Source organism: Henckelia pumila, chromosome 4 (assembly GCF_033568475.1).
Source record: "Henckelia pumila isolate YLH828 chromosome 4, ASM3356847v2, whole genome shotgun sequence".
Taxonomy (NCBI): Eukaryota; Viridiplantae; Streptophyta; class Magnoliopsida; order Lamiales; family Gesneriaceae; genus Henckelia; species Henckelia pumila.
This window is the reverse complement of record NC_133123.1, coordinates 78,065,792-78,137,880: the sequence shown is the minus strand read 5'-3', so window position 1 is coordinate 78,137,880 and position 72,089 is coordinate 78,065,792. Positions and strand designations below refer to the sequence as shown.

The 72,089-nt window shown below is 34.7% G+C and overlaps 2 protein-coding genes and 1 pseudogene across 4 annotated transcripts; 1 reads left to right on the top strand and 2 right to left on the bottom strand.

The window, feature by feature from the left end:
- Nucleotides 1-31,165: 31,165 nt before the first annotated feature.
- On the bottom strand, nucleotides 31,166-35,119 carry LOC140861296 (F-box/FBD/LRR-repeat protein At5g44980-like). The gene is made up of 7 exons (XM_073264302.1): nucleotides 35,110-35,119; nucleotides 34,940-35,031; nucleotides 33,942-34,853; nucleotides 33,710-33,859; nucleotides 33,497-33,599; nucleotides 31,398-31,471; nucleotides 31,166-31,330 (listed from the first exon to the last, which is right to left on the bottom strand). The coding sequence occupies exons 1-7, from the start codon at nucleotides 35,117-35,119 to the stop codon at nucleotides 31,166-31,168; spliced, it is 1,506 nt and encodes a 501-aa protein (XP_073120403.1).
- A 7,053-nt stretch (nucleotides 35,120-42,172) lies between these two features.
- Nucleotides 42,173-47,572, top strand: LOC140861295 (T-complex protein 1 subunit eta-like; annotated as a pseudogene).
- A 206-nt stretch (nucleotides 47,573-47,778) lies between these two features.
- LOC140867703 (transcriptional corepressor LEUNIG) lies at nucleotides 47,779-55,589 on the bottom strand. 3 transcript variants are annotated; one of them, XM_073272752.1, is made up of 20 exons: nucleotides 55,435-55,513; nucleotides 55,298-55,348; nucleotides 55,013-55,125; nucleotides 54,474-54,571; nucleotides 54,281-54,390; nucleotides 53,214-53,639; nucleotides 53,049-53,137; nucleotides 52,661-52,739; nucleotides 52,499-52,574; nucleotides 52,159-52,208; nucleotides 51,446-51,748; nucleotides 51,113-51,286; nucleotides 50,104-50,349; nucleotides 49,884-50,019; nucleotides 49,379-49,488; nucleotides 49,092-49,241; nucleotides 48,764-48,919; nucleotides 48,555-48,671; nucleotides 48,253-48,459; nucleotides 47,779-48,131 (listed from the first exon to the last, which is right to left on the bottom strand). In XM_073272752.1, exons 3-20 carry the CDS (start codon nucleotides 55,042-55,044, stop codon nucleotides 47,988-47,990), a joined length of 2,703 nt encoding a protein of 900 aa, XP_073128853.1. In that variant the 5' UTR covers nucleotides 55,045-55,125; nucleotides 55,298-55,348; nucleotides 55,435-55,513; the 3' UTR covers nucleotides 47,779-47,987. The 3 variants fall into 3 exon arrangements, with proteins under 3 accessions (XP_073128853.1, XP_073128852.1, XP_073128851.1); XM_073272751.1 differs by lacking the exon at nucleotides 55,298-55,348 and having other exon boundaries at nucleotides 55,435-55,589; XM_073272750.1 differs by lacking the exons at nucleotides 55,298-55,348; nucleotides 55,435-55,513 and adding an exon at nucleotides 55,349-55,422.
- Between the last annotated feature and the right edge of the window lie 16,500 nt (nucleotides 55,590-72,089).

Sequence of the window (72,089 nt, the reverse complement as noted above, 5' to 3'; positions counted from 1 at the left end):
GTCTGTTCAGGCTGATTCGTAGCCAATGTCTGCCTAACTCTCGGTGCTGGTCGGGGAGGCATATCTGATAATCAAACAGATTAGTGTACAGTTCATCATATCATAACACATTTCTGTTTCAGTTCCTCAATGCCTTCTCAAAAGATCAAATCTGATTCAGTCGTATTATTACATGCTTCCAATAATATCAAATAACGGATAGCATGCAATTCTTAAAGCTGTAAATCAAGTCAGATAATAAACATGCTTCAAGAATACTTAAATCAGAGTAAAAGACTCGATCTACCCCGCTCATCTATTCTTAGTCCGAGAAACTTAACGCTCTGATACCACCTGTTGTGAGGCCTCGGGTTGCTAATCTCAAATCTTAAGGGCATTTAGTGAATAAGCATCATTAAACTAATAAGGAAAGAAAGGATAAAAATTTTTTTTTTTTTTTTTTTCAAAAAGGGGTGCGCCCCCGCCGCCAAAAACTACCGCGGGGGCGCCTCCTGGAGCAGAAACTTGCCCTGTTCTTTGTCCACAAATCTGATCCCTTCAACTCCTTCCAATTCATCAAAATCAAGTCTAAAACATGATATAAAAGATCCAAATCATGCATATTAATATAAACAAGGTCTCAAGTATCTATACATGTATTTATTACATCGCACAAGTCGCTAAAAAAATGATAAACGACATAATCTATCTCAAGTTTCATACATGTATTCCAAAACCCACAAGTTCTAAGGTTCCATGCTTCTAACATTCAAACATCATCTACAACCCGAGTCCTCATGTGCTAGACTCTCTCCCAGCTGTCAATGACGTCGATGATCAGCTCCTGCCCTCTCTGTTGTCATGCACACATACAAAACAAGACAACAGCCGGATAAACTCCGGTGAGATACAAATATCAGTATAACCAACATATCGAAAGCGTTAAATAAATCATATTAACTCTATTTAAAACTCGACTCAACAAATAGAGTACTCAAACGCTTTAAATACGAATTGATTCATATAACTTCGAAGCCATCAAGATTCATAAATGATCTTGACATGGATATCCATCTAACGAATTCGTAAACGACTCGCAAATAAGGTTAACCGCAACCTTGGCTTAGAATCAATTCGATATAGCATCATATCAACTCGAATATAAAGATCCACTACCTGAGATGGATCGACAACACCACAATCAAATCAAAACATAAACAAGTATGTGATTTTTACGGGCCAACTCAAAGATAATCATTTTTGAGTTTCAAAGTCCCTACTTCGCGATATCGTCATTATACCTTCGTTTATCTCGGTTCTGAACTCTTCAAATCTACGAGATATAATGAAAATACATATATCAAACTTCATACCAATCTATCATTTCAGAAACGAGTCAAAACCATCAAGAATTCATCAATCAATCGCATTTCAAACCTCAACTCTTTCTTCGTTCGTTCAAAGTCGGCGTCTCGTGTTGTTGGCCTTCCAAACTTGACTAAAACTGAACAATAAAAATACTATAACATTGATAACATCTCAATAACAACTTCAACTCAGAATTCGGCTATCAAAACAGTTCCAAAACTCGATTAAACGACGTAGCGATTCCAAATCGGCAACCGACATAATCCCGACTTCGAAATCATTTCTCTTTTCAATATCATTCAAACTTATAGATATATTTCACAAACCAGCTGATATAACTCATTCAAATCTTCATTGAAATAGCTATAATCTACAATCATAAGATGGAGATCATATTTGGACACAATAATATAAGCTCATCAATTCCGGTGTTGCATATTCAAACGATAGAACACCAAGCACAATTCCAAAATTTCAGAATCTGATCTTTGCCACATATCAATTTCGAAATCCATAAAACATAACATAAAACTTACACGAGATCGAAGCCCTCGTTGTAAGGATTCCAGAACACTTTTCGGAATCGAAATCGGACAACCGAAACAAAAGTTATGGCAATTCGAAAATCAAACTTTCAAAGGAATTGAAGAAGAACGAAACTCTGCTCTTGGTTTCGAAAGTTTTCTGAACAAAATCATGCTTACACGTTGCATAAGCTGAGTAAGCTAATAAAATCTGATAACTTTCAACAAAATTGCACTTTAGTCCCTCAATTCTTCAATAATTACAATTTAGTCCTCGGCCCTTATTTTAGTTCAATTTCAATCCTAAATAATTTAAGAATATTAGAATTTAAATCAAACTCTAAATATTCCCAAATTAAATATACTCGGATTAAAATTAAATAAATTCGGATTAATTTCTAATTAATCCCGGGCCTTACAATAATACTCACGGCACGATATTGTTCGCCGTTGCTTATTTGTAGTTTGACAACCTTGGTTTTTAGGGTCTATAAAATCAATTGCATGTGTACAATTTCTGATATTATTGATGGTTTCACCATTACATATTGGTTTGGGTGTAAGTTGTTTTTGTTTTTGATTTAATCTTTCAATGTTTGGATGCCAACCAGGTTCACCATTTAGAAATATAAGTGGATATTGCATAGGATCATAACAAGCAAAATAATGTTTAATTAATTGAGGTTCACTATCCTTTGGATATACTTGTATTTGTTGAGTTGTAAAATTATTTGGTTCATCAGATTCTAGCCATAATGCAGCAATTTGGGAGACGGTGGGTTTGTTAAAAATGTGTTGATCAGTTGTCGGATTGGCTTGTAAAACAAATTTATACTCGTTCAGATTATGAATTTTATTTAGGCTATGGGAAGAATTTTGAATACGGATTTATTTTCAGAATTTGAATTATTGTTTCTACAAGAGTTTTTTTAAATTTTGAACTAATAGACATCCGATTTAAGATCTCATGTTCAGTGTCAAAGAAATATAGTTGGAGATTTCTCGGATTCTCATTTTTCGATGATATTAATTGATCCAAGAAGTGGTATAGTTGCCCTTGAATACGAAATGTATAAATTCCAGCATTTCTTGAAGCTAAAGATTTATCACAATGTACGCCCATTGATGTGAAAGCAAACATGTTATTGTAACTCCGAATACAATTTTTGAATTCTTTAGCATCTTCGCTGTTTCCAAGATATAAATGAACTAATTCAGAAGGCATTTCTGTACATGAAAGATTTATTTCTCCTGATGAGCAACAGAAACTTGGTGGTTCTAAATAAATACGTTTGGCATTACAAAAATGACAGTTTGCGACATTAGGTAATACATCTGGAGTACTTGCTATATTTTTTAATGGATCGATAGGAACACTTTCAATAGTATTTAAACATGACATTTGTCTTTTCTCTATTCGACTTATATTTTTTGCCATCTTACGATCTTCAAAACAAGTTTACTTCCTTTTGTGAGAGTTTGTTACGTTACTAACTTGTAAGGCAGCGTTTGTTTGTCATTTTGACATCATTTCTAAAACGGTTAATCTATCTAAGGTGTAAAAGCTAGGTAGAAAATGGAAAACCTAAATACAGACAAGTGTTATGCTATATTAAAAAGTAAATGGCACACATTTACATGAAAAACCTAAACATATAAATTAACTATGTACTAAGTTGGACAGAGGTAAATAATAACAGGGGCATACAAACGTACAGCAAATGAAAATAAATTACTTGTCAAAGAGAGTCAAACCTATGTTGTGGGCGAGTTGAAGATCTGAACATTTTTTTAATACCTGTTAGAAAATATAGAATATATGGTCTGGTAAAGCAGTATCGAAGAAATATTAAAAAACTAAATAATGTAAAGATAGAAAATTATAACATTGAGTCTATTGAATCAATATATTAAAAGGCAACACTAATGTATTTAGAATATATTTATGTTAAGAGTATGAGCAGAGCATAGGTCCTGAATGAACATGGTAGTAAAATATATTGGTTTAAATGATGTCGTTTTGTCAGCTCGACGCTGCTCATATAGTAGTAAAACAATAATTCTACCAAGTATAATTTCAAAAACATATATTTCTAGAAAATAGGACAATGGAAGTAAAAAATTTTTTGAAAACAAGCTTCACATATTCTGTCTTTTAAAATTCCTCCCACAATGTGTGAGGAAAGAAATTTGAACTAAGATATTGCGTTGTTTAACTTTGATTTAATAATTGTAGTGAGCAAATATGTGATCCGAGGAAAAAAAAAGGACATGATTTCATATACAGAAGAATAAGAGTAAGTTTGTAAGTAGTAATAGTAATGCAAAATTAGAAACTACGTTATCATACCAATTTACTCACAAACATATTAGCAAGTACATGTTAAAAAAATTTAATACGATGTCTATTCAGTGAAGTTTCATTTTTACCATGCATTAATGAAGTTTGAAACAATTATTAAATACTTAGTTAATTACAAATTATTACAGATACTGATTGTTATATAAATTTTTATATATATTTGTTGTATATTTATGTTATGATAAACTAAATATCAGTATTAATCTTCACCTATAGCACAAAAATGTTTTTTTATCTATATTGACAGCCGCCATATAATTTTTTTTAATTTTTTAAGGATTTTTAAAATTCTATATGAAAGCTAAGCTTTGATTATAGGTTTAATAATTATAAATTAAATAACATTTGAGAACTGTAAATGCTCTCGTTAATTTTAAAAAGTATTGATCAATAAAACTTTTGTAAATCATAGTTGACAAAAGGTTTCGTGGTAAATATTTTTCGAACGTTATTCCCAAAAAGATGACATCAGTTTCATGATTTTCTGATACAGTATTCAGTGGCTGATTTTTTATATTGAAATTGTGTTCTTATTATGCATATCCAAACAAGACTATAACACAAAAACTATACGGATAACTTCAGAAATTGATTATGAATTACAAATGGGGTTTTGTTTTTCCTATAAAACAATGTTATTCTATGTAAATTATATATCATAGGATATTGTTTGTTCATTTTTTAGATCATTACAAGTGGCAGGAGATAGCATAGTAATACGATGACTCAGATTTTGAATTAATTATTTAATATTTGTAAAGTAACACTTGTCAATAGTTGTTGCTGAGTCATCTATCCACCATTAAATCTTCAAAACATATCACAGCATTTGTCAGAAATATAATAACTCATCAACCAGAGAATTGTTTTTAAGTACAATTTATCTTATATATACTTCCACAATTACTTACTTTAAGAAATAACACATTCATGAATTTTTTTTCTTTCTTTCTTTCTTAGTAAGCACAAATTTGGTTTACACATTGAAGACAATGAATTACGAAGCTTACTGTACTTGTATTGATTGTACACAATGTCAATACAACTATTTACTCCAGAAAGAAATAGAAGAAATGATCAGAAGATTTTTGTCCAACCAAGTATGGGCCTTTCTGTTACGAAGGGTGCTTAATATGGAAGTTAAGCTTTCGCTTCTGTTAGATTATGCAGACACTATAGAAACAGAAGTCAATGCGAATAATATGCATTGTGCTTACTATGGACAATAAATAAATAACAAAAATAGTTCTTTTGAAGTATAAGAAGTGTTTCGTTGTAAAATATATGTAGAAACTGAGTATTACTATGTACTTTAGAAAAAAATATGTCGCTTAGATTGTACTTGTGTAGTAAACTGTTTTTATGTATGCTACATCCATCATCTTATTTCATTTTGTTTTGTTACTTGTCAATTATTATCTTAGTTCTAAATATATTACTTGGTTTTATCAGAAGTGGTTTCCTTCATTTGCTTAGCTCAAATTTATATCCATCGTTTTTATTACTATTCCAAGGGTTGCTATAAATAAATATTTAATATGCACTGTTTATTCTTCAAGGATTGCTAATATCTTTAGTATGCACGAATAATATTCGCAAATTGTTTATTTCGTATATAAGAAACATTAAAATCAACAGTTTTTTTCGCCAGAGTGTTGGAATTATGAGTTTATTTTATTTAATTCGATATACATCGACAGTAAAAAAAATCATATTTTTTAATCATTTTAGACATTAACTATACTGAAAGCAGTAGATTCCAAATAACTTTGCAGATTCAAAATAAATTCAAACTGAGGTTTGGTTGTGTCAAAAAAACAGATTCAAAATAAACCTCAGCGAAGTGAGAAATTAAGAAACTAAAACAAATGCATAAAAAGTAAGAAATATTACTTTTTATTCAGTTAAATCAGTTTCTATTACTGTTAGGTTAGATTTAAAAAAAACCATATTTATGTAAAGCACATAGGGAGAAACCGAGGGAAAAAAAGCAAGTATAAGAAAATCTCACATGGGGAGAAACCTAGGAAAAACAAAAAAGCATAACAAAAGCTCATTTGAAATGGTAAAAGGCTGGCTATACCCATTAGATTAGTTTTGCGCAAAACAAACAAGACGGAAATTTACATTGAGTGTTTTCCAACCCTTGAATACATAACACCCTGAAGGTTGGTTGAAATTGCAGGACATCAACCGTGGACACCTTTTTTTCAAGAGCAATGGAGAAAAAAGATCTTAAAACTAAACAACACATATACGTATAGCATTCGAAACAAAAAAGAAAAAAGAAAGACGAGATGAAAACCCGTCTTTAGTTTCGCATGCGGAATGAATAGTAGCAAAGCCAAATAACATGTTTTCTGCTGCCTTTATTTTTTACCATTAAATTAATAAGTATTAATAAAATAATAATTCGATCAAAAAAATAATATAAAATAATAATCATAATTTTTTTTGTTGGGTCTGTTCGAGGGAAAAAATACAAAATTTATATAATTTTTAACATTAGCAGCGGACACATACACACGATGCGTGTAAACTAATAAAATTATATATATGTTAAATGAATAATGAAAATAGTACATACATAACCAAATATAATTTTAACCTAGCTAAATATTTTTAATCTTTTAACCTTTCTCTAATACGTCAAAATAAAAAATTAAGAAGAAATAATTATATAAATATAGAGCCGAATCTGATTTTCAGTTGAACTTATCCCAATTCTCGTATAAATGTACTCTCGAGTTAATTACGATATATCCTGAATGCTAGATTTTCAAGAAGTCTATATTAATCCAAAGTATTTAAAAAAAATTCACTAAATAGTTTCGATTAGGAAAGTAATTAATATGATTTACCAGAAAACTTAGATCTACAAACAAAAAAAGCAGATCAACGCACCGCATATGAAAACAAGAAACGCATATGAAAACAAGAAAGAAAAGTCCTAAAAAGAAGCCGAGTAGCACAAACCTGTAGCGAAAGCGCTCAAAGATCTGCAAACTAGCGAGTAGACCAAACACAAAACAGATCTGAAAATATTTTGAAATATATGTAAGCAAAACAAAGAGAAAAAGAAATAAAAACAAAATCGTTACCTTCCCGTAGTGTTTAAACCAAAGAAGGGGAAAAAACACAAAGAAAATCGATACCCTTATGCAATGTCGGAGTGGCAACAGAAGCGACCGGGGATAGAAATCGAAAAACCGTAAGAAGTTGGAGAGATAGGAAGAGTAACCGATGCGTAGTAGAGGAAGCAAAATAAATGAACGGGCAAAACCTAAAGGAAATCAAAGTAGGTGGGATGGAGATAACAACCGACAGCCTCAACTAATATACAATCATCACGTATGCTCTCCCTGAGCAAAAATAAAACGCGTGTACTTTGTCTTACCGAATACCAGAAGAAAACAGGCCCAATTTGAGTTATTCACGCTTTAAGTATAGTAATAGATATATAGAAATGAATGAATTTGAGTGGAATACATTAACATACATGGTATTTGCATGGATGACAAAATTTCCTTGGTGCAAAACGTAGGTTCATAAATTGAATTGACAGTCGCGCGCGTGTTTTTAGGTAAGGGGAAGAACACGTGTCAAAAACCATCTTACTGATTAGTTTTTCGTTTGAAATTTTTTTGACTATGGGGTCTATGCTGGTCGTAGTCTTTGAACGATGTCAGCCGTCCGATTCCATCGGAGATCACATCTCGTCGAACCTAGAGTCCATCAAACAGATGCGCTCTGCAACTATACGGGGTTTTTATGTTGACTTCGAATTCTATGTTGACAAATATTTCATCTTTAGCTCGTTTATATCTATATATATATATATATATAATTATATTAAATATGATAATAATATGGTAATAAAGACCATTTTGCTTATATTAAATATGATAATCATATAGCAATAAAAACTATGTTGCTGATTAGTACCCGTTTGGAAAATTTTTGACTGTGGAGGTCCATGCTGGTCGTATTCTTCGGACGATTTAAGATACTATCGGAGATCGCATTTTGTCGAATCTAGAGTCCATCAAATGGATGCAATCTGCAATATAAGGGTTCTTGATGTTGACTCCTGTGTTGACAAATATTTCATCTCTAGCTCGTTTATATATATATATATATTAAGTACAAATATAATATTAATCCAAATATATATAATTATATAGATACCGTTTGAAATTAATTAAATATGATAATAATATAGAAATAAAAACCACGTTGCTGATTAGTTTTTCATTTGGAAAATTTTTGATGTGGGGTCCATGCTGGTCGTAGTCTTCAGAAGATCTCAGCCGTCCGATTCCATCAGGGATCGCATCTCGTCGAATCTAGAGTCCATCAAACGGGTGCGCTCTGCAACTATATGGGTTCTTGATGTTGACTCCTGTGTTGATAAATATTTCATCTCTAGTTCGTTTATATATATATATATATATATATATATATATATATATATATATAGTTTTGCTATACTGTCCACCTTTCGTGCCCACCTCCATGCCCACCTATCATCCAATGGATGAGTGCCACCTCATAGATGGGCACGGGAGGTGGGCAACATAACAAAACTCTAAATGAATTAAATATGATAATAATATATATAAAGTTCAAACACAATATTAATCCTAAATATATATAATTATATAGATACCATTTTAAATTAATTAAATATGATAATAATATAGAAATAAATATTCCAATATGATAAAAAAAATTAAATACAAAATAATAGGATTTGGATTGAATGATAAATAATAATTTGTTTGATTTGATTGATGATATTTTAAATAATATGATAAATTACCATTTAGTTTTTTTAAAAAAAACTAATAAAATTTGAATAATATTATTTGTTAACGGTAATATAGTAATTTGGTAATATAGTAATTTAAATGCAATAATTTGATTGATTTTTTTATAAATAATTAATTATTTGAGTAATGTAATATAAATATATAGGAAAAATAAATATAAAACAAGTAAACATGAAATTGCATAAATAAATTATCAATGGATTAAATTGTCACTTCGAACGATGTAGTCTAGTCTTTTAATTCAGGATGCACGATGATCAAAATATCAAATTATATTATATTTAATTCCTAGGGACAAAAAACCTATGGTTATTAGTGATATTGTAACTTCAATTTTTTAAACTAGTTAATAATTCTAACGTCAATGTTTCGAATATTAGTCAATTAATATGAACATCACAACGTATTGACTGAGGCATGAGTTGAATTTCTTGATCTTTTGAATGGTGTTTGTCTCACTAGGATGCTTATGGTTCTTAGCAATTCGTCTTGTAAAAATAAAGTGATATAGTGTTGTAACAAATATATGTCACGGGAAAAAAATTCCTTTACATATCTAATCAAGTGTATATTCTCAATCTTAAAAAAAAATTCAAAATTATGTGTTATAAATTCATATTTTGGAAGATTTAAATTTCGACATACTGAAGTAAATTTGAGGAGGAGCCGGGGTTATTTAAGGATATGTTTGGAAGACAATTTCACAAATCCATAGATTTCATTTATAATTTTATCTTTAACAATGAAATAAATCAAATCGTAAATTCATGCACTAATTATTTACACACATAATTATATGATGTGGAATTGATTTCAAATGACATCATTTTTTGTGGATTTGAAATAAACCATAAATAACATTTAAAAATACTATATAAATATGAAATGAGTCGATCTGGAGTTTTTGGTATTACTTTTTTTTTTTTTAAAGAAGTTTTTGGTATTACTTATCTAAACAACGAACTTCACTCTTTCTCGATCCAAGACAAAAGGAAGAAAAATGGAAGCCCTTCTCTCTTAAACTAGCTCGCTGGCTGTAATGAAAAAAGGGCTAATTGCATTAATTACTCTTGTGAAATCATGAGATTGATAAAAACCTCCTATAACGTAACTACTGTTAACTTTCTATGTTTTCAAAATTTAAGCATAAACACCCTTGAAAACACGCACCAACAAGGGGGTGAATGCTCAAATTGAAAACATGTGGATGTATGTGTTTAAGATTTAAAAACATAGGGAGCTAATATATCATTCTTTTTTTACAGTGGGTTTTTAGTAATATCGGGATTGCACAAGGGTGGTGTATGCAATTAGCCTCAACATAAATACATTTGTATATATATATTAAAAAATAGATTTCAAATCCGTATATTTAAACATAACTTAAATGAAGGAAAAACTGCAATTTTGGTCCTGTATATTTGTCACTTTGCGATTTCAGTCTTCTATGCTTTCATATTTCAGTTTTAGTTCTGTATGTTTTGATTTTTGGTAATTTAGTCATTTTTTCGAAAATGCTTACGTGACACTATACACGCCAGCTCCACATCAGCAGTACTGCACTGATGCCACATCGGTAAAAGTACTAAAATTACCAAAAAAAAAACAAAGATAACGGACTAAAACTAAATCTGAAAATATAGATGACTGAAATTGCAAAGTGTTAAATATACATTACCAAAAAAAACAATTTTCTCCTTAAATGAATATACAAATTTATGGATATTTTAAAGATTATCTAAATTATATACTCGCTACTACATGTAATATCTATCTAACATATATCCATTTTCGTAATGCGTCTTAGAAACCCATTTAAGTTTTTTTTTTTTTTTTAAAAAGAAAATTTCATTCCTTTTTCTTTCTTTTTTTTTTTTTTATGGAAAGATACCCATTTAAGTCACTGGCCAAATTTGAGTTTGCAAGTGCAAACCCGTTTGATAGATAACCAATTCAGAAAAAACAAATATGTAATTAATCGAAGTGATACTAGATGTATATCAATTTTACGTCACAAAAAATTAAATAAAATATATCAAAATATTATTATATTTATTGAGTACAAAATCACACGATATAATAATAAAATCTAACGATATAATTGATGTAAAATTTTTTTTTTACAATACATGGGCATTAGCATTATTAATTCTATATATATTGAATTAATCATAAATATTTTGTCCAGACTCCAGAGAGCCCTGCCGGCTTCATTTAAATAAAGGGCACAATAATTAATAATCATGTGTTAAGCTCGAGGCAAGCCAAGTTTCGGATTTGCCAAACTTTAGGAAAAAATCAAATCATCCACCAACTGATCATAACCTAAAAACACATCTTTGCAAGAATTGGAACACAAAATCTATTTCGTACATTCTTCATCAACCCATCTTTCTTAATACAACGATGGAAAGCTTGCATGTGTTTATGTGTGGACAGTTGAAGCATACTAAATTTCAAAGTTTGCATAAAAACTCAACAAAAGTAATGTGATATCTCAAAATCAAAACACTCATGATTAATGAGAGAATCATGCATGTTGCGGGTAAAAAACACATACAAGAACACGAAATATTCATCAACTAGCTGGTTAGCTCTTAGTGGATGATCCGATATTCCGATCGGGCGAAGATTGTATATAGATCCTATTCTTTAAATGAATGATGAAAGCTTGAGTACTAAGTGCGACTCACATGCATAGAACGAGTCCCACTTGGGGGATGCAAATTACAAGAGAATTTCGTCGCTAGAATCATTATTGAAAGCTTGGATATATATATGCATAAAATCCTGCACCATTTGCGTGCGCGCGCACACACATATATAATATATATATATATATATATATATATATATATATATATATGATTTTGTCCCCCGCACACAACACTCTAGTGTGCAAGGAGAACCTTGTGCACCGCGTGATGTCCGCACGAACATCAATCTGACGTCCATTTTTTTAATTATTAATTTTTTTTAGATGTTCGTGTGAACATCTCGTGAAATATATATCTTAGATTTTCTTGCGAATATTACATGATACACATGAATCCTACACACTAGTGTGCAGTGGATCAAATATATATATATATATATATATATGTAGGTATAGGTATATTGATGCCATGCAAGAACCTTTTTTTTCTTCTAATTGGGAGATATGTATGTTGAGTGTGTCTCGTGCAATCCTTGCTTTAATCATTCAAAGGCGTACTTTTGTTCCCAACCTTGAGACTAGCTTGCATGGTACCACTAAAAGTGAAACAAGGTTCCAGCGACGTCGTTTTAACGTTCAACGTATCAGTTGGATTATGTATCACTTCTAAATGGAGGAAAGGTTTGCTAAATACAAGGGATAAATGAATTTTAAATCGCTGGTAAAAGAGATGGAATATAAATAACCTTAGTCAAACTAGTGTTTTGATAAGTGTATTTGAAATATTTCAAACAAGAATAGTTTCCGAGAAATTTATTTTTAACGCGTGAATGTCATTTTATTTAATCCCCCAATTAATCGATTATATATAATAGTAGTCGGATGCACGTGTTGCGTCCTTATCTAGTCTATAGTTTTAATGAAAAAAAATCAATGGTGAAATATAACATACAAAAATGAAGTTGATGTATATAAATATTCACCACAGAAAAAGTAAATGTGATATTTTCGTAATTAAATTATAAATAACTATCAAAGGAGAAAAAGTATGGGGCATACCCACACACTAAAGTCTCTTTCATGCTTAGAAAGGTATATTTATATTTATAATTAAATTAAATTATGGTAAATTTGAATATATATATATATATATATATATATATATATAACTTCCAACGACCTCTTCTAAGGTCATCTCCAACCCATTACGTTATCTTGGTGCCACACTAACTTCAAAATAGTGTAATTTCTGCACCAAATTCAAAACCATCTCCAACCTATTAACTCTAAATTTTACACTAAGAAAAATATTTTCGAAATATTCTTTATTATTTTATTCACAACAACTAATTTATTCTACAAAATATTTTTAAACACAATAATTAAAATATCAATAATATCTAAAATAATATTTTCTACGTAGAAATATTAATGAATTAAAAATTTTAATTACATATATTTTCAGAATAATTTTAAAATTTTTTAAATATTTTATTTTATTTATTTAAATATTTAAACTCATTATTTAATTTATGAATTTTAATTTTATTTATTTAAATAATTAAATAATAAATTATAAAAAAACAAAACAAAAAAACCAAAAAAAATAAAAAAAAAAAGATAGCGTCAAAGCTACAGTGTTGCAACAAATATGGTGCAACACTGTAGCTTTGATCCAACCTGGCACTGAAAATAACGCTGGGTTGGAGCAAATTTTGGTGTTGCATTGAAGATGCCCTAAGTTCCATCTGTGATGTCATTTAATTAAAGCACAATGATGTGTATCTTTACTAGATCTTTGGTGAATCTTGAAAGAAACCTAATAATCTGACCATTATAGGTTATTTTTGTTTGGAAATTTTCTAACTCGAATATCTTTTAAGATTTGTTTTTTTGTTCGGATTCTCGATCGTTTTCAATATATATTAACACTTATTTCAAATGTGTATACATATATGCAAGAAATATTGAAATATTCCATTTCTTCCCAGTGACGCATGAGTGGACGTTTCATATTTAGATAGTGTTTGCAACATCTAAAAATAAGTGAATTTGTGAAAAGAATCTCCATAATCATTTCTTTTTAGATGTTGCAAACACTAGATAATTATAATACAATATAAATTCAATTATAATGTATTTTATTTTTATATCAAATGAATTATACTCATCGATTAAATTCTATATTTTCAGAGAATCAGATACATTTGCAACGAACAAATATATGTATATATAAGTTAATTGTAACATTCTTGGGGTCTGGGGATAATTTTATTATTTGCACAATTAATTTGCTTGTGTATTTTATTTTTGAAAATTTTTCAAAAATGTCTTTTAGGTATTTCGCCTAATTAAAGACAATTTGGTACTTGTATATAATAGTGAAAATAATTTTATTTTCAAATTGAAACTAAAATAAAAATGCCATATGAATTTTTATTTTAAAAAAAATCACAACTACTTAAAATACTTTATTAATATATTTTTTTAAAAAATAAAAATTGCTAGAATAAGTGCGGAAAAAATAGTTTTTTGGTCCACTAACTAATTCATGTTTTAATTTGTTTTTGTTCTATTAATATTTTAAAGTTTGATTTTTGTACATTAACTTTTAGTATTTGCCTATATATTTTGGTCTACATGCTCATGTGACATTGAAAAATGCTGATGTTTCACCGGATAATGTCATGTGACACTAGAAAATATTGACATATCAAGCCGTCATGTCAAAAATTGGACTAAAATAGCCGAAACCTAAAAGTTAGCGTATTAAAATCAAACATTAAAAAATTAATGAACTAAAATAAATAAAAAAATGACAAAATTATTTCCCAAATAAGGTCTAAAACAATCCCTTTTCTCTCATTGTTTTATTTATTTTTAATAAAGAAGATTAATGAGGTCTAAAATAATATTGACGAAGTTAGGGAACATATCAAAATAAAGGGAACATTCGAAGCTGACAGAAGTTCAAGGCCCTTATGTCAGATTTAATGATCTCAATATATTTGGGGTCTTGAGATTCACATGAACTCCAAATATATTAAGGTCGTTGAATCTGATAAAGAGAATAATGTTGAAAATATTTAATGAAAAATGGTTAAAGATGGAGTTGAAAAACGTTGGAATTAATACCTTTCGGACGGACAGAAGATGTCGCGCTCGAACATGCGAATTGGCATGCTCGAGCGCACCTGACCCAAAACGAAGGGGGCCAGGTAGAGCACCACGCGCTTGAGCGTGCGCCTGGCTTAAACGAAGGAGCCAGGTAGAAAAATTTACGCTCGAGCGTGTCAATTGACAATTTCGAATAAGTGTAATTTTTTTGGGTCTTTTTTTGTTTTGGGTTACGTCTTTTTAAAAAAACGACATGTTTTCTGGACCCAAACCTATGGTTGTGTATATATACATACTCAATTCTCTGTCACAAACACATAAGAAGAAGATTCAGAAACAAAAACATTAACGTACATATTGTTGCATTCTTCTTTCTTTATTTACTAGAAAGTTCTGTATATTAAAGTTCGCAGAGATCAAGTAATTTGTTATGCTGCTAATACTTGATACAAATCGTAGTATATTAGGGACAATTGCCAACACCGTTGATTAAATATAAGAATTTTTTCTAGACAAAGATATGATATGGTATGATAGGTTTAAATATTTCTATGCTATTATCGAAAATTTATGAGATAAATATTTACCTAGATTGAATAATATCCCCGTGTTATCGTTTGTGTTGAAAATATCAGAGATAACATGACTTGGTGCATAGTATTGATCGAGTTCTTCAAGTTTTGACATACGGTGCATCTGATTTATTTCTTATTCTGATAGTTTAGAATGCAATTTGATATTTCTAACTTGTTGAGAAATTTAATCTTTTTAGATTAAAACTCTGAATTATATATCTTATTTTAACACATAAAATCTTCCGTTCTAAAAAGCTTATTTAAATTTAAGCCAGATTAAGCACCAGTTTTTTTTAGGACACTAACTGTGATAAGTGGGTTTGGAGATGGCCACCCGCCGATTCCTTTCCCTCTCGGTGGCGCGACCACGACACACCAATACTACTTGAGCTCTGTTGGCTCTCCGCCTTCATGTACGAACTCCTTGGCTCCATACAAGGCTTTGGTAATTTTGGTCTTTGGAAATGTGAAATCTTTATTTTTGTCATTTTTGGTGTCGATTATGATGTTAATTAATGTGTCCAGTAGTTGTATATTTAAGATGTTTATTCATTGTTCTTGAGAAAATCTTTCCCATAGGCCAGCCAGCCGTCTTATGTGTCACGCCCTGAAACCGGGGTTGGTCGATATCGACATTGTTTTCAAATAACATTCAAAAACAACAAGCCTCATAGTACAGACTTTAACCAAAAACCAGTATATTATTTTATGACAGAATTTGTTCTTACATCTCATAAAGAAAATCATAACCAAATACATTAGCGGAAGCTAAAACTTATCATCATAGGGACAAAAAAAAACTGAAATGATAGCAACACTTCTAAATTTCTTCTTTTTTATCAGCCTAATATTAGCTAAGCTCTCCATCTTCAAGTTCTTCTTCGTTTTTATCTGTGGAAAAAATTAAGGGGTGAGTGATTTGAGAAACACTCAGCAAGTGGGGGCCGATCGAGCATAACAAACACCAAAGATATATTTACATATATACGTATACATAATCACGATTTCCAAAAGAGATAAAAATGTTGAATCTAATACGAACAAAGAAGCAAACATAACACTGAAAATCATCTCATTTTTCATGGTTTACTGATCAGTCCCCTATATGTTACTCCTCTAAGGGGCGAGGCCAAAGGAAAGGTTATTATAACCCATCGCATATGGGCCATATCAAATCAAATCATCGGAAATTCCTTAACCATTTCTAAATCGACTCTTAACAGTGCAATTCAAATAATTCAAACATGCTTTCGAATATTACATCAAGTTTTGAAGGAACGAATAGATTCAAAGAAGCATGGAAACAAGTATAAAATATGTCGATCGAGTTTTCAAAAACATACATGAACTAAAAAGTTTTAAAACAATATATACATAAGCCCACTTACTTCTTCCATTGACCTCGAATGCATATAGTGGAGATTAAATGGACCATCTCGATCATCAATTTTACAACCAAACTTAAGAATTATATACCTCAAGGATCCTTAAATATCCACAAGTACACAATACTCAATGTCTATGCTTGAAAGGTGATTATTTTCGATGGCCTTTGAACTCTCAATGCTCTCGATAGTGGTTGCTATCGTTTACTGTTTTAGACATGGAATTTTGTCTTCAAATTGATACGGATATGGTTGCCGTTCATATGATTGTGTACATAAAAAAAAGAATAATTAAAAATTTAATTCAAGAGAATACAAGATGAGGTGACAAAGAAAACACACGATTGGAAGCTGCTGAAGGATACACTACTAGAAAAAAGCTAAAAGACAACACTTTTTTCGCGTTGTTAATGTCATCGAAAAAGCGTTGTCGTAGCCACTGACGTAAAAGACCACACTCAAAGACAACGCGGAAAAAGCGTTGTTGTTTTAGGCAAAGACAACGCAAAAAAAATTTGTTGTTTTTAGAAACCACAACACTTAAAAAATGTTGTAGATCGGAGCAAAGACAACGGTAAAAAAATGTTGTTGTTTCTAGAAAGGACAACGCATAAAAAACGTTGTAAATTGGAGAAAATACAACGTTTAAAAAGCATTGTTGTTTCTAGAAAGGACAACGCTTAAAAAATGATGTCGATTTGAGCGAAGACAACGCTTAAAAAGCATTGTCGTTTTTTAAGAAGACAACACATAAAAAGCGTTGTTGATTTGAGCGAAGACAACAAAAAAAAACGTTGCCGTTTCTTGAAAAGACCACACTTAAAAAAAATTCTTTGACCTTTTTTCAAATTTAAATGTACATATAAATAAAATCAATTAAAATATATGAAAGTACAAGATCGATTTTCATACAATTCAAACAGAAATTATGACAATCCACAAATTCTGAATCCAAATTATATCCATATATATAATAAGAAAAATTCCTAATACAAAATACACATGAATATATTACAACAATTTGGAAAATCCATGGAGATGGTTTGCTGTTGTTCGGATCACAAAAGAAGAAAACATCAGTGTACTTGAATACAGACACTTGTGTTCGGGGGAAAAAAGATACAAAAACCCTAGAAATATGGCCTAGTTGCAGCAAGAATTTGAAGTTCATCAGAAACAGCCTTTTGGCGAAGATCAATAAGCCTTCTGTCAAGAGAATTCAGAAACAAAACTGCACAATGAAAATCATCAACATCTACAATTCCATCAAGAAAATTGAAAATAAAAACACAGTAATACTGCCATGACCGCAAAATCAAACATTATGAACTTGAGTTAACTGAACTAAAAAATCCCAACGCGAGACATTTAACGTTACATCAAGAACATAACAAACAAAAAAAGTCCGCAAGCAGAGTGAAAATGCTACAATCCCACGATACACAAACCAACAGAAAACTGTAAAATAGCTGAATCTACCATCTGACTGGTGATTAAAACCGACGATCAAAGCTCTATCATCCTAATCGAACATAGCTGAGAAGACAAAGAAGCAAAAATCAGCTAAATTGATTGAAAAAAGGGACTTTTTAGTCAGCACACATCACTTTTTTTTTTGAAACTGAAATATTACGTTACTATTAATTCTTGGTCGTCAAGCTAAACAAAGTTCCAAGATTTTAACTTTGACGGCTAAAGCAACTTCTTTTGTGCACTAAAATCTTTTATATCAAGTATTTAATTTTACCTCCAAGCTTAATCAAAGAATGAACTGTGAATACTTTTCAATAGTAGCATTCTTCAAGACACAAAATACATGGGCATACCTATGCATAAATACATGGGCATACCTATGCATAAATGTTTTTGAAACTGAAATATTACTCCGAACGCACCTCATATTTCCTTAGTTGATAAGATATGATATATTGTATACTTATGATATTATTTTATATTTATCATATTTTAATCTCTTGTTACCTTATCTTTGCAGATACAATTTTGAAACGAAGGAAACAAGATCATGCTAACTATGAATATAAGAGCGTTTACGTGTACATGGAAACAAATCATGAAGAATTTTATAAAAAAGCGTGGAGTACTCGAGAGGACGAATAAGAGAGAAGAGCCGAGATTGAGAGTTTGAGCGTACACTTTGAAGATTTCTAAAGCTCGATCGGATTTTTGACATTCTTCGTGCTACATTACTTGATCGACCTTGAAGGCTTTGAGAGCATAGAAGTACTTTGAACATTTTATTGAACATGTTGCCAACAGCTAGTGACAACATCTGAATCTGATTTTATGTGCAACCAATTATTCCTTACAAAGTACTTTGATGGTTTTTTGAATGACTTGAATGTAGGTCAAGGTTAAATATTTTATGATTCTGACGAAAAGCTAGCTTCATAACATGCACAGATGTAAACAGTATCATTTGGAGGGCTCAATTTTATTTTATTTTATTTTATTTTATTTTATTTTATTGTGATTCCTATAACAAGAATCAAGTGGAAGCTCTTCAAAATGTAGAATCAACAATTCACGAGCTGGGCAATATCTTCAATTAATCAGCTGGCTACTTTAGTTGATACATCACAACATTCTAGTAGCACGTACTATATGTCGATTCATACCAAGCAATATATTTACGAAAACTAGCATAAATAATCATGATTTTTAGGTCTTTGTTTTCAGGTTTCGTAATAATTGTTTTGATTAGCTAGATATAATTGGCATTCTAGTCTTGTTATGAACATTAATCATTGAATTTTTAATGCATTAGTCACATCATTTTTTCTGGTTTTGTGAGCTTAAATTCACTTTCAAATACTTGGTGTGCGTGAAATGCATTTTGAATTTGAGTGATACGAAAAAAATGATGAAATGGTTTGTAGATGACTTAGCTTTGTTCCATCACATTATCTGATTTGTTAATGTTGGGAAATCGTCGTCTGATCCGCCGCAGAGTTTCTTTATCGTACCTGCGCTGCAAGAACAAAAACAAAGGGAACAATAACGTGAGTAATACAAAGGAGGGATTCCGGGGCTCAGACGCTACAACTCTCCAAAACACAGACAATCCACGACGAAGATCACAAAGACTCTTCCCAAACAACCCAACTCACGCCTACACAGTAGAAAATCCCAAGCCACTGCCCCACTCACTCACAGATAGACGGCCTCACAAAGAAGCTCAAGGATTGAACACTCACACAGAAATGAGGACGAGAGAGGGTAGCAACACTAAGCCCGGCCGCCACACTCTCTCGCCCCTTCAATCCTCTACACCTCTCAGCCTCCTCCCCACGCACAGAAAAAAAACCCAAAGAAGAGGAGGTGCTCCACACATCCCCTCACTCACACCAAAGCCTTACACAGAAGCTGAAGGAACGCACAGAAGGAGGCGCACTCAGATTCCTCTCTCCTTTGCTCTCTCACGCTCTCTCTCAATCTCACACAGAGAAGCAGGAGAGGAGGCGCTCTCACGGCAGATTAGGGAAAGGGGAATTAATATATTAGATGGGTAGTGGGCTGAGAAAATAATCACCTTTTGGCCCAACACCAGTTCACTAGTTCGAGAGTCACCTATAGCCATCATCATCGCCCCAAAGACAACACAAAGTTAGTCTTGAAACTAATATGTAGCAAACACAAAGTAAGCTGCAACACTACAACGAAAAACAGAACAAATCTGCCAAAATCAAAGTTTAAAAACTTTTCAACATTTTCAAAAAACAAGATTCGAATCAAATAAATGCTCCACCTCGCTTGGAGCCCAGTCAAGTTCTGAAAAAATATTCCTACATAACTATTTTTCACACAAAAAAATAGAAAAAATAATCTAGCAAATTTCACAAAGAAAAATGCACATAGTTACAAAGACACAGGTCTCACAAAGATATACAAACACAAAGCTAACACATTTTCTGTAACACCCGGTATTTTAAATACATAAATCCGCATGCATAATTAGGGTATTTAATTATTTAAATTTGTGATTTATGGGTTAAATAATTATGTGAATTATTTGTGCATGATTTAATTTATTTTTAATCATTTAATCCATAATTAGTGATTTTTATGATTTTTAGTATTTTAATTATTTTATCGCGTTGACGGGACCGTGGACGGACGAGATGACAACTTTCTATCCAATTTATTTCATGAGCCTTTTAAGAGACCAAAAATATTATTTTGAGTTTTATTTCCTCAAAATTTTTAGTATTTAATTTTATATAATTTTAGGAGTCCATTTTTATCCAAATTTAGCCATTTTAATGACTTTTAATTATTTTTAAAATTCCCTTAAATTGTAATTTTGGGATTTTAAATTGAGTTATCAGATTTTAACTTTTATTTGAAAGTTTAAGTTGTATATTTTTATATTTAAAACATTTTACCTATATTTAATTAACCTATATTTTAATTAAAACAAAAACAAAACCTAATCTACCCAAACCCCACGCCCAAAGCCATCAGCCGCCCACCCCTACTGCTCATCATCTTCCTCAACCGAGCAGCCCCAAGGAAGAACACCATAGCCACGGTTTTGAAGGTCCAAAGCAAGTCGTCGTCGTCCCGTCGTCCCGGAATCGTCCCACGTGCCTTTAACTCTTCAAACTCCGGTGCAAGGCATGTTTCTTTCTCTTTTTCGCACTATATCAGTATCTATTATGTGTGTGTTGAGTGTGCATCGAAAACTTGCAAGACTTTTCAGAAGAATCGATTTGGATTGTTGGTTGCGTTTTGTTCTTTGATTTGATCTAAGCATGCACACGTTTTCTTCAACCATGGTGCATCCAGCTGCTGGTCAAGGCTCCCTAGGTCGTGTGTGGGTGGTCTGGGCTCGAGTGACTCGAGGGGTTCGAGCCAAACGAGCCCAGGTGGGTGCTGGAGGCAGATCGGCCCCTTAGTTGACAGTTTAGGGTTCAATGGAAGGGCTGAGCGGGCGGCCATGCAGGGCTGGTAGGGGGCTGGTGGGTGCATAGGTTAGGACCGGCAGGACCCTGGGAAGGTCCTGCCGGCGGTGGTCAGGCCAGGCGTGGCCGGGCTGGGGCGGAAGCAGCCCTGAAAGGGCTGCTGCGCGCAGAAGGGTGCAGCCGAGAGAGAGAGGGGTTCGGGTTAGGGTTTGCGGGGTGGATCCGGGTCGAGTTGTGGGGCTAGGTCGGGTCTGGTTAGTAGTGGGTCAAGTCAGGTTGGTCCGGGTCCGGGTCCGGGTAAAGTTAGTCGGGCTCGGGTATTTTAATTTTTAAGTTTTAAGTTTAATTAAAAGTTTAATGGGCCTAATTAAATCTTAAAATTTTATTGGGCTTCATTTAATTATTTTGGGTTGAATTTAATTATTTGAGCTTATTTAAATTAATTAAGTGAGCCCACCAATTTTTATGGGCTTTAGGGCCCATGAAAGTTATTGGGTCAGTCTTTGGGCTTTTGGGCCCATTGGGCCAGAATTGTGTTCTTGGGCTTTAATTAATTTTAATTGGGCTTAGACTAATTTTATTGGGCTTAAGCATGTTAATGGGCCAGTTTCAGTGTTAATGGGCCAGATTTAAGTAAATGGGCTTGAGTGTTAGGGCCAGCAGTCCAGTACAATCCATGAGAATTTTGCATGTGTCCTGAATATATATTTAATTATTTTATGCATTGAAGTTATTTTAATATTTATATGTTAGTAAGAAATTAAATTAAATATATATGAAGGACACACATTTTATTTAAGTACATGCATTCATGAAATAATTTTATGTATGATTAAATGTTTAAGGTTGAGCAATAAGAAAATATTTTATGTTGGAAGTTGAAGTAGTGTGACAATTTGAGATTTGAGGGGGATTCGTCCCCATATGTGAACTATTGAAGGGCAGTTTACTGCCAATTTAAGAGGTGATTCGTCACTGCCACGTACGTTGGTTTCCACGTTGATCAGTATTTAATGTATGATTTAAGGTTACACTACGGATACAACCATGCGATGTTAGAAAATAATTTGCTCAACAATATTTATGTATTATGTTATTTAAGATAATTTAAGTTATGATATGTTATGTTATTTTAAGCATGCTCACTCATGTATATGTTATGTATTAGTATTAAAGTGATTTAAATTATTTTAAATCCTTGTTATGTTAGCATGTTGGGCTTCTAGGCTCACTACACTGGTATGGTGCAGGTGAGGACGTAGAGGATGTAATGCCCACCGGAGGCGAGGACGTATGAGCAGACTGGCAGTGATCCCCGTGACCGTGACAGATGTCTGAGTCACATTGCATGTTTTGAATACTTTAGCATGTTATACATTTTAATTATTTTCAGTGGTTGTGGTTTGAAATATTTTATTTAAATATTTTCAGTGCATGCAAACTTTAATCATTTTATTTATGCAGTATTTTAATTCGATATTTGACTCAGATATTTATTTTATTAAATAATGCATTTTTATTTGAGTTATTTATTTATTTATTTACTTTTAAATCTTTTTATTCTGTGCATATATGTATGGGCATATATGTACATATTTTATTTAGTAAATATAAAAATAAAAAAAAAATTCCGCATATTTATTTATTAATTATAGAGTTAGGGTCGTTTCAGTTGGTATCAAAGCACGGTTCTTGGAGGGGTCATTACTGCTATGCGAGCTCAGAAATCCACGCTACCGGTCTGTAAGTTTTAAGTGTTTATAGCATGTTTTATTTTAAGAATTTAAGTTAGCATTAATTTTAAACCCCTTAGTTATGCATGGCGATTTACGTAAAGAAATATGTGGTGGTGCAGAATGCCTCCCAGACCGATGAACAGACGTGGGGGACCTCCACCTCCGCAGAACCCACTAGCAACATTGGAGCAGGCCAATGCGACCTTGATGGCGGGGATTACTGCTCTGCTAGAGCAGCAGGCTTCACGTCCTAGGATGTCCCATGAAGAGGACGTAGCTGAGAGGTTCCAGAAGAAGGGACCCAAGGAGTTCAATGGTACCACCGATCCTTTGGTGGCTGAGAGGTGGATTCGCTCTTTGGAGTCCATCTTTGCTTATATGGGGATCACAGATGCCGACAGGGTAAACTGTGCGACGTACATGATGAGGGGAGATGCAGCTTTGTGGTGGGAGGGTGCTGCCAGGGGAGTTCACCTTCCTACACTGACGTGGGCAGAGTTCAGGCATATCTTCTATGCCAAGTATTTCACGGAGGATGTGCGCAGTCGCATGATCCGTGAGTTTATGAGTCTCCGACAGGGGGACAGATCTGTGGTTGAGTATGTGAGACAGTTCGAGAGGGGCTGTCACTTTGTGCCTCTGATTTCAGACAGTCCACAGGAGAAGATGAGGCAGTTTATGGAGGGCCTGAAGGCAGATATCAGGCATGACGTTCGCATGGCGGATGTCCCTACTTATGAGACTGCAGTCAGTAGAGCCTTGCGTTCCGAGGAGGGTCGAAGAGAGATTCAGAAGGAGCAGCAGGGTAAGAGACAGAGTCCGTCAGGGTATCAGCGACCATCTTCGCAGCCTCCTGCGAAGAAGCAGTTTACATGGCCGGCTAAGGGCCCGAATCCGCAGCAGAGGCCGCAGCAGCAGAGGCCACAGCACCAGAGGGGCGGGGCCCCTAATGCTATAGGTTTTCCTACTTGCCCGAAGTGTCAGAAGATGCATTCGGGACCGTGTCTATTGGGAGCAGGAGTTTGTTACCACTGCAGAGAGCCAGGACATCAGATAGCTAACTGCCCAAGGAAGAAGAACACTGTTGGTAGAGTGTTCGTCATGCAGGCAAAGGAGGCAGACCCAGACACCTCCTTGATCACCTGTATATCTTATCCCTAGTATTTTATAATTTTCCTTTGGTTAAGAATTTCGTTTTCTTTATGGAATTGTTGTTCTTTGGGTTATCTATCTGCATGTTAGAATAAGAAGTATGTTTTACTTGTGATTAAAATTAAGGATTAGTAGTGACTTGTTGGGAAAAAGTTTAGTAGTGGTATGAAATTGTTGGGAATTTTCTGCGTGCAGGGAGAATTCTAATCAGAGGCAACTCCACGTTTGCGTTGGTAGATTCAGGGGCTACGCATTCGTTTATCTTCCTGGAGTTTATCAGGCGGATAGGCATCACACCTGAGATTATTGACAGTGGGTATGATGTTACTATGCCGTCAGGGCAGATTATTTCTACATCGAAGGTTATTCGAGGACTGGAGTTGGAGCTTCAGGGACACTCCATTCGAGCAGATGTTGTGGTTTTGCCATTGAGTGGTTTTGATTTGATTTTGGGTATGGACTGGTTGACAGTCAATGGAGCTTCGATTGATTTTCGTCGGAGGTCAGTGTCAGTGAAACCGTCAGGGGGCGACCCGTTTACTTTCCATGCATCTCAAAGCAGTGATTTTCCTCAGGTGATATCTCTTATTCAGGCGAGGAAGTTGTTGAGACGGGGTTGCCAGGGGTTTCTAGCGAGTATCGTCACGACCTCAGAACCATCTAGCAGATCATTATCAGAGATAAAGGTGGTTCGTGACTTTTCGGATATCTTTCCGGAGGATGTTGCAGGAATTCCACCAGTGAGAGATGTGGAGTTCAGCATCGACTTGGTGCCAGACACCATGCCTATCTCTAAGGCACCGTACAGACTTGCTCCTACTGAGATGAAAGAGTTGAAGAAGCAGATTCAGGAGTTGTTAGAGAAAGGCTTTGTTCGTCCTAGCTTTTCTCTGTGGGGAGATCCGGTGTTATTTGTGAAGAAGAAGGATGGCAGTATGAGATTGTGCATCGATTACCGAGAGCTCAACAGGGTCACAGTGAAGAACAAGTATCCACTGCCGAGGATAGAGGATTTATTTGATCAGTTGCAGGGAGTTTCAGTGTTCTCCAAGATCGACCTGTGATCTGGTTATCATCAGCTGCGTGTTAGAGATGCAGATGTGTCCAAGACTGCTTTTCGGACACGTTATGGGCATTACGAGTTCTTACTGATGCCATTTGGGATGACCAATGCTCCAGCGGTTTTCATGGATCTCATGAACCGAGTCTTTCAGCCGTATCTAGATCAGTTCATCATAGTCTTCATTGATGACATCTTGATCTACTCTAGGAGCATTGAGGAGCATAGACAGCATCTACAGACAGCCTTGCAGACTTTGAGGGAGCATCGTTTGTATGCCAAGTTCAGCAAGTGCGAGTTTTGGCTTGAGCAGGTGGCATTTCTTGGCCACATTATTTCGAGAGATGGGATTGCAGTTGATCAGTCGAAGGTTGAGGCAGTGCAGAATTGGGGTATTCCAAAGAATGCTTCGGAGATTCGCAGTTTCTTGGGTTTGGCAGGATATTATAGGAAGTTCATCAAGGGTTTCTCCTCTATTGCAGTACCCTTGACTTTCTTAACCAAGAAGAACGCGAAGTTTATCTGGAGTTCAGACTATCAGAGGAGCTTCGATCAGCTGAAGGAAGCACACACTACTGCACCGGTGTTAGCGGTGACAGTACCACATGAGGAGTTAGTGGTGTACACCGATGCGTCTAAGCTGGGTTTAGGCACAGTACTTATGCAGTGTGGCAAGGTTATTGCGTATGCGTCGAGGCAGCTGAAGGTTCATGAGCAGAATTACCCGACGCATGACTTGGAGTTAGCAGCAGTGGTTTTCGCTTTGAAAATCTGGAGGCACTATCTGTATGGCGAGAAGTGCAAGATTTTCACAGACCACAAGAGTCTCAAGTACTTCTTCACCCAGAAGGAGTTGAACATGAGGCAACGGAGATGGTTGAAGTTGGTGAAGGATTATGACTGTGACATTAGCTACCATCCGGGTAAAGCTAATGTAGTAGCAGATGCTTTGAGTCGAAAGTAGTCAGTGGTCTCATGTTTGACCGTACAGTTACCACTACAGAGCGAGATTCAGAGATTTGACTTGGATTGTTATCCGAGTGGTCATGCACCGAGCTTGTCAGTGTTGACGGTGCAGCCAGTTCTGCGAGATCGGATCAGGGATGGACAGTCTATTGATGAGGAGTTGCAGCGATGGAGACAGAGAGATGAGGCTAGGGGTACCCTCTTGTATACAGTGGTGGATGGTATCGTTCAGTACCGTGATAGGATGTGGGTACCAAACGTCGATCAGTTGAGAGCTGAGATTTTAGCAGAGGCTCACAAATCTCCGTACTCCATTCACCCCGGAAGTACGAAGATGTACAGAGATTTGCAGCTATTGTATTGGTGGCCCGGGATGAAGAGTGACATAGGGAGAGTGGTGTCCGAGTGCTTGACTTGTCAGCAAGTCAAGGCAGAGCATCAGCGTCCAGCAGGACTTCTTAGACCTCTTCCTATTCCGGAATGGAAATGGGAGAATATTACGATGGACTTTGTGGTTGGCTTACCGAGGAGTGCCAGAGGTTGCACAGCGATTTGGGTGATTGTGGATAGACTCACCAAGTCAGCTCATTTCTTGCCGGTGAGGACTACCTACTCATTGACACAGTATGCAGAGCTTTACATCAAGGAGATTGTTAGACTGCATGGCATACCAGTGTCGATTGTGTCAGACAGAGATCCGAGATTCACATCTGCGTTTTGGAAGAGTCTGCACACAGCATTGGGGACTAGACTTTTGTTCAGCACAGCATTCCATCCCCAGACAGATGGTCAGTCTGAGAGAGTGATCCAGGTTCTCGAGGATCTTCTGAGAGCTTGTGTCATTGATTTTCAGGGCTCTTGGGAGACTAGACTGCCATTAGTGAAGTTTACCTATAACAACAGTTTTCAGTCGTCTATAGGTATGGCTCCTTATGCAGCATTGTATGGGAGGAGATGCAGATCTCCTGTGCATTGGGATGAGGTTGGTGAGCGGATTTTACTGGGTCCTGAGATTGTGCAGCAGACAGCTGACATTGTGATTCAGATTCGAGATCGGATGAGGACTGCTCAGAGTCGGCAGAAGAGTTATGCAGATGCCAGACGAAGAGATTTGGAGTTCGCTGTAGGTGATCACGTATTCCTGAAGGTGTCACCTATGAAGGGAGTAGTGCGTTTTGGCCGGAGAAGCAAGCTTAATCCAAGGTATATAGGGTCATTCGAGATCTTGGAGAGAGTTGGCACGTTGGCCTACCGTTTAGCTCTACCACCAGGGCTAGCGGCAGTGCACAACGTTTTTCATGTATCCATGCTTCGGAGATATGTCTCTAACCCGTCGCATGTGTTGGATTTCGAGCCCTTGCAGATGCCACCAGATCTAGTGTATGAGGAGAGGCCAGTGCGGATCTTGGCTAGGGAGGAGCGGAGGCTTAGGACGCGGGTCATACCGATGGTCAGAGTCCAGTGGCTGAATCACTCAGAGGAGAAAACTACTTGGGAGACCGAGGCAGACATGAGGACTCGCTACCCGGAGTTGTTCGGGTAATTACTTTAAATTTCGAGGACGAAATTCAATTTAAGGGGGGGAGAATTGTAACACCCGGTATTTTAAATACGTAAATCCGCATGCATAATTAGGGTATTTAATTATTTAAATTTGTGATTTATGGGTTAAATAATTATGTGAATTATTTGTGCATGATTTAATTTATTTTTAAGCATTTAACCCATAATTAGTGATTTTTATGATTTTTAGTATTTTAATTATTTTATCGCGTTGACGGGACCGTGGACGGACGAGATGACAACTTTCTATCCAATTTATTTCATGAGCCTTTTAAGAGACCAAAAATATTATTTTGAGTTTTATTTCCTCAAAATTTTTAGTATTTAATTTTATATAATTTTAGGAGTCCATTTTTATCCAAATTTAGCCATTTTAATGACTTTTAATTATTTTTAAAATTCCCTTAAATTATAATTTTGGGATTTTAAATTGAGTTATCAGATTTTAACTTTTATTTGAAAGTTTAAGTTGTATATTTTTATATTTAAAACCTTTTACCTATATTTAATTAAAACAAAAACAAAACCTAATCTACCCAAACCCCACGCCCAAAGCCATCAGCCGCCCACCCCTACTGCTCATCATCTTCCTCAACCGAGCAGCCCCAAGGAAGAACACCATAGCCACGTTTTTGAAGGTCCAAAGCAAGTCGTCGTCGTCCCGTCGTCCCGGAATCGTCCCACGCGCCTTTAACTCTTCAAACTCCGGTGCAAGGCATGTTTCTTTCTCTTTTTCGCACTATATTAGTATCTATTATGTGTGTGTTGAGTGTGCATCGAAAACTTGCAAGACTTTTCAGAAGAATCGATTTGGATTGTTGGTTGCGTTTTGTTCTTTGATTTGATCTAAGCATGCACACGTTTTTCTTCAACCATGGTGCATCCAGCTGCTGGTCAAGGCTCCCTAGGTCGTGTGTGGGTGGTCTGGGCTCGAGTGACTCGAGGGGTTTGAGCCAAACGAGCCCAGGTGGGTGCTGGAGGCAGATCGGCCCCTTAGTTGACAGTTTAGGGTTCAATGGAAGGGCTGAGCGGGCAGCCATGCAGGGCTGGTAGGGGGCTGGTGGGTGCATAGGTTAGGACCGGCAGGACCCTGGGAAGGTCCTGCCGGCGGTGGTCAGGCCAGGCGTGGCCGGGCTGGGGCGGCAGCAGCCCTGAAAGGGCTGCTGCGCGCAGAAGGGTGCAGCCGAGAGAGAGAGGGGTTCGGGTTAGGGTTTGCGGGGTGGATCCGGGTCGAGTTGTGGGGCTGGGTCGGGTCTGGTTAGTAGTGGGTCAATTCGGGTTGGTCCGGGTCCGGGTAAAGTTAGTCGGGCTCGGGTATTTTAATTTTTAAGTTTTAAGTTTAATTAAAGGTTTAATGGGCCTAATTAAATCTTAAAATTTTATTGGGCTTCATTTAATTATTTTGGGTTGAATTTAATTATTTGGGCTTATTTAAATTAATTAAGTGAGCCCACCAATTTTTATGGGCTTTAGGGCCCATGAAAGTTATTGGGCCAGTCTTTGGGCCCATTGGGCCAGAATTGTGTTATTGGGCTTTAATTAATTTTAATTGGGCTTAGAATAATTTTATTGGGTTTAAGCATGTTAATGGGCCAGTTTCAGTGTTAATGGGCCAGATTTAAGTAAATGGGCTTGAGTGTTAGGGCCAGCAGTCCAGTACAATCCATGAGAATTTTGCATGTGTCCTGAATATATATTTAATTATTTTATGCATTGAAGTTATTTTAATATTTATATGTTAGTAAGAAATTAAATTAAATATATATGAAGGACACACATTTTATTTAAGTACATGCATTCATGAAATAATTTTATGTATGATTAAATGTTTAAGGTTGAGCAATAAGAAAATATTTTATGTTGGAAGTTGAAGTAGTGTGACAATTTGAGATTTGAGGGGGATTCGTCCCCATATGTGAACTATTGAAGGGCAGTTTACTGCCAATTTAAGAGGTGATTCGTCACCGCCACGTACGTTGGTTTCCACGCTGATCAGTATTTAATGTATGATTTAAGGTTACACTACGGATACAACCATGCGATGTTAGAAAATAATTTGCTCAACAATATTTATGTATTATGTTATTTAAGATAATTTAAGTTATGATATGTTATGTTATTTTAAGCATGCTCACTCATGTATATGTTATGTATTAGTATTAAAGTGATTTAAATTATTTTAAATCCTTGTTATGTTAGCATGTTGGGCTTCTAGGCTCACTACACTGGTATGATGCAGGTGAGCACGTAGAGGATGTAGTACCCACCGGAGGCGAGGACGTATGAGCAGACTGGCAGTGATCCCCGTGACCGTGACAGATGTCTGAGTCACATTGCATGTTTTGAATACTTTAGAATGTTATACATTTTAATTATTTTCAGTGGTTGTGGTTTGAAATATTTTATTTAAATATTTTCAGTGCATGCAAACTTTAATCATTTTATTTATGCAGTATTTTAATTCGATATTTGACTCAGATATTTATTTTATTAAATAATGCATTTTTATTTGAGTTATTTATTTATTTATTTACTTTTAAATCTTTTTATTCTGTGCATATATGTATGGGCATATATGTACATATTTTATTTAGTAAATATAAAAAAAAAAAATTCCGCATATTTATTTATTAATTATAGAGTTAGGGTAGTTTCATTTTCACACAGAAAACATGCACATGATCACAAAGACGCACATGGTCACAAAGACACGGGCGAATCACAAAGAAACGTGAAAACATGGAAACACGACAGTAACCAAGCACACAAAAATCTTAGGCTTCTACCAGCAACACATACATACAAAACCTAGGCTTCTACCAGCAACAAATGCACATACATAAATCCTAGACTTCTACCAGCAACACATGCACACTACTAGGATTCTACCAACACATAATCTCAACACATAAATCCGCGGCCAGCGGTTACGCTAACCGAGGTGACGGAACAGCGCACAGCAGGCTGCCTAGGTGAAGGAAGCTACGACTGCTGCTGTCCAGGCGACTGGGCGACGGTGGTGGCACTCGGTGACAGCGGCGGTGACGGCAGACCGACGGCAACCAATGTCTCTGATACCACTGTTGGGAAATCGTCGATCTATCCGCCGCCTAGTTTCTCCATCGTACCTGCGCTGCAAGAACAAAAACAAAGGGAACAATAACGTGAGTAATACAAAGGAGGGATTTCGGGGCTCAGACGCTACAACTCTCCAAACCACCGGCAATCCACGGCGAAGACCACAAAGACTCTTCCCAAACAACCCAACTCATGCCTACACAGTAGGATTCCAGATAGACAGCCTCACAAAGAAGCTCAAGGATTGAACACTCACACAGAAACGAGGACGAGAGAGGGCATCAACACTAAGCCCGACCGTCTCACTCTCTCGCCCCTTCAATCCTCTCCACCTCTCAGCCTCCTCCCCACGCACAGAAAAAGAACCCAGAGAAGAGGAGGTGCTCCACACATCCCCTCACTCACACCAAAGCCTCACACAGAAGCTGAAGAAACGCACAGAAGGAGGCGCACTCAGATTCCTCTCTCCTTTGCTCTCTCACGCTCTCTCTCAATCTCACACAGAGAAGCAGGAGAGGAGGCGCTCTCGCGGCAGATTAGGGAAAGGGGAATTAATATATTAGATGGATAGTGGACTAGGAAAATAATAAGTTGGGCCAAAGCCCAACAGTTAACTTGCTTGCACATATATGATTTCATTCGAATTGGGATTACATTCATATATTTTAAGAGTCATCTCAATTTGTTTCCTCGTATTTAAGTCTTGGGGCGGAAATGTTTGTAGGATTGATGAAAACATGGATGACACGGTGGTCAACGTGGAGGGCGCTCAAGGAGCTCTGCTCAAGTATCTCAATAGCATCTCTTCTAATAGATGGCTGATGATCAAAATATTCTTTGTGTTGATTTTCTTTCTGATGATATTCCTTTTCTTCGTCGCATGACGCATAATGTCAAGGCAGCTGCACCGCGAAATATATATGGTGAGATGACTTGGTGTACTCATATCGGAAAACGTCGTTTATATTTTGGAGAAACAGTAACTGCGCAACATGGGGGGATTCATGTATATTGTCATGTATTATGTTGGATGCTGAAAAGAAAATTTTCAAATGGTCACTTCAAACTCAAAGTAATGGTAAATCCAAACTTTGTTTCCTCTTCTTATTTTCTATGTGGAATGAATGCACTTTAAATTCTTACGCTTGGATCTAATATTGTTTGTATGTAATTTACACTTTGGTGGGCTACACAGATTAAATTTAACAGGTAAATATCTTATATTAATTAGTTTAGTACCAATCATTCGTACACTATTTTCTTTATTGTAGTAATAAAAATATCTGTGCATTTTGGAAATTCGAGATTGAGACATATGACAATTATTAAATTAAAAATTTTTATTCAACTATAAAAAAATCGGTTTTTTATTTAAAAATAAATAATAAAGAATTAGCAAAATAGTTAAAAACCAAAAGTCTATAAAATTTTGTGATAGAATTGTAGCTATTTACACTACTAAACAATAAATATTTATTAATAAATTTGAGATTTAACAATAAATATTTATCAATAAATTTTATATTCCGTTTTAAATATAAAGATAGAGTACCACCTTACAAGCTAAGGCCTGCCAAAGATGCAGGAGTAGGACATTGCCGGCAAGTGTGACATCCAATGTTTTGCATTAATAATGCAAAAAAAAAAATAAAAAAAATTAATAAAATAAAAATAATAAAACCCTATTTCAGGATTAGTCTAACAAAGTCGAGTCACCTGTGCTATAAAAACAAGAAATAGTAACAAATTGTAAAATAATACAGTTATTTATATAATAACTATTTCAATGGGCATACCTATTTTTATGTATACAGATCCTTAAGTAGAGAAGCAATATCAAACTTCTCAAATGCTCATCAACATGGAATCGCAAATGCATGAGATCAATTTCTTCTCTCAACAAAGTATGATAAATTAAAATCTCAGCAAAATATACTAAAGTTCATAAATTTAATGTAAAAAGTTCCTAAATTTAATTTAATTGAAGGTTGAAACTAACTTTACTCACTTTACAAGATAATAATCTCAACGTTCGTAGAAAGAGACTGTTTATGCAACCATTTATAAATCATTTGACGTTTCCTCTCGCCATTCCTTGAATTAGAAATCGAAGTCGTCAACTGTCTATCATATAAGTTGTAGAATAAAGGATGCTCAGAGAGTACCAGTCGCTTGAGGGAGACTATAGTTTTAAGGATGTACCAAATAAAACTATACTCACAATTCTTCCCGATTAATCCATTAAATTCCAATTCTTTCAACTGATTGTCACGCCTGACCATTCTCTTCAATGCTTTTTTTAGGTTAAATGTCCACTTACCTTTCTAAATTCACAAGAACCAATAGAATAAATATATAAGCCACAAATATTCATAAACCCAAAACACATTATATATCATGGTGGAGAAAGGTGTAGGTGCAATGTGATGAATACCATTGATAATTGGAACTTGTGTAGAAGGGGGCATGAATACAGGAATACATCAAGTTCTAGCAGATCAAGCTTATGGTGGTGTCCTTCTAATATTAGAACCAAATGTCTGAGGTTCCTAAGCTTGCTAATGACTCGATCCAGTTTGCATCCCTGAGACAAATGCAAAAACTATATAACATATATGTCTAAGGAAATAAAGAATATATACATAGTCAAAAGAGATTTGTCACACCTCAAAGAAGCTGGCACTTGTCCTTAAAACCATGGATTCTAGATGAGGCAGATCTTCAGCGGTTTTTCGAAATACATAAGGAACTACTTCGCTGTCAGAGAACCTAATGGCTAAAGTTTTCAGCAATGGTACGTGAGAAAAGGACAATTTCACAATACTCATCAGGTCACATATATCAAAATGAGTTAGATTGTTGGCAGACAACTCTATCTCTACGACATGTATACAATAAAATATCGTCAAACTCTTTAACTGGATATGAGGACCATGAATTAGTAATTTGGTGGGAAGCTCACACAATCTTAAGATCATCGATTGGAGGCTCGTGCAATTCGATAACAAGCTCTGAACAGCCTCAGAAGTGAAAGCAATACGATCCAATTCAAGAACTCTGAGAGCATTAATTTTGTTTGGTGTTAAAAAAGAACCACCCTTCAACCGTAGATGTTTCACCCCATGAAGAAGATCAGTAGAAAAAACAGGGCTCTGATACCGGTTGGAGCAAAATCCAAGAGTAAACTGTTCCACTCCCAATGTGCCCAGAGAATTCATCCATTCCTTAAATTTGTCAGAGATGGATCCACAAAAACAACAAACCAATTCAAAAGACATTATTTTAGAACCAGAATGATGTTTTAAAAAGGTATCCACTCTTTCCACAAATTTGCTTTGTGATTGGCGGCTAGTCTCCAGACGAGGAGAGCACAAATCATAGCAACAAATTTTGACTTGGTTGATGTAGGTGTAAATATGCCTCCATCTCCTGGACAGAACACTTGTCCTAACAGCATCCATGGTAGCCAATCGCGAGATAATCAAAGAGATGACATCATCCGACAATTGGCTAATTCTATCTTCCGTCGTCTTCTTCTTCTCCTTCTCCTTCTCCTTCTCCTTCTCCTTCTCCTGCTTCTACTTATCAAAAGTAGTAGTTACTCGGTGCAACATATATACATATATATGAAAAAAACTTGTTCAAAAGTCAGTCATGCCTTTACCAGATAATAGCGTCTCGGTTCATACGATAAAATACAAACAATTCCCACAGATAAAAGTGCAGCACTTGCAACTCGAGCAGCAAGAAATATAACTAAAAACAGAAAATTAAAATTTTGTATAAAAAACCAAAACAAAGTGAAGATAATATTTCTAAGAAAATTACACTTACCATTGTGCATCTTCTGGAGAATAACGAACGAACGAACGAACGAACGAACGAACGAACGAACGAAAAGGCTCTAGATTTTGATCTGCGCTACACTTTACGGAGGGAGATAATTTTTTTTGAGTCAAAACGAGGCTTTGCTTTGCTTTACAGGGGAATTGTTGGCCCTACAGATATCATATATTAGTTATAACGTGCTATGCACGCTATACATATATATATATATATATATATATATATATATATATATTAATAAATATACGTATTTGAAGAAATAATTCAAATATAACTAAGAGGGTGTTTGGCCTGTTTGAAGGAGCTTTTAAGCTCTGAAAATGCGTTTGGTAAAATTTTTTAAAAACAACTTATAAGCTGTTTTTAAAAAAGTAAGGGGGAGGTACTTTTTTAAAAAAGATCTTATTTTAATATTTCATATCTCTAAAATATCTTTGAATATTTTAATAAATCTCTATCTTATCCTCTACTTATTAAATATTAAATATTATTTTAAAAAAATTACAAACAACATAAATTTTTCTAAAAATAAAATATTAAAACAATTTTATTTTTTAATATAGGTTTATTCTAAAACTATTTTCATATGTGTATAACTCAAAATATTATTTTCATAGAATTATACCCTTTTTGGTAATTTTGACAATAAAAAGATCTTATAATACCAAACATATCAACATCTTTAAGTTATTTAAAATAAGTTTACCCAAACACTTTAACAGCTTATTTTTAAAATAAGTTCTAACAACTTATAAGCTCGTAAAACAGCTTTTAAGCTCTAAGAGCTTATAAGCTCTTTTTAATAAGTTTAGTCAAACACCCTCTAAAAGTGTGTTTGAGAGAGCTTTTAAGCTCTTAAAAACAACTTTTAAGCTGTTTTAGAGCTTAAAAGCTCTCCGAATCTGTTTGGTAAATTTTTTTAGAAACAACTTATAAGCTGTCAAAATAAGCTGTTTGACAGCTTATAAGCTGTTTTTCAAAAAGTAAGGAGGGATGTACTTTTTTCAAAAAGATCTTATTTTAACATTTTATCTCTCTAAAATATCCTTAAATATTTTAATAAATCTTCATCATATCCTCCACCCATTAAATATTAAATATTATTTTTTTAAAAAAATCCAAATCACATAAATTTTTCTAAAATAAAATATTATAACAATTTTATTTTTTAATATATGTTTATTCTAAAACTATTTTCATATATGTATAACTCGAAACATTATTTTCATATAATTATACATTTTTTTGGTAATTTCGACGATAAAAAGATCTTATAATACCAAACACATCAACATCTTTAAGTTATTTAAAATAAGTTTATCCAAACACTTTAACAACTTATTTTTAAAATAAGTTCTAACAGCTTATAAGCTCGTAAAACAATTTTTAAGCTATAAGAGCTTATAAGCTCTTTTTAATAAGTTTAGCCAAACACCCTCTAAATTAAGTTTGAGTTTTTTTTTTAATCTCAAATTAAGTTTGGGTTTGAATATGAAAGTATTGGAAATCCATTGATTTATATATATTTTCATTATTTAAATAACTTAAACAAAAAAAAACATATTTATATTTTTTTACATTATAATTAAGTTAATTATAATAGGTTTCAAATCTTAATAATATTACAATAATTTAAAATTCATTATGGTAAATGATCTTAATAAAATTTATTTTATTTTAAATTGTTAAGTCCATAGATTTCAAATGAATCAATCTAAATGTAACCTAAATTGGTTATGGGCTCCGTTTGGGCATGTTTCACAAAAAAAATATTTAATGTTCTATAAGTAGAAAAAAATTAAAATTGTGTTTGGATAAATTTTTATAAAACCATCTTGAAATTATTGCTGCATATATATTTATAATTGTATATTGGCGAAACAATCAGCTTTGAAAACAAAAATTAAAATTGGCGAAAAATACTATTTTAAATTTTTTTTAAAATTATCTATATTTTTAAATTTTTGGATAAAATAGTTTATATTTTTGTGTATACAGATCTTTAAGTAGAGATGCAATATCGAACTTCTCAAATGCTCATCAACATGGAATCACAAATGCATGGGATCATTAATTTCTTCTTTCGACAAAGTACGATAAATTAAAATCACAGCAAAATATACTAAAAGTTCATCAATTTAATTTAATTGAAGGTTGTAACTAACTTTACTTACTTTACAAGATAATAATCTCAGAGTGCGGTTATTCTCTTCTTCAATCATATCTTCAAACTCCTCTTCAGATTCAAAATTAATGGTCAAGTTATGTTGCCTTCGATCTCTACGTATACGACGAAGAGTGCTTTCAATATCCAAATCAAGCGGTATGAAGTTTTCAATCTTTCGAGCACGGCTCATATAACTTGAGATATACTCCTGAAATAAAAAAAATAAAGTGCACAAAACAACCACTAGATCAAAAATTAAACAAAATAAAATAAACCTAGTCTTAAATAAATAATCAATCTTAATAGTAAACAAATAGTCCCCGGAAACGGTGCCAAAAACTTGACCGAAGATTTCGATTGAGAAAATTCTAGCAAGTGAACTAGGTCAAGTTATAATATATTTGGATTGAGTCCAAGTCGATCCCACATAGACTATTGTTTAAATACTAAGATATAAATTATTTAATTTAATCTAGGCTAAATAAAACGATGGATTTTGACAAATTATTAAACTAATGAAAATAACCTAAATTATTCTAAAGCAAATATTTTAATTAAATTAAATGACCAGAATAAATTTAAGACAAATTCAAATTTCAGAAAAATGACCAGGAACACACAACAGTACCAGACATCGATAGCTGCCACGTACTGGATTTAATCAAGCAAGAATCATTCATATTCACGATGAAATTCCCTAGAATAATTATTAATATATTTTTAGAATTAACAATCCTATTTTTATTTAACAGTCCAATTATTTCTAATTGAATTTAATTAAACATAAACGCATTCGCAACTATGGAATTTCAGCTTTCGCCTAAAATCGCACACTGAAACTGAATACTATTTCTAGTCGGTTTAACCATGCGTTGATTAATATTTTTGAAGCTAATTTCAATCTTTTATTTTTTAAGTACAGATCTAACAACATACATGCAATTAATTGGCCATATTAAAAGCAAGAATTATGCACAAATATTAATCAATAAATATTTTATAAATCAAAATCAATCAATCTATTTCATGAACAAAAATCAATAGTCTGGCCCTATCGTGACCCCGGTCAAAAGACAACTACTCCATAATATTAAAATCAAACAAAATTCTCATGTTTGAATTCATAACAAAATAAATCAGAAAAAGAAGAATAAAAAATTCTCAGTGATGGTGCCGAATCTTGCTTGTGCTGCGTGCTTTTCTTCCTTTCCAAGCTTTCAGCCGTCCGTTCTGAAATCTGGCAAACGTCCAAGAGTCAAAAGTCTCCTCCAATTAGGGCTTGATTCCCTTTTTATATCTCTCTCAAAAAGCCATATTTTTAGTCCAAAATAATGTCCAATATTGCCTCCAATAAAAGAGTCTCAAAATTTCCAAATTCTGGCAATATAATTTTTTCCAAATCCGCGACGTACACGGACCCTGGATAACCTCCGTGTTAACCCCCGTGCATTTTTCTAACATGTGAACAGTAACCGCACGGACCCCAGACATGGGTCCGTGTAAACCTCCGGATATCTTCTGTCTCGGATTTCTTCATTAACATGTGCACGGAGGTTGATCCAGAAAGGGCACGGAGTCCGGATATTTCCTGGGCCAAATTCCTTTTTTAACGATATGCACATACCCCCTTTCAGAAGGTGCACGAGGTTCGTGTATTTTATTCTCTTCAATCTTTTTGGCGTCTTATGATTTTTCCGTATTTTTTGGCCAAGTTTCGACATGACATCGCATTATTTGACTTTTTTTCAATATCTAAGCCTTCTCAAATTTTAGTCAAACCTACAAATACATAAAATTATGATGATTTAGGCGTAAAAGTCGGAATAAAAATGTCAGATAAGCACAAATACAACAAAATAATGTGCCAATTAAATAAACTATATAATTTGTGCTTATCATACCACATACGCTTGCTTACTTTCACGCTTTGATGCGCTTCGCGTTTTTTAGAACATATTATTAATCGATAACTAGCTTATTTTTATTATATTATTTTTTTAGATATGTAGGAAATTATTAATTAATATAGTTTTAATACTTTTATGTTATTTCGAATTGAAATTTATTTGTTTAATATTAAATTTATGATAATTTTATTATTTTATTTATTATTTGAATTAATATAATTAAAATTTCAATAAAAATTAAAAACGTTTTTTTTCGTTTAAACTTGAAAAACTTGAAACTTGACCTTCACGTTTCGACGTGCTTCACTTTTTTTAAAACCAGCTTGGTTATAATTAGCATTACATCCGTGACATGCAAGGTATTTTTTTTATACTATTAGTATTAAAAATTATTAAATATACGTATTTGAATAAATAATTCAAATATAACTAAATTATGTTTGAGTATTTTTTAATCTCAAATTAAGTTTGAGTTTGAATATTTTGAATATGAAAGTATTGAAAAATCTATTGATTTAAATATATTTTCATTATTTAAATAACTTAAACAAAAAAAAAATCATATTTATATTTTTTTACATTATAATTAAGTTAATTACAATAGGTTTCAAATCTTAAGAAATTACAATAATTTGAAATCCATTAAGGTAAACGATCTTAATAAAATTGATTTGAGTTTAAATTTTTAAGTCCATGGATTTCAAATTACTTAAAGCTTGTTTGGATTTCATAAACATTTTTTTAAAAAATGTTTTTTAAGCAATAATTTTTGGCTTTTGAAAAAACTCTAAATTTGACTTTAAAAGTATTTTTTTAAACACTTAAATGATCATCCAAACACCTTATGAACTAAAAAAACAAATTTTTTTTATTTTGACTTTTGATACCAAACAAGGCCTTAATCTAAATGTAACCTAAACTGGTTATGGGCTCCGTTTAGGCAGGTTTCAGAAAAAAAAAAAAAAAAAACATTTGATGTTATATAAGTAGAAAAAAATTAAAATTGTGCGTGTTTGGATAAATTTTTATAAAACCATCTTGAAATTATTGTTGCATATATATTTATAATTATATATTGGCGAAACAATCAACTTTGAGAACAAAAATTAAAATTGACGAAAAATACTATTTTAATTTTTTTTAATAAAAAAATTCAATCGTATTTTTATCTATATTTTTAATTTTTTTGGCTAAATAGTTTATATTTTTTTATTTATACAGATCTGTTAAGTAGAGATGCATATGCATTATCGAACTTCTCATCAACATGGAATCACAAATGCATGGGATCAATTTCTTCGTTCAACAAAGCAAGAAAAGTTAAAATCACAGCAAAATATACTAAAAGTTAATCAAAATTTAATTTAATTGAAGGTAGAAACTAACTTCACTGACTTTACAAGATAATAATCTCAATTAACGTTGGTAGGAATAGGCTGCTCATGCAACCTTTCATGAATTATTTGACGTTTCCTCTCACCATTCCCTGAATTAGTAATCGAAGTCATCCAACGTCTCTGTGGTAGGATGTAGAATAAAGGACTTGGAGAGAGTACCAATCGGTGGAGGGAGACTATAGTTGTAAGGATGTACAAAATAAAATTATACTCACACGTCTTCCCCCTAAATCCATTAAATTCCACCTCTTTCAATTGATTGTCACGCGTGACCACTCTCTCCCATGCTTGATTTACATTAAATTTCCACGTATATTCCTAAATGCACAAAGAACCAATATAATAAATACAGCCACAAATATTCATAAATGAATACCATTGATAGTTGGAACTTGTGTAGAAGGGGGCATGAATCCAGGAATACATCAGCAGATCAAGCTTATGGCAGCAATCTTGTAATTAATATCAACACTAAATATCTGAGGTTGCTAACCACTCGATCCAGTTTGCATCCCTGAGACAAATGCAAACACTACTATATAAAATATTTTTTTCACTTTTTTCTAAGGAAATAAATTAATAGCAAAAGAGATTTGTCACATGCACCTCAAACAAGTAGCTGCACTTGTGGTATTCAGCGGTTTTTTCAAATACATGAGGAAGTACTTCGATATCTAAAGTTTTCAGCAATGGTACGTGAGAAAAGGACAATTTCACAATACTAAAGTTAGATATATAAAAATGAGTTAGATTATTTAACTGGAGATCATGAGGACCATGAACAAGTAATTTGATGGGAAGCTCACAAAATCTTAAGATCAACGATTGGAGGCTTGTGGAATTGGATAACATGCTCCGAACAGCCTCAGGAGTGAAAGCAATATAGTCCAATTCAACAACTCTGAGAGCATTTTGGTTGGGTGTTAAAAAAGAACCACCCTGCAACCATAGATGCATGGTGAAGAAAATCAGTAGAAAAACGCACCCAGGGGGTAAGCAGCTGTTCCACTCCCAATGAATTCATCCATTAATCCTTAAATTTGTCGGAAATGGATCCACGAAAACAACAAACCAATTCAAAAGACATTATTTTAAAACCAGAATGATGTTGTAAAAAGGTATCCACCCTGGTTTGTGATGATTGGGTCCGATGGCACAAATCAGTGCAACAAATTTGGACTCGGTTGATGTAGGTGTAAATATGGTAGCCAATCGCGAGATGCAATTGGCTTATTCTATCTTCCTCCTTCCCTGCTTCCATCAACACTGTACCCAAGGCGGGCGAGGGTTTTGCTTTGCTTTGCTTTGCTTTGTTTTGTTTTGTCTTATGCGGGAATGAATTGTTAACCCTACAAATATTAATTTTTTTTTTTAGATTAAAAAATATCAAATTGGATAATAATAATAATTTTTTGTTATGGACAGGATGTCTTGATCTGTTTTTTTTTAAAAATTTTTTTTGATATTTGTAGGGATTTATTTTTTCGCGTTCCCGTAGCAATGTATGTCTACTTTCTAAATTATTTTGGGTACTCACGTTTAAACATTTTGGTTTTCTCCGACTTTCGTACAATCTGACAATGGCAGCCATGCTGGTAAGTAAGCTCGATCTTTCATAAGAGTGTCCATTGCCTCTTGGACCAAATGCTGATGAGAAAGGGAACACCACCATTTCAAATGATGGAGCTACCTTTTAGTTTTGCTTGCAGGAGAATTTTTGAAGGAAGCCAAGCCTTTTTTTTATCGAAGATGGAGTTCATTCTCAAAACCTTATACGGAGTTACCGCACGGCACAGCTGCTCACTTGGTGAGCATTAAAAATCGATTTTCCCTCGATTGATTTTGGCGTGGACCTAGCTTACATATTTCTACTGTTTTGTGGATTCCAACAGGCAATTGAGAAGATCAAAGAATTAACTGTTAGCATAGAGTAGGAAAAAAGTTTGTGAGAAAAGAAGAGTTTACTGGCCAAATGTGCTGCCACGTACAACGTAAGCTCATTGGTAGTGAAAAGGAATTTTTCTCAACAATGGTGCATGGTAGATGCAGTCCTTGCCATAGGGAATGATGACAGGCTAAATATGATCGGAATAAAAAGGTAATTTTTAATTTACTCTTAAGTTTTTGTCAGTCTTGCTTGTTAAATTTGATAGGGATAGTACTGTTTGTATTAAATATTTTCCCTTAGTTTATTTGGTTGATAGAATCATTGTTAACTATGTTGTGTGAGAGAGTATCATGATTGTCTTTCAACTTATTGTGATTATACAATTTTAAATGGGAGGACATGTTGCTCGAACTGTTTAATTCCAAAATTGTGTTTCTGCTACAGGCAATCAGGATCAGGATCACTAAATAATTTTGCATTCTGCATTCAGAGCTTTTTTTCCATCTGTTGCTTCTGGCTCTTAAATATTGATTTTTCTCCTGATGGAATTCCTTCTTCAGGTTTCTGGAGGTACAATGAGAGATTCTTTTCTTGTGAATGGTGTTGCCTTCAAGAAGACTTTTTCGTATGCTGGTTTTGAGCAACAACCAAAGAAGTTTGTAAATCCCAAGATACTTTTGCTAAACATAGAGTTGGAGTTAAAATTAGAGAAAGAAAATGCATAGATAAGGTTAGGAAATTTGCATCTTCTGAATTTAATCCAGCTCTTATATATGAAGCACTTGCCAAAGTCTTGAGAAAGCTCACATTTACTCGGAAATCTTTCATAGGTTGTCAGATCCGTTACAGTATCAATCAATTTTAGAAGCAGAGTGGAATACCATCTATGACAAGTTGGACAAGTGTGAGAAGAGTGGAGCTGAAATTGTTCTGTCACGGCTCGCTATTGGCAACCTTGGGACATAGGTATTGGTTTATGTTTACTTTCAGTATTTTATGTTTAAGAATATTGCTGGTAAGTAAATCGTCATCTTTTAGATCTCTTACTAATTGAGTGAGTGCTATTTTTCACGATACATGTATGTTTGAGAATTATGAGTTTGTACATTTTGTGTAGAAGTATATTTGATTTATTTGCTAGATGATGGAAGATATCATGTGATGTTTTTTTCTATAGTTTCGGTCAGTGAATTTTTTGTTCTAGCGCCATGTTTTTTTCTCATTCTGTGGTTGCTTTAATTTGACATATATTAGCGACTTTGTGAAAAGGCGCTATTTAGTCAAGCACTCATGCAACAAGAGTTTAAAAAGTTTTTTGGTATGTAGTATTTTGCAGATCGTAATATAATTTGTGCGGGTCGTGTTGCCGAAGAAGATATGCAACGGGTTGCAGCAGCTACTGGTGGAACTGTACGTGCAGACAACCGTAAACAACGTTATTGATGAGGTTGTTTTCCTTGCATTTGGTCACATTGATTCTAAACTACCAGTGGTTATGCCTACTCTAGATTGATCTACTTTGATAGCATTTCCTGTTGGATATAGTTAGTAATACTATATCCACGTTGAAAAGGAAAGAAGAAGATGATGAGTTAATAAAGAGATGAACACCAAATAAGTTTAAATATATATATAATATTTAAATGTCAAAAGATGCACTTGGGTAGAATTCATTAAAACTAGCCATGTGTGTATTGTAATATTTAAAATATTACAAATACTCCTTAATTGAAGAAATAAAAAAGAAGCATGTGAAAATTGTACGGAGGAAAAAGTCAAAATAGAAGTTGGGGAGTGACGTTTAGAAGTTTGAAAAAGTGGGGATAGAACATTATAATTGGGGTAATCAATTTTACATTATTATTTTTATCGTTGAATTCAATAATGAATAAGTTTGAGGGCTAATTTGGGATTTTTACATTTAAATCAAAGTAGTTTTTATAAGAAGTTCAGCTATTATTAAATAGTAAAGATATTAATTCTACATTATTGCATTAATCATTATTTATTTTCGAATTTCATTGTTTCAATTTTCGAAAATTAAATGATAATAAGATTCAAAGTGCAGTTAACGTTTAAAATGAATGGATGTCCATTCATTGTATAGGTGCAACTTTTTCATTTGATGTTTTTTTTTCAGAAACCGTCTCTTCAACGAGTTCTTTCAATGATTATATAAGCCTCATTTAGAAACGAGGGCATTAGTTTTCTTCCTTTAAAAAAATTATTGAATTGAAGCAATTAAATTCATCTATACTGTTCTTTGGGAAAGTTTATAAAAATTTCTATTTATAAACTTTGTTTTGTTTTGAATATCCAGGTGGGAATTGCCATACTCCTGTAGCAACATAGTGGGGGTCAAATTTCCTGATGGACAGTGCAATCACGTTCAAAGCAAAGTCACATTCTTGAAGACTATTTATCTAACATTTTCACGTGTAGCACTTTTCAACATTACATTTATATGATTTTTTTTTTGAAGGTACATTTATATGATACTTATAATTCAGCTGACCACTAATTTTATGCCTGTTCAAAAGGTTCTGGGATTTTGTGACCTATTTGAGGATAGGGAAGTTGGAAATTAGCGGTTTAACATATTTAGGTAGTGTTTGAGAGAGTTTTTTTGAAGCACTTTCATCTTTTCCTCCACAAAATTTCATAAAATTTCAAATTTTCAAAATTTTGTGAAGGAAAAGCTGAGAAATGCTTACTAAAAGCTCTCTCAAACACCAAGGGCGGCCCTGCCCAGTGGGGCCCCAAATTTTTTTAAAAAATTTATTATAGATGTATATTATAAATATTATGTATTAATGTAGTTCAATTAATTATTATTATATTATAGCAGTTATTAAAAAAAATCAAAGAATATTTAAACATTGTCAACAACAAATTAAGCTATCACCGAAATTAATATGTTCAATTTTTGCTTCGTTTATCACCTCTCAATTTGGCGTTATTTTTCGTCGACCATCACTTTTCACACTTTTGACATTGATTTTTATAGCTTGATGTTCGACCAATTTCTTCTTGACCTCTGTGTGCGTTAAAATCTGACTTATGACTCGTTCAATTTATTTTTAATTTAATGTTATATTTTAATATTTATAGTTAATTTCATGTCGTGGTTGAAAATTATGGATTGAAGGTACGAATTTCGAAACTTCATTTTGAAAATTGAGACTTTTATTTAATTTATCTTTAATGGCTAAATTAACTACTTCTACATTAAATTAAGACTTACATTGTGTGTTTTGATGGCTCAATGTGATTTTGTTTGGGGATAATTTCATAATTATATTCACAAAATATGAAGATAATTTCGTGTAGCTCGATTATATTTGATTTTTTAAATGAGATTTGATATTTACACTTTATTTTGTGTTACCTACACTCCAATTCATGTGTAGAATGGAGTGCAAATTTATTTACAAATTATAAATGGAGTGCAAATAACAAAAAATTGAGTGTAAATATCAATTTTTTTTTAAAATTAATGTAAGAAACTCTTACTTAATCTTCGCCACGGGCCTCATTTTTCTTTGGACCGTCCCTGTCAAACACTACTTTAGTGGATGTCCATCTGGTCAGACCGCTAGAATTGTTCTTCGTGGTGGAGCAGATCAGGTTTTGTGATCATTCTGATTATTCTGATCCTTGCTAATTATACATGATTCAACCACCAGTCACTAATTGTTGGTCTCAATATTTTAGTTTATCGAGGAGGCTGAGCGAAGTTTGCATGATGCAATTATGATTGTTACAAGAAGGGCTTTGAGAAACTCAACTGTAGTTGCTGGTGGGGATGCTATTGATGTAAGAATTCTCTACCATCTTTGAGAACATCCTTAATTTCTTCATTTGAGGAAAAACATTTGCCACTGAAGGCGATTGCGGTTTGATTTTTTAAAGTTTCTGGTGTCTGCAGATGGAAATAAGCCGATGTTTGAGACAACATGCTCGCACAATCGCTGGGAAGTCCCAGCTCTTTATAAATTCATATGCAAAATCCCTTGAGGTAGATATTTTGGGAAGATTTATGCATGTAATGCAAATGACTAATAAGATTGCTTCTGTTTGGTTCTTACTAAGAGCATCATAATAAGATAAACCAGTATGAATAGCTGAGCTAATCCTTGTGAAAACAAGACATGGGATAATCAGGCAAAGAATGTACTTGTATGTCAAATCTCACTGCACTGCAAGAATCTCTTTGTTCTTATCATATAGTTGTTCCAGGTTATCCCCCGCCAGCTGTGTGATAATGCTGGTTTTGATGCAACTGATGTTCTGAACAAGCTGAGACAGAAACATGCTTTACCATCTGGTTAGCTTCTAATCGGTTTATAATACTGCATGCCAAACTTTATTGTCATATTGATTAACCCGTTAGGTAAATGCGGTGTTAATTATTTCCTCTAAGTAGCTGTCTTTTTATGTAAAACAGGTGAGGGTGGACCATAGATGATTCTTTTGCCAACTTCGTATGGGAACCAGCAGTTCTGAAGGTATGTTAAGCTTTCTTTACTCTGAGAAATGGTATGGCATGGTCTATTTGATATGCATCATATATAGAGGTCCTTATTTTTTCTTAACCTTGTCATTCCTTAGATTAATGCCATAAATGCTGCCACCGAAGCAGCTTGCTTGATCTCAAGTGTTGACGAGACAGTGAAAAACCCCAAGGTAAATTGAATTTTGGACCTATCACTTGATCCTGTCCCTTGGACGATATGATCTTCATTACCCTTTTAATCCTTCAACATAGTCCGAGAGCGCTCAAGGAGAAGCTGCTGCCGGTGCCATGGGTGGCAGGGGGGGCGAGGTGGAGCTGCTTTTCGTGGTCGGGGAATGAGGAGACGATAGGCTTTTGGACATCTTATCTTATGCTCTAAAAGCAAGATTGCTGACTGTTGATTGGTATCGTTTTTTAGAATACAGGGATATGCTTTCTTGGGACAGAATTTAGGACTATCACATACATCTCATCTGAGGTGATGTTTTATTAAATTTCAGTTCCAATTGCTACCGTGTTTAGTTGGTAATAAAGAGTTCATTTTTTTAAATGTATTTGAAACAATACTCACTTCAAGTTGAAATGGTAGAATACGTTTTAAGCACCATCAAGTAATGACATTATTTTTGTACTGCTGAAAATTGTAAAGGTTCATTCAAGATGAGAATAAAAAATACGAGATCCTCTGATTTGACACATGGAATCGTTAATTTTTTAATCGAAAAAGTAACTGCTCCAAATGTTTATGCAAATATGCCGTAGTATATTGATATTTAGGAGGATCAAAGCAAACCCAAAATCCATTCAATTGGTTACTGATTGGTTTGTCCAAAGAACCGACACCATAAACTTTAGAAAAAAAACAAACAGTATAAGTTCCTAATTCTGAGTTTGCATGAAACTACATAAAAGTTCCCAAGATCAAATTAGAACATTGACACCGGTGAGAAACTTTGATTCAAACTATGCCCGGAATACAACAATCCATGGACTACTTCCATAATTTGACGATTTTGTCGTGACTAGCAGATGCAACCATACCTGCAACGGTTGATACGGCCAACGACGCGATCAATCCTTCGTGTGCAGCGAGAGTCATGGTCTTGTTTTCAGACATGTTCCAAAGCTCCATTGACTGAACATAATACAAACCCTTGTTCAGAAACATCGATCTTGGGGCATTTGTCCCATATGATATGGTATATGCTTCATGGTGAATTTATGTCATTTACAAAAAAAATTATATTCAGACTTGCCTGGTAACAGCCGATGACCAGCAAAGATGAATACGTAGGATGGAAAACACAGGAATGGAATTTGTTGCCATTACAGCTGAGGTCGTGTAAACACTCGCCTTCACTTCCAGACCTTAAAGTCCATACTCTCACTGAATCCTCGCTGACAGATGCCAAGAGCTCTCCAGACGGATCCCAACAAACGGAATGTATAGGTTTCGTGTGACCCTAACATAAAATCAACAGATGCAAATTCATTTGCGAATGATTAAGAGCATATAGTTTATAAAATAATCAAATTTCTACGATGGGAATAAACGAACCTTTAGTGAATGCCGGCAAGCCTGAGTCTCTGCGTCCAGTATTGATACAACATTTTCTGCTGCCGCAGCAAGATATCTTCCAAGACGGGGTTGGAATCTGACTTGGGCCGTCCCACCCTATTGAACCAGAGAATCGAAAGGTCCAGCTAAATAAATTTCCTCCCGAAACATTTTAGTATACAAGTTCGATTTTATTAATTTATTTTTACCTTGAAAACTCTCGCACAGCTACCATTAGTAATACTCCAGTATCTTATCTCACCATCACCATCACAAGAGCAGATAAGATCTTCTTTGTTGGGATGAAAGTCCAGTGACATTACACCCGCAGAATGACCAGTGAAGGTACGAAGTGAATAGCTAGGCTGCATACAACTCAATGTCTCAACACTTAGTGGGAAAAAAATTTATTGAATGAAAAGAAAATTATCTAATTATTGAACTTCTAGAAATCACAGGATGATTATGATTATGTATAGATAAGAAATTTCAACACGATCACTTGTCAAGGTACAGTAACATCATTCATCAACTAACATTGTCTGCATCCCAGACTCTGACAGTTTTGTCAAAAGAAGATGTTGCGAGGCGTGCCCTGCTTGGACTGAAGCGAACATCGGTAATAAGTGACGAGTGTTCTTCAAGAGTAGATTTTGGCTTCAAAGTGTCCGTGTACCACAAAATTGCCTGCAACAATTTAGGTCATTTCAGATTACTTTCACAAGCAAGAAAATTAGCATCATGCTCCTTGAGTTTCCCAAGTTAGACGAACACAAAAAATTTGTTACTTGAATCCCCAAACTTCCTGAACTCTTGGCACTTACCTTCTTATCATGACCGCCACTAGCTAGCAGCTTCCCATCTGATGAGAAGTGGCAACACCCAACTTTACTACCACTGGCACGGACAGAACTCACTTCCGTAAATGTGAAACCTAAATATCATAAACTCGTTATCAGACCATACGAAAATCCATTCAAACACTATAACTCAAATTTCTCTCCAAGATTCAAACTCTGTTATTCCCTTTAAGAGCTATCTCAGACTGCTGTAGCTTCTAACTATAATCAAACCACACAATCAACCATAGGAAGAGGTCAAAATCAATTGCAAACAAAAAAATTTTGGTAAACAATTTAGAAATCCACATGAAAATATTTGTGTCCAAAAATCAGCATCAGCAGGAAGGGAACATATTAATAAACTTAAGAAAAGAGAAAAGTGCACTTTATATGGTAAAATCAACTCAAAAAAATGCTTGTTAATCACAAATTCCAATAAATCATAATGAAATTTCGAGGAATTTGAATGCAAAAGCCTTTCACTTACCTTTGCTAACATCCATACAGCGGCCAACAGCATCTCGGGCATCTGCATCATCATGGGACAAAAAAGACTCCACGTTGTCTTCAACATCATCCACAAAGCGATCCATATCAGCTTGCACAATGTCTTTATCATCCCACTGCAAAAATTGGATTTCGATGAAAAATTCAGTTGTATCAAATAGTATCACAACCAAATATGCTAACATGATGACTATTCTCACCAATTGATTTGATGGAGATGTAAGAGTACCGGTGTTATCAGCTCCAAACATCATCAGGGGTTTTGAAGAACTGCTGCTGTGTGGTAAAGCAGTCATTGACATTACATCACCTGGTGTGTGAGTGGAGGGCGTTGAGGGAGCTGAACTTGGAGATGGACCAGCTGTATTTGCAGTTCCCGAGCTATTAGCAGGGCCTGAAGATGACCCAGGCTGCTTTCTCTTCCTCCCAGTCTGGTTTTTAGAAGCCTTGAAATTCATAAAAGCCGAAGTCAGGAATCTTCAGATACTCTAAACTATATATTTCATAAAATTAACGATTCATAAGAACCACATCTATGAATTGTTTTTCTGGTGGCACAAGAGCTTTTGGTATAACTAGTGTAACATAGGTTTTGTTGTCCAATAGCAAAAAAGGCCGTGTAATTCTTGGGTCAGCCATATACTTCATGTGTCTACTTCCGGTATCACTTGTACCGACATACATGATCTCCGAGCACCATCGATTCGCCGGCCCCTTATACATGTGGTATGACTCTGCAGATAATTGTGTTGTTATTATCACTGTTTTTTTTATGAAACTTTGAAGTATTCTCAGCCCAAGTTTAGCAGAATAGGAGAGCCCAACAGCCCAAGAACAATCTACAAACATCGAAGGCATGCTTCACCATCGAGTTCACTGTCCAATGTGCGCGACGACACTTTGGAAACCCTGAGGTTTAGTTTTAACACCCTTCCTAATTCTTTTTTCAAAAAAAATTTCTGTAGTCTAAGTAGATAATACATCGTTGTGCTCCATGCTTGATAATATTGCTGACCGTCAGATTTTCAACCAATAGCTAATCAAGCAGAAAATATTTCATAACCACCAAATATTAATCAGTATTCGTAATAGTTTAATAAAGTGCCAATTAACTGCAACAGACAAGTAATCCAATAATGCATTTTTTAGATGCATTATAAAATATGACAGGATATGAGATAAATATTGCCAAGAATATAGAAAGAATACCTGATCATTTCCACGGAAAGAATTTGAGATGCTGCCATCACCGGCAACACTTCCAGCTTGCTGGAGATTGTGATTCGAACTCTGAGGCTGCTGACCTGAGAGAGCAAGTTGTTGAAGTTGCTGTTGTGTTTGATTATTGTTCTGTTGCTGGTGCTGTATTTGGGCCAATTTCAACTGCACAACGAATGAAAGATTTCATTCAGTATATAATCCAGGAAAAATGAGATCAGTAGCAAGGCTTGATTTTTCGAGCAAGATTCTGTGGAAGGTGAAAGTGAAATCAACCAAAAAGAAAACAAGACAGCAAACTTTGAGTGAAGAAAGACAAGTCACCTTCATTAGCATATCTGGATCTGCACGGATACCAGCTTGCAAAGGAGACCCGATATTAGGAACCACATCACCGACAGAATTAGGAAGGCCATCTTTCCCCATGGACATACTTCGATTGTTTAAAAGCATTCTCAGTCTTCTGCTCTCTGCATCATTGGTAGACGGTGAAGTTAAATTCTGTTGTGCAAGCAGAAGCTGCTGTTGGTGCTGAGGTGTTAGCATCTGTAACTGATGAAACGGTTGAGGCCCCTGCATAAATGACTTCGACTGCTGGAGAAGCCCAGAGCGAAGCTGTTCAAGACCCTGCAAAATTAGGGAAGAAAATAAGAGATTAGCAGGCAAAAAACCTGAACAAGAGGCAATTGACGAGTGTTTGAATATGCAAAAGGGATTTCTAATACATATTCCCAGCTTCAAAAAAATAATGATTTAAAAGAGCTTATTGTCTCTCAGTGAACAAAAACCTAATGGAAATGTAATTAGACCAACTAAGAGCCTCGAAACAGAATGGTAGATCGACCATGTCATTCAACCTTAGACCTCTCCACTAAGAAATGATAAATTATATGGCAGAACATCACTCAGGTGAGGCATCAACATGGAGTGCATTCCACAGTTAAAAGAAGCATAGAAGTACTTTGAGAACTGCATCATAATCATGTAGTGTTTTACCAAACAACAAGAGGTTACAGATTCATCAACAGTATACTTACAGTCAACGGCCATCCTTTCAATGTCAGATTGTTACCACCTGGATTGGACCCTAAAACAAGAGAAATGGAATTAAGTAATTAACTACAGCATGTCGTAGGCAATGCAATCAGTTACTGTTCCATGGCACAACTTTGTTTCTATTATATGTTACTTAGGCTGATTTCACCCTTCCAAGTTCCAACATGTGTTAAATAAGTTACTCTCAAGTTACAACAACATATTATTCTTCATTACAGTGAATAAGAACAAAAAAAACAATATCCACCTATCCACATTGTTAGAAAAATAAATATACAACAATGACGGTAACTCAAACCCGAAAAGCGTTTAAGAAGGTACCAGGAATTCCAATTAGAGACCCTTCAGGAACGCCAGCTCTGGGATTCAGTATCGGATTCATTTCAGTCTTGATTTCCTGTTTAAGCAATTGTACAAACAAAGGTATTCCAGACTAATGACAAGGAAAATTTCCAAAAATAATCAAAGGGATAAAATACTGACGACTGTAGACCCTGGATACTGCTGGTTTCGAGCTTGTACTTGGGGAGACATTGCACCAGCTGTACCATGTAGCACTTGCCTGAAAAGGGATTTTGTTCACATAAGAATGTAGAAGTAAAAATCAATGCTTGATATTCCAGAAATAGTTACTCGACGTCCATCTTTTTTTCTCAATAAACTGATCAGAATTAATACAAAGCTTAGAGGTACAACCAGGAGGTTGGCAAAGTCCACTCCTTCAAATGTAAAGCAAATACATACAAGCTTCTTATTTGTACACATACAACAGCACATACTAGAGACAACAAATTGAGAGGTAAGACACCTGCAGTCCAACCTTATTGAACTGACAAACAAGAAAGTTTAGTTGATATCATGGTGAACATACCCAGAAGGCTGGCCAGCTGCAGCAGCTGATTTCAAGATTGAGGCATGATTCGAATCCAAAAGCCCACTCACATTATCGCCAAATCTTTGCTGAAGATAAATACCATAACGTTATCAACTGAAACTAAACCACGAATGTATGCATACCTTTAAGAGTAACTTGTACCTTTAAGGCTGCATCATCCAAAGATTCCCTCTGAGCAGGGAGCTTTAATTTTTCCTCATACATCTTCGTTGCAAGCGCATTGGCAGTGCCAGGGTTTTGTCTCATCAGAGAATCATTTCCAACAATTCCATTAGCTGTGCCATTCAGGAGGTGGCCACCCTCCCGACGCTGCTGAGCCTGTTGTTGCTGATGCTGAGCCTGTTGCTGCTGTTGCTGATGTTGCTGTTGCTGCTGTTGTTGTTGCTGTTGCTGTTGCTGTTGTTGCTGATGCTGTTGCTGTTGAGCCTGTCTCTGCAACAAAAGCTGCTGCATCTGCATTTGGTGCTGCTGTTGCTGCTGTGGATGCTGTGGCTGTTGAGATTGTTGCTGTTGCTGTTGCTGTTGCTGTTGTTGCTGTTGCTGCTCTCTTGATTTCATTAATTGGGTCTGCATTTTTCAAATAAGGGAAGCGAGTAGTCAGACCGTAGCACCATTATGTCTCTATTGCTTTTCCAGAACAAGTGTAGTTAGACAATTAGACTGCTGTCAGAATTCCAAATTGTGAATACAGTACAAGACTCCATTTCCTACAAATACTTGAAGATGGCTTTGATACTTGAAGATAGCTTTGATGCTTAGAACACAGAAAATGTGCAAAAGACCGAAAGAATGCAGAAAATTTTCTACTCGTGATGTTGTAGGGAGCAATGCAGTTGAAAAGAATTCAGTCAAACATACTGATTAGAAACTCTTGAAGAAACGTGCTCAAACAAATTAAAGAAATTAGACAAAATCATATAGCAGACAACTGTCTGGGCAGGAGAAGCTAGAAATCCACTGCACATTATACAAACTTGGAACGATGTATTCTATTATCTGTCAACCAGTAGTTCATTCTGCATGTCATAGGCAAATAAAACAACAGAGAAAATTCTTCCAAAACCAAGTCCAGAAAAGGGAGTGAAGCATAGCCACCTCAAATGTTAGTGAAATAGTTCCTAATAAAGTTGACATCAGAATAGTTTGCTTCTGATAGATTCAGACAGTGAAAGTAAATCCATCTTGAAAGGACAAACATTTTCGCAAACCTCGATGTAAGATGCAGCAACCTCTGAGTGCTTTTCATTTGTCCTGGCAATGAATATATCCCAAAACACAGACCACCACTCAAAGAGAAACCCACCAGGAGCATCAATTGCTGCAGAAATATCCATTAGTTAGAAGGAAGCAAACACTGAGATAAGGAACACACTCTTTTTACTCATTTTTCATTGTACTCACCAACGGGATCAGATGAAACTTTTCCTTCAGCCTGAAATGCCTGCGCAGATGCCTTCAGATCTCTCTTCACCAAATAATCGTGAATATACACATCCAGCCTGTAATAAGAGATCCAAAAAATCGGCATAAAACATCAGAAAAAGGGGGGGAGACAAAAAAACCCGAATGAGAACATTGCGAAATAAACTTTTGAAGTGACAATATTCTAATCATAAATTACCAAATAGACAAAATAGAAGACAGAATTAATATCCCTCTCCTACAAACTAAAACCTCAACAATCATCACACTCGAAGCTCCACAATCATCACAAGAACCCAGGAACACACACGAAAGGTCAAAGGCACAGAGAAGACAAGTACCAAAAAGCTTAAACCTGGGTATCCAAATTCACCAAACCAAGACGACTCAAGAACATAAATCTTTACATGAAGGATTTTTGGGGGGAAAATCCCTTTTATAAAAAAAAAACATAAAAAGAACAGGCAGAAGGGAATGTCGGGAAAAGATTACTGGAACACAAGAAACTAAAACCTTACATTTTATCGGCCTCCCAGTTGGTCTGAGACATGTCTGGCAGCCCAGTAGAACAGAATACACAACTCAGATCTCCAATAAACAAATTACACTTTTACTTCCAACCCTTTGGTCTCTGTAATAAATTTGATCCAAAAAACGCTCAAATCAGAAAAAAAAATAGTTAGAAAAAATACTTCTCGATATCAACACAACAGACAATAAACATAAAAAGCCCAAGTCACTCGGTTACAACACCATATAGATTCAGAAGGGAAGACCAATAACTCTTGATAAAACAAACGTACAGAAAGAAAGAACAAATGAGGTAAGCAATACAAACTGGCGAGCACCCCAACCTAGGTATTTCAAAGGGAAAAAAATGAATCTTTGTACATTTTCTTGAATAAAATGACCGAAAGACAAAAGAGAGATTTGAGAATACCAATAACCCAAGAAGAAAAACAGATTTGTAGATAATTTATTTGCAGAGGAATGAAGAAATTCCTTCCTTTTTCTTCTGATGATTAACTTTAGTGGTGTATTGAAGAGGCTGTTGCAGATATCTTCCAACTTCTTAATAATAATAATAATAATAATAATAATAATATTGATATAATCTCATTTTTACATTTTACCCCTCTGATATTACCAAATTTCATATTAGAACCTTTGATTCTTTTTTTTTGAGAGGAAATAAATCTCAACGTTTGTGAGAGGTGCGCTCCAACTCTAGGACTGAATGTTGGGTTGAAATGTCATTCTGCTTAGACTCTTGCTTTTTTAACACTGTTTTTAGCGAGGGGCTTGTACTTTTGTGTATTTATTAATAAGTCCTTTAACGTTTTAAATATATTTTTTTCATTTTTCTTTTTTCTTTTTCTTTTTCCTTTTTTCCCCCTGTGATTATTGTGTTTTAAAATCGATCCATTGGGTTTGCTGGTAAGGCACAAGAGTTTGTAAATGATTTCTAACATGAACATTGAAATAAAATTTATGTATTGGAATGTAACAATAAATATAATGAATTTAAAATATTGAAGTGAATATGCCAAAGTCAATTGTTTTGGATCTCTCTGGAACTATGCACTTTTTCTTAAACTTTTTATTTTTTTATGATTCTTAAATGTTTTGGAAATTTAAGTATATATATTAAAAATATATGTGTGTGTGTGTGTGTGTGTGTGGACAGTTTGCTTCAAATCAATATTTTTGCAATGAAAATGAAATTATTTGTATTGGTTAATTAATACCAATGAAAAATTACGATTATGAATATGGAAAAAATAAAAAATGTTATCGATTAAAGTTAACGTCGTCAATTGTATTATACATTTGGATATCACGTGAATAAATTATGGAGTTGGAAATACCATGAAAAATATAATTTTTTTTATTTAAAACGTCATGTATATATGTTATTATTATATTATATTATTAAAGTAGAGACCCTTTAATTAACAAACTTTCAATTAATTGGTAAAATTTGATTTGAAATCATCATTATCTCCTAACTTAAATTTTAATAAAACCAAAATTATTAGGCAAAATATTCATTTTATACGGTTTCCTCTTTTCTAACCATTAAAAGTTCACTTTGTGCCATTTGATATTATTTTATTTACAAATATGACACTCAATTTATAAGATATATATTTTTTGTGAATATTTGTTTAGGAAAACGTTATATTTTTATTATTTTTTAATTTTACAATTTATTATTTATTTTTTTATTATTTTTTTAATTTTATAATTTATTATTTATTGTCTTTACGAGCACGCAACGCGTGCAGCGGAATACTAGTTATATAATTAAGTGAAAGACCTCGAAAATAATTAATTTTGATGTTCTTATATATTTTTTTCTAGTTTCTGACATATTTTTTATGATAATTGAATTTCAACAATTATTTTTACTTTTTAGAGGGATTAGATATTAAATTCTAGCATATAAAACCATCATCGTTATAAATTTATTATATATTATTATAATAGATTTAATGAACTAACTTTCAATTAATTGGTGAAACCTGATTGATATAAAATTATGATTATATCATAACTTAATTCAGTATTTATGAAAACGCCACACACCTATAAAATTGATGTGTTTGTTGTGTGTTAGTGACTATTTATTTATGAAACACTATATTTTTGTATTTTTTAAATTTTACAATTTATTTTTAAATATATTTTTGTTTAAAAAAACACGAACTTTACAAGTATGTGCGTGCACGAGAGTACTTAATTATGATACGAACACATGCCATGTCTCCTTCCATTTTATATAGTTGATAAAATTGGTGGCGCTAAATATGAGTCTAGGAACATGGCATATTTGTTATTGGGCCACACGCAACTTTGAGTGAATTATTGGGTTGGCCCATAAAAATTTTAAAGGAATCAATACTACGAACTGGCCCAACCCATTTAGAAAGGACGTTGGAACTTGGATGATTGATGAAGTTTGATTCATGATTCATCGTTTCATCTACTCTCCAAAAAGATATGACCTTCTGATATTATGTATTTGACAACTTGGACCAGCAAAATTTGACGATTTGGGGTAGTTGACCAAATGGACGAAAGGGCCGGAACTTGGGAGGAAAAAAACCACTTGGATAGACTGATCAGTATTTGTTAAGCCGCAAAACCTGACTTGGTCTTCCGCATAATTTGACCAATCATGTGCTTCCACCTATCACATGGGGTAAAACTCATGAGGTAGGATGAAATTTTCCTCAAATCCCATAATGACGTTGTCCATAATAAGTCTCCCTGGAATAAATGCACTTTGGTACGAAACAATGATCCGTGATAAAATAGGCCTGAATTTGTTTGTGATCGCCAGAGCAACGATCTTATAACAAGTGTTGAATAGACTAATAGGCCTGAAGTCTTTCAAAGATGTCGGGTCAATTGTTTTCGGAATAAGAGTTATGTGTGTCGCATTCCACTACGATAAATCACCCCACTCATTGAGAATTGACAGAACTGTTCTAATGATCTTTTCCTCAACAGTAGACCACAATTTCTAGTAGAATAGGGCTGTAAATCCATCATGTCCCGGTGCTTTAGACGGATGCATTTAAAAAACTGCTCGTTTAGTTTCCTCTTCAGAAACGGTTCGCAAAGATCTACATTCATTCGTTTGTCTACCACTGATTCTGCAAACTCTGTGACTGCCTCTACTTTTGATTGAGATGTCCTGGATGTTGAAAACAGATTGGCAAAGTACTCCATCGTAATGTTCGTCATATTCTTTTCGTCTTCACACCAATCTCCCCTCACATTAAACAACCCCTTAATGAAATTTGTTCTTAGTCGATTTGACGTCGTAGAATGGAAGAAATTTGTATTGCGGTCCCTGTGTTTTAGCCAATTTACATGTGATCTCTGGGCCCAATGAATTTCTTCTTGATCTAATAGTCTCTCGATTTCTCTTTCCAGCTGAGCAATTCGCGTGGGATTGTCTTTGATATTATTCAAATTCAAAAGCCATTCCAATTCCTTCCGAAGATTTTTTTATTTTTCGGCCCAACTGATCAAACCGATCCTTTTCCAAACTTTTCAGTTCATTGCTGCATTGATATAACGTAGCTGGAAGATTTTGATTACCCCGGATTTCCGCCCATTTCTTGCTAAGACCTCTGAGAATTCCTCTCCTAATAACCATTTATGCTCAAACATGAATCGTTTCGGATATCTAGTAAATATCTTCCGATGTTCTACTTTCAGAGTTAAGGAAACAAACCTATGATTAGAGCCATAATGTTGCAAATGTTCAATCTCCATTGTAGGGAACAGAACCTGCCAATCAAAATTACACAAAAACCTGTCCAACCTGGCTAATATGAGATCTTTGCCACTACGTCGATTACACCAGGTGTACTGATCCCCTCGGAATGGTAAATCTTTTAAGCCACGCTCATCAATAACTATATAGAAATCCATCATTTGAGAAACGTTTCTTGGTATTCCTTCTCTTTTCTCAGAGTCATATAGAATCTCGTTGAAATCTCCGCCCATCAGCCAAGGAAGAGATTTAAGCTCATGTATACCTGCAAGCCTTTGCAACAGATTCCACGATTGACTAAAAAGTGATGCAACCGGGTTATCGTAGAAACCAGTAAAGTGCCAATGAATCGATCCATTTTTTAATAATACAATCTATATGACCTGCTGAGCACGATTGAATATGCACCGAGAAAGGTTCCCTCGAAAGCAGAATTAGACTCCACTACGCTGATTACTATCCACAATAAAAATACCATCAAGTTGAAATCTTTTATTTTACCAATTACACTGGCACGCTGCCAACTTGGTCTCACAAATAAGAAACAAGGACGGGTTTCTTTCGTCCATAAGACGCTTTAGTTCACGGTTTGCAGTTAGTTCCCAAGCCCTCGTGCATTCCAAATCAAACAACTGCCGAAAAAATATTCACTTCATTCCTAAGATCACTCAAAGCCACCCTCGAAGAAATATTCACTTCGATTCCATTCTCACCGTTTGCTTTTGGTCTTTTGACATGAGTAATGGGTTCTTCATGAGATGTTAATGGGCATTTCCATTGCATCTTTGAGCACTGAATACCATTCATTATCCTCAGCAAGGTGTTGTTCTCCACGAGCCAATATCTTCCATTTTTTCTTCTATGGAATACTATTGTTCCCCTTAATTATTTCCATATTTATGACTTCTTTTATCCTTTCATCACCCCCTTTGGTATATGGTTCCATCTCTTCCAATATTCTGTCTTGTTTCGGTATCACCAATTTTAGAACAGTATTATTATCAGTTTCTCTCATATCTTGTGATGAAGGTGCCTCAATTTGATTCAATGGTGAGATAATCATGGCCAATGTTTCACTCATATTATCCTTCTCCTAAGATGGCTTGCTCGATGAATCGCTATTGAGAGGACTGTGGACTTTAGGGCTGAATGATTTCCGATCCCCTGGGCCGAAATTTAGAGAAAATGAACATGAATAAATTTGGTAAAGGAAAAACAACATATTGTATCACAAGCACATCACTCTCCACAACCTAAAGCACAAAATTTAGCACAAACCTATAGGAACACTGAAACTGGTAAACTGGTTAAAGTAATCCAGATTTGGGTTCCTATAGGATTAATCCCTCGTGGACCCAATTAGATATGAGTACCAAAATTATTCAACTATGTGACTGCAAGTAATAGGTGTTGAAGAAAATTTGTATGAATCATGGTATTTGGATAGAGGATGTTCAAGACATATGACTGGGAGTGTTAAACTGTTGTCTGAACTCATTAAAAGCAATGGTCCAACTATCACATTTGGTAATAACTCACAGGGTAGGACCGTGGATAAGAGTAAGATTATCCACGGTAACATAATCATTAAGTATGTCTTACTAGTTGGGAACTTGAAATATAATTTGATTAGCATCAGTCAACTATGTGACTATAAGCATATAGTTGAGTTTCAAAAACACTCATGCCTTGTTAAAAAATTTTATGGTGATATTATCTTAACAGGAAACATGTGTGGAAATACATATAAATTTTGTTGGAATGATCAGTCTAGCAAACCAGTTTGCCTCATAGCGTCCAATTCTAAACGCAACTGGCTTTGGCACAAGAGATTGAATCACCTCAACTTCAAGGCTATTTCCATTCTGAGTAAGATTGAGACAATAACAGGACTGCCTAAAATTGATTTTTCAAAAGACAAAATTTGCTCAGCTTGCCAGTTCGGAAAGCAAGTTAGGTCATCTTTTAAAAACAGGAGATATAACTCATCTACCCGATGCTTGGAACTGTTGCATATGGACCTGTTTGGTCCTATACCAGTAACCAGTTTAGGGGGAATGAGATATAATCTTGTCATCATTGATGACTACTCTCGTTTCACCTAGGTCATTATTTTAAAATCTAAAGACCAAACTGCTCCTCAACTGATCAAGATTTTCAAAAGACCTTTTACTAAAAAATCAAATAAGATTGATAAAATCAGAAGTGACAGGGGAACTGAATTTGTCAATCAAACTTTGTCTTCTTTTTTAGAACATTATGGAATCAAACATGAATTCTCAGAGCTAGAACACCACAACAAAATGGTGTTACAGAAAAAAGCAATCGTACTATAAAAGAAGCTGCGAGAACCATGATAGCTGATTCTAAAGTGTCTCAAAGATTTTGGGAAGAAGCTGTGAATATTGCTTGCTATACTCAGAACAGATCAATGATATGTAAGATTTTTGAAAACACCATATGAGATCTGGAATGGTAAATGGCCTAATGTGTCCTACTTCAAAATATTTGGCTGTAAATGATACATTCACAACAACGGTAAAAATCATCTGACTGCATTTGATGCAAAGTTACTCTTCAATTAGTAAAGCTTATAGAGTCTTTAACAAAAGAACATTGAATGTTGAAGAATCCATACATGTCATGTTTGATGAAGATGTGACAATAGAAACCTCAACTAATGTCAATAAGATCTCTGATCTATTTCAAGAAATACAGCTGGAAGATGACAGTGAGGATGACTCATCATGGTCATCAGAATTTTTCAAACTCCAGAACCAAAACTGATAGATCCAATAGTTGAAAGGGTTCAAACTGAACCAACAGTTGAAGATCAACAGACTCATCCAACTGAGGAAAATGAATGACATCAACAAGAAACTCAAAGAGATCACTCCTACAATGAGATTAAAAAGAATGCTTAGGGAAACATAAATGATCAAAATCAAGGAGAAATATTGAATTCTGAAAATCAACTTGGATCCAATCTCAAGTGGTCAAAGAAACATCCACCAAAATCTAGTGATAGTAAATCCAATAGCACCTTTGAGAACAAGATGGAAAATGATCAAAGAATTTTTTCATGCAACTTTCATATCACAGATAGAGCCAAAGAAAATTGATGACGCACTAGCTGACAGTTGCTGGATAGAGGCAATGCAAGAAGAACTAATTCAGTTTACCAGAAATTCAGTCTGGGATCTTGTTTCAAGACCATCTCACCAGTCAGTTATAGGAACTCATTTGGTATTCAGAAACAAGTTAAATGAATACAGGACTGTCATCGGGAATAAAGCAAGATTAGTTGCGCAAGGGTATAGGCAAGAGGAAGGAATTGATTACGATGAAACTTATGCACTAGTATCTAGACTGGAAGCAATAAGAATGTTCCTTGCCTATGCATCGTTCAAAGATTTCAAAGTATATTAAATGGATGTCAAAGTGCATTCTGAAAAGGAAAACTTCAATAAGAAGTCTTTGTTGAGCAACCGCCTAGATTCATAAATCATAAATTTCCAGACCACGTATTTCATCTTAACAAAGCTCTATATGGACTGAAACAGGCTCCTAGAGTTTGGTATGATACCTTAACCAAATTTCTTATTGAACATGAATTTACTATAGGCACAGTTGATAAAACTTTATTTAAATTCACAAAATGTGATCACACATTTTTTGTTCAAATTTATGTTGATGATATTATTTTTGGGTCAACTAACCCCAAACTGAACACTTCTTTCTTGGCTTACAAGTTCGGCAATTGGAAGATGGAATATTTAAAATTCAAACCAAATACACCAAGGAGCTTATCAAAAAGTTCGGAATGGAAAACTGCACAGCTGCCACCACTCCCATGAGCTCATCGATGAAACTTGATAAAGATGAAGTGGGAATGTTAGTTGAGGCAACCATGTATCGAGGTCTAATAGGGTCACTTCTTTACTTAACTGCCAGTAGACCTGATATTGTATTTGCAGTTTGTCTTTGTGCTAGGTTTCAATCAAATCCAAAGCAATCACACTACATAGATGCCAAACGGATACTGAAGTATCTTAAAGGAACTCAGAACGTTGGACTGTGGTATGCTAAGGACAATTCCTTCTACCTAGTGAGATACTCAGATGCAGATTATGCTGGGTGTAAACTAGATAAAAAAAAAAAAGTACAAGCGGATCATGTCAATTTTTAGGGGATAGACTAATCTCTTGGTGTAGCAAAAAGCAAACGTCTATAGCAACCTCTAAAATAGAAGCAGAGAATCTAGCTGCAGGAAGATGTTGTGCTCAACTGCTCTGGATGCAACAACAGCTGAGGGATTACGAAATTGAAGCAAAAGGAATCACCTATATTCTGCGATAATACCAGCACAATTGCGATCTCTTACAATCAAATTCTTCATTCAAGAACTAAACATATAGATGTTAGACTCCATTTCATCCGAGATCATGTACTCAAGAAGAACATCCGACTTGAACACATCTCAACTGAGCAACAAGCTGCGGATATCTTCACCAAACCACTTTCGAAGACTAAGTTTTCTTACTTTAGAAATATTCTAGGACTTATTGAGTTAACATGAGTTAGAAAGAACTATTTTTACATGAAAAAATTTTCATCAGTCTAGCATAGGGTAAATTGGGCAAATATTTAAACCCTAGACTGATCAGTTGAGAATCAGTTTATCTGTACTCTCAAGTGATAAACTGAACATGAAAAGTTCTCTAAACTCATGTTATCTTTTTAAAAATGCATTTTTATCATATTTAGTTTTTTTTAAAAGCACATTTTAAGGGGGAATTTATTCACTTGTGCATTATTCTCTCTGTTGAACTGTTTACTAAAGATTCGAAAAGAAAGACAATGGGAGAAACATTTGGCAGGAAAATAAAGAGATTCATTTAATAATGATTGATTACAATATCTATTTCAAATTCGACTGCCAATTTCCAAAAATTCATCCATTCAGTCAGCTCTCCATCATCTATTTCTTCGAAGGCAGCAAGGAGTGACACCATCCTCAACTTCTTTTTCAGCAACAACAGTTGAATGCCCTCTCTACTAAGGACATAAGCAGGGTCACTGTTTCCAAGCCTCTTCTTATACTTCTTCAACCGATGAGCATCCACTGGACTGAAGAACTCTATTCCACGAGACTGAATTGAAATAACCTTTGATTTCAGAAGAGTTACCTTCTGTTCAACAAGATTTTCATACGCCCTTTTTAGTTCTTCCATTTGTTTTTGTGTGAAATAACTTATCTGGAAATGTCTCTTTTTATGGCCTTTGCTCACAAAATCGAAGAGTCATTTTTTAAAAAATAATCAGGACTGCGAAGAGTCCCTTGCAGATGTCTTCTGAAAATTACTTAGGACTTTATAACATCACTTAGGATTATTTTCTTTTGATCAGCTCACCATGTTAACATAATACCTTCAATTTGTTTTACTTTTGATTACATAATATGTGAACTTAGTCAGTTTAGTTCCCATTACTGTCTGACGTCATTGTTACATTATATAGATCAATTACCATAATATTTCATTCATAGGAAAATAAGAAATGCGATTACAACTCTATATGATTCTCTAGCCTAAGAAAAATTTCCTCACTCTATTTCATAACCCATTTTCGAAGAGGAGCTGCAACAGGGTCCATAAGCTCATCAGAAGTTCCTATGCATATAGGTGTTTTAAGCTCCTTGCTGAGCATCAAGTAGAGAACATTCTGACTCATGTCAATGAGCTTGGGATCAACTGTATCAACCCCAATCATATACTTCTCCTCCCGCTCAGCTATCTCTTTGGCCTCCTTAATATTTCTTGGCGGAAACTAAGAATGGTTATACATATGCAGCTCTTCAATCTTCAACCACAGTGACATGACCTTGTCCCAAACCTTCTCCTCAATTTTTTTCTTCTCCAACACAAAATACTTATTTTTGCAAGCTTCAAAATAGATATATGGATTCTGACCAAAACCAAAAAGAGGAACTCTGCTATCCATTTGTTTACCTCAGCTTTTAATTGATAAAGTTTATATGTTTTTGTGTTGATATTTATAGATAAAATAAGTCAGAAATAAGAGGGAAATATGTGTACTTTTTCCCGCGCCCCTGTGTACTATTTTTTTAAATCATGATTGTCACATCACTCAGTCTTATCGTATTATCCAAATTATGCATATTTTTGCCTATTAAATCAGATTACCTCTCCCAAAGCCTAACAACTATTCTTCTGATCTATTATTTTCAATTGCTTTACAAAATCAACTGCAAATGACAACACCATCGACCGCATACATTCTCAATGCTCTCATTGTCGACTTTGAGTCACTTTATAGAATGAACAAGGAAGGAATCACCAAAATTAGTCAAGAACTTGAGCGCTCTGGTCTTCGTCCATTTCTCAAAACCAAATTTCTGCACTATTATCAGAAGGATCTACTCTCCTTGTACAAAAAGAGTGTCATAGCCGATGATGAAAAACTATTACTCTCTGTTGGAGAACACCTGGTAGCAATTGATGAAACATTCTTTGCAAAAACATTCAGTTTACCAACTTCCGGTATTATTGAATTCAATACAATTCCTGCCAGTGATCTTACTGAAATGCAGAATATCTTTTCAAATTCAAATCAAGTTATCTGTAAGGCCCGGGATTATTTGATTTAGTCCGAGATTATTTAATTTTAATTCGAGGATATTTAATTTGAGAATTTTTAGAGTTTAGATTTAAATTCTAATATTCTTAAATTATTTAGGATTGAAATAGAATTAAAAATAGGGCCGAGGACTATTTTGCAATTATGAAGAGTTGAGGGGTCAAAGTGCAATTATGGGATTTAGTGGAGGACACATGGATTGAATATGGATATAAACGTGTATGTTTATCTTCTTCATCAGAATTATTCAGCCCAAAGTCGAGACATTCAGATTTCATAGTCAAATTTCATTTTCCAAGCAAGATTCAAGAAGATCCGGCCATCCGATTTTAAATCCGAGCTTAGTTCCGGAATCCTTGCGACAAGAGCTTCAAAAGGATGTAAGTATTGATGAGATTCAATAGGTTTCGAAATTTATGTATGTGCATAACTCAGATTTTTATCATGGATATGTGTTCTAGAGGTTCTATGTATTATGTTATCGAAGTCGGATCGAAAAACGGATATTGTTTGAATTGATTATGATTTTTAGCTCATGTTCGAACCTATGCCTACTAAATAATGCTGGTTTATGATGATATATTGCTGATATATTATGTTTAGGATCTGGTTATGATTGTTAAACTCGATAGAGTTGAGTTTCGGTTATTGGTTTCAGTCATTACACCGCCGATTTACGATTTGAAGATGTTTTGATGTTTTGTGATTGAGCTGGAGATGTTATGAATTGATAGCTGACATTCCTTGATTATGAACACTATATTTCATATTTTTAGTGAAGCTTGACGACTCGAGAATTCTAGATTTTGAACCGGGAAAGAAAGAGAAAGGTTTGCAACTAGTTTGCCTTGAGGATTGATTTATGGTTGAGCAGATTTTTATATGAGTTTGTTATGTTGTTTATTCAGATTGGAAGCATCTCCAAACTCAAGACTAAAGGTATAAGATGACATCGATCGTAAGGGCTTTGAAACTCGAGAACTATGATTCTTGAGTTATCCCGCAAAAAAATCACATACTTGTTAAATATATGTTCTTTGTTTAGAACTTGAATTGTGAATTAATCCATCTCAGGTAAATGGGTCTTTGAATTATATTGCTTACCTTTGATGTTGAGTCGGTTACGATCTACAAAGCACGGATATATCTAGATCAAGATCGGTTACAAATCTTGATTCCAAGATCAAAAACGAATAAACGAATCTTGAGACCGAGATTGGATACGAAATCTCGAGGATCGATTTGCTTTACTAAATATGCGTTTTATTTACGTTATAGATTGAATTGAGTTGTTATCCTTAACACATGTTTATGTTGATTATACTGAGAATTATATTCTCATCGGAGTTATTCGGCTGTTGTCTTGTTTTGTATGTGTGCATGACAACAGAAGGGGCATGAGCTAGCCAGAGACGACGTGGGTAGCTCGAGTGAGAGTCTTAGCAAGTGGCGACTCGGGTTGTAGCGGAAGATATGAACTTAGATCTTTATCATGTTTGTTAGAAGTCAAGAAATTGTTGTAGCTTGAAGAATACATGTGGAACTTTTGTGTAGTTTAGCTTTTCAATGTATTTCACATCTATTTTGATGTAATATTTTCATGTTGATATGGTTAAGATCTTGATATATATGTTTGTGCATGTTTTAGATTTAAAAGAGCATGTATTGAAGGGGTTGAAAGATCAGAAAATGAGCTGCAGAATACAGGGCCGATTTTTGCCCAAGGCAGCGCTCGAGCTGCAATATTTCATAGCCCGAGCGCAGCCTAAGCCTAAGTTTCTGCCTTGGGAATTTTGAGGGAGCGCCCGAGCGGTAGTTTTTGACCGCTCGAGCGCACACCCATTTTTTTTAAAAAAAAATTTTCTTTGATTTTTCTCCTTAATTGTTTAATTAATTTTGCTTATTCATTAATTTCCCCATAAGAATCGAGATTGGAAACCCGAGGTCTCCACAACAGGTGGTATCAGAGCCTAAGTTTTTCGGACGGAGATAAACGAGCGGGGTAAATCGAGTCTGATTGATTTATTTGTTTAGCATGAAATTGAGTTTATCATTTGACTATATGATTATCTTTTATGCGAGTATGTTTATTTAAAAATTATATCAGACTTGATTATTGATCAGAACTCTATCTCTTGAGACTGCATAGTTATGCCGATCATAGGGGCGACTGACACAAAATGGTGGAATCTGATATATTGTTGTATTGTGCACTAATCAGTTTGAATATCAGATATGTCTCCTCGACAAGCACAAGTCACTAGACAGACAGTTGTTATTCCTCCGGCAGAACCAGCACCAGTACCAAAGACAGTGGCAGAACCTCTGAATGCTTAGGGTAGTACATCTGCTGATCCGATGAGTGTGACTGCAACAACAATGGAAACGTTTTTAAAGAGATTTCAGTCTTTTAAACCGCCAACACTGAAGGAAACTGAAAAATCAGTGGAATGCGAGAGTTGGCTAGAAGATATTGATCAGGTTTTCGAATCTCTAGACTATTCTGATTATCGTCGAGTCAGACTTGTTGCACATCAACTTCATGAAGTTGCAAAAAGTTGGTGGATAACAACAAAGAAAGCATTGGAGAATCGAGGTACGGTTATCACCTGGTCTGTGTTTAAAACTACTTTTTATCAACGGTTCTTTCCAGTCTCCTACAAAAAAGACAAAGGAGCGGAATTTGCTAGTTTGCAGTAGGGACAACTGAATATCAAAGAATATGTATCCAAGTTTACTAGTCTGTTGAAGTTTGCTCCGCACATAGCAAAAAATGATGATGCTCAAGCAGATCAATTTATCAATGGGTTGAATCCGGATGTTTTTACATTGGTAAATGCAGGAAGACCCAACAACTTTGCAGATGCACTGAATAGAGCAAAAGGGGCAGAAGCTAGTTTGATCAGGAAACGAGGAGCATCATTTATACCACAGCCAGCTAGACAACCCCAGGATCAGCCACAGGTTTCACAACCACCAACCAGATTCGAGGGAGGAAGTAGTAGCAGCAGTAGAATAGATTTTTTTAAAGCCAAAGGGAAGCAATTTAAGCGATCAAGCAGTGGTTTGTCTAGTTCTAGTGGGTCACGATAGTTTAGGCCTGAACATAAATCTAGTTCGTCGGAGGTATATTGCAACAAATGTGGAGGTCGTCATGCCAGCGACAAGTGTAGAGGAGTGTCTGGTAGTTGTCATATATGTAATCAGACAGGTCATTTTTCTAGAATCTGCCCGCAACGTGGTTCTCAGAGAGCACCAGATGTGAGTTCATCTCGACCAGCACCTCAGTCTAATAGGCAATCCTCTGTAGTACACTCATTTCAGCCACAACCACGGGCTAGACCAAGAGGAAGCCAGACTGTGAGCCAACCGCCGAGACAACAGGCTCGAGTGTTTGCATTGACAAAGGAACAGGCTCAGGAAGCACCTGATGACGTTATAGCAGGTAATTGTTCTATCTCTGGTTATCCTGCTTATGTGCTAGTAGATAAGGGTGCATCACATACATTTATTTCCGAACAATTTGCTATATTACATTCATTGCCTGTTGAGCCATTGTCTACTGTAGTATCTGTCTCTTCACCTTTGGGGACAAGTATTGTATCCGTGAAATCTGTCAGAAATTGTATACTGCAGTATGAAGGTGATGAGATAGAAATAGATTGTATTGTATTGGGTTTGTCAGATTTTGACTACATTATCGGTATTGATATGCTAACCAAGTACAGGGCGACAGTTGATTGTTTTCTGAAAGTTGTGAGATTCAGACCTGAGATGGCAGATGAGTGGAATTTCTACGGTAAAGGTTCGAGATATCGAATTCCTTTGATATCTGTTCTATCTATGACTCGTTTATTACAGAAAGGAGCAGAGGGATTTCTTGTATATGTCGTAGATGTGTTGAAAACTAGCCCAAAACTGACTAATTTGACAGTAGTTAGTGAGTTTGCTGATGTCTTTCCTGATGAGATTCCAGGATTACCTCCATTGCGGGAGATAGACTTCAGTTTCGAACTGATGCCAGGTACACAACCTATTTCCAAAGCTCCTTACAGAATGGCACCGGTCGAGTTAAAAGAACTGAAAGAACGGCTAGAAGATATTTTGTCTAAAGGGTGCATTAGACCGAGCGTTTCACCTTAGGGCGCTCCGGTGCTGTTTGTACGCAAGAAGGATGGATCTATGCGACTTTGCATTGACTACCGACAACTGAACAAAGCAACAGTAAAGAATCGTTATCATTGCCTAGAATAGATTATTTATTTGATCAGTTGCAGGGTTTCTCAGTTTATTCCAAGATCGATCTGAGATCTGGATATCATCAGCTAAGAGTCAGAGATGAAGATATACCCAAGACTGCATTTAGAACGAGGTATGGTCATTTTGAGTTTATTGTTATGCCATTCTGACTGAGCAATACACCAGTAGTGTTTTTGGGTTTGATGAATAGGGTATTTTAGAGGTATCTTGATGACTTTATGATTATTTTCATTGATGATATTCTGATTTTTTCAAATAATATGTGTGATCATGCAAAACATCTTAGAACTGTATTACAGACTTTGAGAGCGGAGAATTTATATGCCAAGTTATCAAAATGTGAATTTTGGTTGAATAAAGTTGGTTTTCTTGGGCATATCATTTCGAAAGATGGGATTTCGGTTTATTTGAACAAGGTTGAGGCAGTAATCAATTAGCCAAGACCTACTTCAGTTCCAAAAATACATAGCTTTATGGGCTTAGCAGGTTACTATCGTAGATTTATGTCGCGATATTTTTGTGCCCGCAAGTGCACGGTGTCAAGTTTTAATATATGATGAGTAGAGTATCGTTCCCATGAGGATTGAAAATTTATATTCACACCAAGTCCTGTAATTAAAATAATCTCAACTTTTTTTAGAAAATCAAAGTTTTAAATTTCAATAAACTAAAATAAAATAAAGAATCTAGAATTTTAAGGATGGCTTTGGGTACACAATCTGAGACGGGTTCTAGATACAAGATATCACTCGATTTTTATTCATGCAAATCATATCAATTGATTATATCATCTATTCCAATTTATAGGCCAAGAACCCTTAATTGTTATTTACTGCCTCTCCCGAGCGCCAAGTAAATGTTATTATTCTAATGCTAATTTCGATATCCCTATCAGAAATCAAACAAAAAAATAGTTTATCAAGTTTTATGGTTCTCTTTCAATGACCTCAAAGAAATTTGTAAGTCTCCCGACCTCTACGAAAATCCTAGGTTGTGTTTTCCTATGATCCTATTCAAAATCTCCTTTGCCGAGTGCCAGATTTTAAATAAATATAACAATTCAATTAGTGATCAAATAATTGAAAGACAATCAAAATAGAAATACAAAAATAAATTGTTAAGAATAAATAATAGTAGGCAAAATAATAGTCAAAAAATAAAACTCCAATCAAGATTCGTCAATCTCTAGAAACAACTAATAAGTTTATAATGAAATAATCAAACACATATACATATCCAAAAATCTCATCATAAATCAAGGCAGATAATAAAAATCACAGAGTAGAGTTGATTCTCCATCCTCAGATGAATTTCCTCTGTATGGTGATTCGATTATCCCTTGTCGTTCGCTCTCACGTCTCAAATTCGTGTCCCAACCTACTTGAATGCATAGTTGTTTGTGGTTCTGTTGTTTGGGTACCGCTTCTTCTCCTCTCAATTCTCTCCAAAGTATGTGTCTCTTGTGCGGCTCCTCCCTCTAATTGTGCCTAAATATCTCCTTTTATATGCCCCTAAAATCGTCCAAAAAAGCCCAAAGAAAACCCAAAGTTTCCTTCCAAAATAAAATCACAAAATCTGACTTTGCGACGGAGCGCCCACGCCTATAGTCTCGCGCGCCCGCTCATGGCTAACGGATATGAAATTCTGCAGCGCGCGACAATTTTCAAAAAGTCATATCTCACAATATAACAGTCGGATTGAGCTAAAATTTTGACAGTAGTTTTAAAACATCTCAAACGTTATTCAGAACGGTGGAGACTGGATTGGATGACTCAATAATTTCCATTAATTTTATGAAGTTTGTTGTCCCGTAATTCGGCTTTTCGTTTCTTCACGCTACTTTTCTCTCAATCCTTGCAACTCACAAAAACAACAACAAATATGAATAATACCCACTCAATACATCACAAAATCCAAGTCAAATCATATATAAATTAAGTGCATAAATTACACTTATCAATTTATCAGAGAATTTTCTAGCATTGCGAATCCTATTACACAACTGACACAGAAAAATGCACCGTATGTTTGGACTGAAGCTTGTGAGATGAGTTTTCTTGAGCTTAAGAAGAGTTTGACAAGTGCACTAGTCTTGGCGATCCCTTCAGGTACTGGTGATTTCACTATTTATTGTGATGCTTCTCACGGGAGATTAGGATGTGTGCTTATGCAGCGAGGACATGTCATTGCTTATGCATCGAGACAGCTGAATCCACATGGGATTCGATATCCAATTCATGATCTTGAATTGGCATCCATCGTCTTTGCATTGAAGATATGGCGACATTATCTTTACGGTGAGAAGTTTGAGATTTATTCTGATCATAAAAATCTGAAATATCTATTTTCGCAGTCTGAATTGAACATGAGGCAAAAAAGATGGC

Excerpts from the sequence above, each read along its gene's own strand:
- LOC140861296 (XM_073264302.1), bottom strand. Across the intron at positions 34,854-34,939 it reads AACCGAGACGCTATTATCTG|AAGCAGGAGAAGGAGAAGGA; the intron begins GTAAAGGCATGA and ends TTTGATAAGTAG. Across the intron at positions 31,472-33,496 it reads TGGATTAATCGGGAAGAATT|GCATGAGTTGGGTTGTTTGG; the intron begins GTGAGTATAGTT and ends CCTACTGTGTAG.
- LOC140867703 (XM_073272751.1), bottom strand. The coding sequence starts at position 55,044 with ATGTCTCAGACCAACTGGGAGGCCGATAAAAT. Across the intron at positions 50,350-51,112 it reads CTTTCCGTGGAAATGATCAG|GCTTCTAAAAACCAGACTGG; the intron begins GTATTCTTTCTA and ends ATGAATTTCAAG. Across the intron at positions 48,132-48,252 it reads TGGTCATCGGCTGTTACCAG|TCAATGGAGCTTTGGAACAT; the intron begins GCAAGTCTGAAT and ends TATTATGTTCAG.